Consider the following 72,089-nt stretch of genomic DNA (forward strand, 5'->3'; position numbering starts at 1 on the left):
AGAAGATAGAAGGACCTCCCATGCTCATGGATTGGCAGGATTAATATAGTAAAAATGACCATTTTGCCAAAAGCAATCTACAGATTCAATGCAATCCCCATCAAAATTCCAACTTAATTCTTCATAGAGTTAGCAAGAACAATTTGCAAATTCATTTCGAATAACAAAAAAACCAGAACAGGAAAACTATATTCAGCAATAAAAGAACTTCTGCAGGAATCACCATCCCTGGCCTCAAGCAGTATTACAGAGCAATAGTGATAAAAACTGTATAGTATTGGCACAGAGACAGGTAGGCAGATGAGTGAAATAGAATTGAAGACCCCGAAATAAACCCACACACCTACGGTCACTTGATCTGTGACAAAAGAGCTGAAACTATCCTATGAAAAAAAGACAGCATTTTTAACACACAGTGCTGTTTCAACTGGTGGTCAGCATATAGTATAATGCAAATCTATCCATTCTCAGGTCCTCAAGTCTAAGTGGATCAAGGATCTCCACATAACCTGATACACTGAAATTAATAGAAGAGAAGTGGGGAAGAGCCTTGAACACATGGGTACTGGGGAAAATATCCTGAACAGAACAACAATGGCTTATGTTTTAAAATCAAGCATCGACAAATAGGACCTCATAAAATCGCAATGATTCTTAAGGCATAGGACATTGTTAATAGGACAAAGTGGCAACCAACAGATTTTGAATAGATTTTTACCAATTTTACATCTGATAGAGGGTTAATATTCAATATATACAAAGAACTCTGGAAGTTATACTACAGAGGACCAAATAACCCTAATAAAATGGGGTAAAGAGCTAAACAAAGAATTCTTAACTGAGGAATATCAAATGGCTGAGAAGAACCTAAAGAAATGTTCAACATTCTTAGCCATCAGGGAAGTGCAATTCAAAACAATGCTGAGATTCCACCTCACACCAGTAACAATGGCTAAGATCAAAACCTCAGGTGACAGCGGATGCTGGTGAGGATGTGGAAAAAGAAGAGTGCTTCGCAATTATTGGTGAGATTGCAAGCTGATACAACCACTCTGGAAATCAGTCTTGTGATTCCTCAGAAAATTAGACACAGTAGTACATGAGGATCCAGTTATTCCACTCCTGGGCATATACCCAAAATTCTTTAACACATAACAAGGACACTTGCTCTACTATGTTCATAGCAGCCTTATTTATAATAGCCAGAAGCTGGAAAGAACCCAGATGTCCTTCAACAGAGGAATGGATACAGAAAATGTGGTACATTTACCCAATGGAGTACTACTAAGCTATTAAAAATAATGACTTCCTGAAATTCTTAGGCAAATGGATGGAACTAGAAAATATCATCCTGAGTGAGATAATAATCACAAAGAAATACATGATATGCACTCACTGACAAGTGGATATTAGCCCAAAAGCTCAGAATACCCAAGATTCAATTCACAGACCACATGAAGCTCAAGAAGAAGGAAGACTAAATTTGTTGATGCTTCAGGCCTTCTTAGTAGGGAGAAGAAAATACTCAAGGGAGGAAATTTAGAGACAAAGTGTGGAGCAGAGACTGAAGGAAAGGCCATCCAGAGACTCCCCCAGTTAGGGATCTATCCCTTTATACAGAAACCAAACCCTAACACTATTTTGGATGCCAAGAAGTGCTTGCTGACAGGAGCCTGATATAGCTGTCTCCTAAGAGTCTTTGCCAGAGTTTGACAAATTCAGAGGTGAATGCTAATAGTCAATCATTGGACTGAGCACAGGGACCCCATTGGGGCAGGTAGATAAAGGATTGAAGGAGCTGAAGTGGTTTGCAACCCACAGCAAGAAGAACAATATCAACTAACTAGACCTCCCCGAAGTCTCATGGACTAAACGACCAACCAAAGAGTACACATGTAGGGACCTATGGCTCTAGCTCATATGTGTCAGAGGATGACCTTGTAGGACATCAATGGGAGGAGAAGTCATTCGTCTTCGGAAGTCTTGATGCTCCTATGTAGGGAAATGGCAATGCAGGGAGATGGGAGTGGATAGGTGGAGTTGCACCCTAATAGAAGCAGGAGAAGGGAGAATAGGATAGGCAGTTTCCAGAGGGGAAACAGGAAAGGGGATAAATTTGAAATGTAAATAAATAAAATATCCAAGTTTTAAAAAGAGGAAAAATATTTAAATATGTGATAACAGTACATTTGAGTTTGACCTAAACAAACTTAGATTGTATGTCTCTTTGTTCTATTTTTGAATTTTATTATTTTGGGGTTGGTCTAAGCAGTGAGACTATGAATTCCAAAATCAGTAAGAGTTTTTTTTTCAGGACTTCATGTATGTTATGATTTCAAAATCTATAAATACAGTTTATGTTTATGCATATCAAAAACATAACCCCACACTAATAACCGGCATGCCAATATAGGCATTAAAGAAATAAAAATCTGGTAAAGATCAAATCTGAATAGAAAGTTAATGGAGTCGTTTATTGGCTAACACATGGCATTGTAGCCAGATGTCTCATGGTATGCAGTAATTCACAGAGCCAAAAGCAGCTGGTCTCTTGTTAGTAGTCTTAAATGCAGCCCACAACAATGACTTCAAAGGCTTGCACTTAGGCTTCCAGCATTCCTCACCCTAATGAACTAAATGGTAAAGAATGTTTGGGCTCATCCTGGAATCTATGCTTCAAATATAGACATGACAGGGCTGGGCATGCTGCAAGCAGTCAATTCCTTTTTACCTGGGGTCAAAATTTGCTGCACTTTACACAGGAGATATTTATTCTCAATGAAATTAAACATATTTAGCACACATCAAACTATTAGCTTCAAGAGGACCAAAATTACGTATGTTCATTAAGTGTCCAAACTCACCATATGATGAAAAGCCAGTAACTTTATAATTAATAAAAATATTGTTTAAAAAATACAGTCTGTTGTGTGTGTGTGTGTATGTGTGTGCCTGTATATTTGTGCAAGCATGCTTGCATGTATTTGTGTGTTTAGCTTAGAAAGAAAATAGGCATATGTGACTGGCATAAAAATATCATAAACAAACATAATGTTTGAAGCAAAAATTGGGGATATTATTTTGGTAAGGCCCTTGTACTGGAAGCCAGTTCAAAATATTCCTGAAATATTCAGATAGCTGCTTCACCTTCTGTCCGGTTTTGCCCTTCAAATAGATAATTTGGGGCTCCAGTTATCAAAATGAAATATCAGAGAAGTGATCAGTGAAATGGGAAATACGTTCATTTCATGAAAATGCCTAGAATTTTACAAAACCAAACAAATAAAAGAAAGAATATGAATGAAGCAGACTGCAACTAAATGCCTTGTTTATTCAGAATTTTTTACATGCATCTTTAAGTGTTAATAACTAACTGTGAGACACCAAGTATTAAGGCATGAGAACTCAGTTTCTTCATTTCTCATCACTACCACTACTCTGTATTAAGCATCACCTCAAATATTTACAATAGGAAAACACAGTATCTAACCATATCATTACCGGACACATCAGAATGCAGAATGTCGCCACCCATTCTCATTTTGTACATATTCATTCATTCATTATTTATTTATTTAATAGTCATGATTCCAAGAATTAGGTGATACTGTGACATGTCCACAGAAAAATAGCTAGAAAATTCAGTTTTTTAATTCTAGGTTCTTATCCTGCATATAGTAAATTTCAAGATGAGGCAACTATGTGTCAATCGGTTTAGAGTTTGCTAGCTCTGCCTGCTCTAGTTTGCTTGTTACCTGTCCCCAAATCTGGCTTTAAATTTGTTTTTCTCTGCTAGTATTGGAGATAGGGTTCACATTAGCAAGGCAAGTACTCTACCATGGAGTTATATCCCTGTCCCTCTGAGGTACTTTTAATGTTGAGGTGAAGTCTCCTTAATCTGCCTGTGCTAGCCTTGAACTGACTCTGTTATCCAGACCAACTCTGAGCAGCTGGTTTTCCTCCTTTGTCCTATAAAGCAGTTGAGACTACAAGCTTAAGTACTCAGGCTCCACTTCATCTGTGGCTTTTGTTTCCAAGGCAGAAGCTTTGTACTCTGCACAGCACTGTATCCCTTCCTGCGATACTGCTCTTTTAGAAGACCAGAGTTTGGTTTCCAACTCCTATGACAACTAGCATAAAACTACCTATAAATCCAACTCCAAGGGATATGACACCCTTTTCAGGCTTCTTTGGCCACCGGTGTTAGTACGCACACAGACATAAATATAAATAAAATAAATCTCGAAAAAATTAACATGCTAAAGTCTATGGGATGTCATAGTTTGTTTAAGAACATCATTAAGGAAAAGGGAGAGCTCCAAAAAAATCTAAATTTGCACCTCAGGAAACGAGAGAGAGAGAGAGAGAGAGAGAGAGAGAGAGAGAGAGAGAGAGAGAGAGAGAGAGAGAGAGAGAGAGAAAGAGAGAAAGCATTGATCCCAGTGCAAACTAGAGTGAAGAAACAGGAGTGCTCAAAAATAAAAACAAAGAAAATAGGATAATTGGGTTTTAGAAAAAACAACACCAACAAAATGTTAAACGACCAGTTAGATGAAGAAAACGAGATCAGCTTGTCTGCTCCTCTGGAGAACCCACAATCTGAAGGCCTCCCAGGAGATCAGCAGCACTCAGGACAATAGGTAAGAGACCTTCTCAAAACACCACAGCAGCTGGGAGCTCAAGGAATCCAGCAGCCTCAGGACCAAGCCCTTCCTTCACTTAAACTCCATCGCCTTTCCGGCCTGTGCCTTCTGCCTGGGCAGATCATCAGCTTGTTTTGAACCTCTGAAGACTCCACAGTCTGAAGGCCTCTCAGGAGATATGCTACAGCCAGGGCCACAGGCCTCCCAAGAATCTACAGGAGCGCAGGAGGCAGGCTCAAGACAGAGACGCCCAGGCAAGCTAACATCAGAAAAACCAGATAGCAAGATACAAGCCTAAGACCATAAGCATTATAAGAACGCAATTCTCCCACCACAGCAAGCCATTAATTAGCCAACACACCTGAAAACCAAGATGTTGACCTAAAATGCTATCTCATAAAGATAATAGTGTCCTTTAAGGAGGATATAAATAACTCATTAAAAGAAATACAGGAAAACACAGGTAAACAGGTAGAAAGAAGCCCAAATAAATCCCTTAAAGAAATACAGGAAAGCACAATGAAACAGGTGAAGGAATGGAACAAAACAGTTCAAGACCTATAAATGGAAGTAGAAACAATAAAGAAACTCAAATGGAGTCAACCCTGAAAATGGAAAACCTGGGAAAGAGCTGAGAAACTACGGGTACAAGCATTAACAACAGAATACAAGAGATAGAAGAGAGAATCTCAGGCTTAGAAGATACCAATTCAGGACACAAAGAAAAACCAAATATAAGAACAATAGTTTCCTGGTTAAACTTACCCCAAGATGTTTTATGTAATTTATGATTAATATGAATGTTTTTGTTTTCCTGATTTCTTTCTTAGATCATGAATCATTTATACATAGGGATACTGTTGAGTTTTTAACTTAATTTTGTGTCCAGTCACTTTGCTAAAAGTTTGTATCATCTTTAAAAGTTCCCTGGTAGAATATTAGAATTATGTATATTCTCCTATCATCTGTGAATAGGGAAGCCGACTTCTTTCTCTCCAATTTGTATCTAGCTGTCCTTTGTCTTAGTCCTCCTGCTGAGACTTTAAGTACTATTTTGAATAGATATGGAGAAGATGTACAGCCTTGCCTTGTTTCTGATTTTAGTGGAATTGTTTTTTGTTTTTCTCCATTTAATTTGATGTTTGCTACCAATTTCCTGTAAGCTACCCTTACTCTGTTTAGGTATGTAACTTGCGTCTCTGATCTGTCTGATACTTTCATCATGAAAGGGTGTTGTATTCTGCCAAAGACTTTTTCAGCATCTAATGAAATGGCCATGTTTTTTTTTTATCTTCCAAACTGTTTATATGGTGAATTATACTGACAGATTTTCATGCTAAACCATCCCTTTATCTATAAAATGAAGCTTACTTGAGCGTAGTGGACAATCCTTTGGATGTGTTCTTGGATTCAGTCTGTGAATATTTATTGAGTATTTTCACATCAATGTTCATAAGGGAAATTAGTCTATAATTTTCTTTTCTTTTTTTTTTTTAATTCATGGAACAGTTGTATTTGCCTACCTCTCCTAGAAGACCACTTACTCTTTGTGAGCAGGATTAGAAATGTCCATAGGTGTATTCTGCTTGGATGCAGCTTGTGTCCACAAGTGGGAATGCTGACCCAGGGCAGCTTTAAGCTCAACAACCTTAGCAGAAGTCCAGACTCAGCTCCATTTGATCTTCTTGTCCTCCTCAGTCATGGCTGGTACATCAGTCACAAGGCCTGTGCCAATGGTCTTGTTGCCATTCGTCAAGGTGAACTGTCGGCCTTTTTCTAAGATCATGGGCTGCTGCAAGTTTAGGCGAAGCTTCAAGTCCAATCCAGGCATGGCGATTTCCTTCCATGGAGGCAAGATGATGTGACAGGCCATGTCCCAGGTCAGGGAGAACATGACGGCATGGAGTGAGATAGAAACGGTGTGTGGCAGCCACCCTCCTCCTTGCTGAGGATATAAACATGGGGCTCCACCTTCTGGTGTGGTTGGATGGAGCCCGGCTTGTCCGTGACCAAGCCAGGCCTCAAATCTTCCCACTTTAAGCCTCAGACCAGAGCACCCAGGTTATTCCCTGCCTCAGCCCTCTCCAGGCTCTATGTCCCAGCAACTCACGTTCATTTCCTTTCTCCAAATGCCATGCTCTAGTGTGCCTGTCACCATTGTGCTGAGACCAGGAATAGAGTAAACTGCCTGTACAGGGAGCAGAAAGGGCTTCTCCAGGTACCGGGTGGGTACTGGGATGTAAGTGTCCACAGCATCCAGAAGCTTCTGCACTGACTTCACACCTAGCTCAGGATCACATTGCTCAAGGGCACACAGAGCCGACCCTACAATGACTGGGGTTTCCTCTCCTTTATAGCCCAACTGGGAGAGCAGCTCCCAGATCTCCAGGTCTACTAACTCCATCATTTCCAAGTCCTGGTCAGTTTCTGCCTTGTTCACATATACTACAACATGCTCTACCCTGATCTGTTTAGCTAGCAGTAAGTGCTCTCGCGTCTGGGGCATAGGGCTATCCTTAGCTGCCACCACCAAGATGCAGCCTTCCAAAGGGGCAGTGGCTGTGATCATATTCTTAACATAATCTGCAAGACCAGGGCAGTCTGTGTGGGCATAGTGTCGGGCAGCAGTGCTATTCTCTACATGGGCTGTATTGATGGTGATACCCCGAGCTCACTCCTCTGGGACATTGTCTAACTACTTGTACTTCTTGAACTTAGCCCCACCTCCTTCAGATAGAATTTTCCTGATGGCCATGGTCAAGGTGGTCTTGCCATGGTCCACATGCCCGTTGGTACCCACATTCACATAGGGCTTGTCTCATACGTAAGTCTTCTTGGCCTCCACAGCTAGTGCAATGACACAAGAAGGGCGATACCAGGCCTTCAGCGGCCACAGCTGACTTTACAGAAATGTGGTCCGGCTGGCTTAGAGATCGCTGTAGCAGGGAGTTGCTCGTAATAGAGGGGCTGCTGCCATTGTGGTAGGACTCAGGGACCAGATCGAGAACTAGGTACCTGGAACCCGGGCATGTAGGGAAGCATAATTTTCTTTCCTTGTTGAGTATTTGTGTGATTTGAGTATCAGAGTGACTATAGGCTTTTAAAATGAATAAAGCAATATTTCTTCTGATTCTATTTCATGGAATAATTTGAGCAGTGTTGGTGTTAGGGCTTCTTTGAAAGTCTGGTAGAATTCTGTCTGGCCTTGGACTTTTATTGGTAGTGAGATTTTGATTACTGCTTCTATTTCCTTGGTGGTTACTGAGCTATTTAATTTATCTGCTCTTGATCTAACTTTGGTAAGTGGTATCTATCAAGAAAATTGTTCATTTATCTTAGACTTTCCAACTTTGCGGAGTATAGATTTTGAAAGTATGACATAAAGATTTGTGGTTTTCTGTGTGTGGTATCTGTTGTTACGTCTCCTCTTCTGTTTCTGATTTCGTTAATGTGGATTTTTTCCCCCCTGTCTTTTAGATACTTTGAGTAGCAGGAATGGGGCTTCCTCTATGTAAATTCCAGGGACTGCTCAGCTGCAGAAGCATCTCCTGCAGAAGGACCTAAGAGGACTGCTTGAGAGACCAGGAATTGCTGATGGAGACAATGCCAGCCAATCGGGAACTGCTGTTTAGAAGAGATGGTTTCTTGGGACCAATGGGGGTTGAGTGGAGGGTATTAAAGGAGCTTGCAGTATTGTTCAGACGAGCGGGTTGCAGCGTTCTTTACTTGCTCCTGAAGTCTGTATCATTGACTCTGTACCACCTCACCTCCAACACCAAAGGGCAGGTAGAGTCCCATGGCAAGTAGTCCAGGACACAAGCAACAGCTAAGAATTTGTTTATTATGTTTATTTTCTCAAATAACCAAATCTTCACATCATTGATTCTTTATATCATTCTCTTTGTATTTTATTGAGCCCTCAGCTTGGTTATTTCCTGCTATCTATTCCTCTTGAGTGTGTTTCAAGTTTATCTTCATCATGTGGGCCAGTCTTGTCTTCCCTTCTTTATGTGCTTTCATTTTCTCAATACCACGATGCTCGGAGCATGGTTATTTCCTGGCTAATAAATATGTGGCAACCCTTTTACGTCCACAAGAAAATTTATAAGCTGCTATAGTATCAAAGAGTGGGGAGCCGGCCCGCAGCAGCTCTCTGCTCCCAGACCCCGTGGGAGAGAGACCTCACCGCCTGGTCAGGTGGGCACTCCTGAGGCTGCAGAGGGGAAGAGACCACCAACACTGCCCACCCCTGCCCACATCCCTGGCCCAAGAGGAAACTGTATAAGGCCTCTGGGTTCCCGTGGGGGAGGGCCCAGGAGCGGCAGGACCCCTGCGCCTGAGACACCGCCAGAACCTGAAGGAACAGACTGGATAAACAGTTCTCTGCACCCAAATCCCGTGGGAGGGAGAGCTAAACCTTCAGAGAGGCAGACATGCCTGGGAAACCAGAAGAGACTGCACTCTGCACACATTACTGATTCCAGAGGAAAACACCAAACACCATCTGGAACCCTGGTGCACTGAAGCTCCCGGAAACGGCATCGCAGATCTTCCTGGTTGCTGCCGCCGCAGAGAGCTCGTGGGCAGCATCCCGCGAGCAAACTTGAGCCTCGGGACCACAGGTAAGACCAACTTTTCTGCTGCAAGTGACCTGCCTGGTGAACTCAAGACACAGGCCCACAGGAACAGCTGAAGACCTGTAGAGAGGAAAAACTACACGCCCGAAAGCAGAACACTCTGTCCCCATAACAGGCTGAAAGAAAACAGGAAAACAGGTCTACAGCACTCCTGACACACAGCCTTATAGGACAGTCTAGCCACTGTCAGAAATAGCAGAACAAAGCAACACTAGAGATAATCTGATGGCGAGAGGCAAGCGCAGGAACCGAAGCAACAGAAACCAAGACTACATGGCACCATCGGAGCCCAAATCTCCCATCAAAACAAACATGGAATATCCAAACACACCAGAAAAGCAAGATCTAGTTTCAAAATCATATTTGATCATGATGCTGGAGGACTTCAAGAAAGACGTGAAGAACTCCCTTAGAGAAACACAGGAAAACATTAATAAACAAGTAGAAGCCTACAGAGAGGAATCGCAAGAATACCTGAAAGAATTCCAGGAAAACATAAATAAACAAGTAGAAGCCCATAGAGAGGAGACACAAAAATCCCTGAAAGAATTCCAGGAAAAGACAATCAAACAGTTGAAGGAATTAAAAATGGAAATAGAAGCAATCAAGAAAGAACACATGGAAACAACACTGGATATAGAAAACCAAAAGAAGAGACAAGGAGCTGTAGATACAAGCTTCACCAACAGAATACAAGAGATGGAAGAGAGAATCTCAGGAGCAGAAGATTCCATAGAAATCATTGACTCAACTGTCAAAGATAATGTGAAGCAGAAAAAGCTACTGGTCCAAAACATACAGGAAATCCAGGACTCAATGAGAAGATCAAACCTAAGGATAATAGGTATAGAAGAGAGTGAAGACTCCCAGCTCAAAGGACCAGTAAATATCTTCAACAAAATCATAGAAGAAAACTTCCCTAACCTAAAAAAAGAGATACCCATAGGCATGCAAGAAGCCTACAGAACTCCAAATAGATTGGACCAGAAAAGAAACACCTCCCGTCACATAATAGTCAAAACACCAAACGCACAAAATAAAGAAAGAATATTAAAAGCAGTAAGGGAAAAAGGTCAAGTAACATGTAAAGGCAGACCTATCAGAATCACACTAGACTTTTCGCCAGAAACTATGAAGGCCAGAAGATCCTGGACTGATGTCATACAGACCCTAAGAGAACACAAATGCCAGCCCAGGTTACTGTATCCTGCAAAACTCTCAATTAACATAGATGGAGAAACCAAGATATTCCATGACAAAACCAAATTTACACAATATCTTTCTACAAATCCAGCACTACAAAGGATAATAAATGGTAAAGCCCAACATAAGGAGGCAAGCTATACCCTAGAAGAAGCAAGAAACTAATCGTCTTGGCAACAAAACAAAGAGAAGAAAAGCACACAAATATAACCTCACATCCAAATATGAATATAACAGGAAGCAATAATCACTATTCCTTAATATCTCTCAACATCAATGGCCTCAACTCCCCAATAAAAAGACATAGATTAACAAACTGGATACGCAACGAGGACCCTACATTCTGCTGCCTACAAGAAACACACCTCAGAGACAAAGACAGACACTACCTCAGAGTGAAAGGCTGGAAAACAACTTTCCAAGCAAATGGTCGGAAGAAGCAAGCTGGAGTAGCCATTCTAATATCAAATAAAATCAATTTTCAACTAAAAGTCATCATAAAAGATAAGGAAGGACACTTCATATTCATCAAAGGAAAAATCCACCAAGATGAACTCTCAATCCTAAATATCTATGCCCCAAATACAAGGGCACCTACATACGTAAAAGAAACCTTACTAAAGCTCAAAACACATATTGTACCTCACACAATAATAGTAGGAGATTTCAACACTTCACTCTCATCAATGGACAGATCATGGAAACAGAAGTTAAACAGAGACGTAGACAGACTAAGAGAAGTCATGAGCCAAATGGACTTAACAGATATTTATAGAACATTCTATCCTAAAGCAAAAGGATATACCTTCTTCTCAGCTCCTCATGGTACTTTCTCCAAAATTGACCATATAATTGGTCAAAAAACGGGCCTCAACGGGTACAGAAAGATAGAAAAAATCCCGTGGTGCTATCGGACCACCACGGCCTAAAACTGGTCTTCAATAACAATAAGGGAAGAATGCCCACATATACGTGGAAATTGAACAATGCTCTACTCAATGATAACCTGGTCAAGGAAGAAATAAAGAAAGAAATTAAAAACTTTTTAGAATTTAATGAAAATGAAGGTACAACATACCCAAACTTATGGGACACAATGAAAGCTGTGCTACGAGGAGAACTCTTAGCGCTGAGTACCTGCAGAAAGAAACAGGAAAGAGCATATGTCAGCAGCTTGACAGCACACCTAAAAGCTCTAGAACAAAAAGAAGCAAATACACCCAGGAGGAGTAGAAGGCAGGAAATAATCAAACTCGGAGCTGAAATCAACCAAGTAGAAACAAAAAGGACCATAGAAAGAATCAACAGAACCAAAAGTTGGTTCTTTGAGAAAATCAACAAGATAGATAAACCCTTAGCCAGACTAACGAGAGGACACAGAGAGTGTGTCCAAATTAACAAAATCAGAAATGAAAAGGGAGACATAACTACAGATTCAGAGGAAATTCAAAAAATCATCAGATCTTACTATAAAAGCCTATATTCAACAAAACTTGAAAATCTGCAGGAAATGGACAATTTCCTAGACAGATACCAGGTATCGAAAGTTAAATCAGGAAAAGATAAACCAGTTAAACAACCCCATAACTCCTAAGGAAATAGAAGCAGTCATTAAAGGTCTCCCAACCAAAATGAGCCCAGGTCCAGATGGGTTTAGTGCAGAATTCTATCAGACCTTCATAGAAGACCTCATACCAATATTATCCAAACTATTCCACAAAATTGAAACAGATGGAGCACTACTGAATTCCTTCTATGAAGCCACAATTACTCTTATACCTAAACCACACAAAGACCCAACAAAGAAAGAGAACTTCAGACCAATTTCCCTTATGAATATCAACGCAAAAATACTCAATAAAATTCTGGCAAACCGAATCCAAGAGCACATCAAAACAATCATCTACCATGATCAAGTAGGCTTCATCCCAGGCATGCAGGGATGGTTTAATATACAGAAAACCATCAACGTGATCCATTATATAAACAAACTGAAAGAACAAAACCACATGATCATTTCATTAGATGCTAAGAAAGCATTTGACAAAATTCAACACCCCTTCATGATAAAAGTCCTGGAAAGAATAGGAATTCCAGGCCCATACCTAAACATAGTAAAAGCCATATACAGCAAACCAGTTGCTAACATTAAACTAAATGGAGAGAAACTTGAAGCAATCCCACTAAAATCAGGGACTAGACAAGGCTGCCCACTCTCTCTCTACTTATTCAATATAGTTCTTGAAGTTCTAGCCAGAGCAATCAGACAACAAAAGGAGGTCAAGGGGATACAGATCGGAAAAGAAGTCAAAATATCACTTTTTGCAGATGATATGATAGTATATTTAAGTGATCCCAAAAGTTCCACCAGAGAACTACTAAAGCTGATAGACAACTTCAGCAAAGTGGCTGGGTATAAAATTAATTCAAATAAATCAGTAGCCTTCCTCTACACAAACGAGAAACAAGCCGAGAAAGAAATTAGGGGAACGACACCCTTCATAATAGACCCAAATAATATAAAGTACCTCGGTGTGACTTTAACCAAGCAAGTAAAAGATTTGTACAATAAGAACTTCAAGACACTGAAGAAGGAAATTGAAGAAGACCTCAGAAGATGGAAAGATCTCCCATGCTCATGGATTGGCAGGATTAATATAGTAAAAATGGCCATTTTACCAAAAGCGATCTACAGATTCAATGCAATCCCCATCAAAATACCAATCCAATTCTTCAAAGAGTTAGACAGAACAATTTGCAAATTCATCTGGAATAACAAAAAACCCAGGATAGCTAAAGCTGTCCTCAACAATAAAAGGACTTCAGGGGGAATCACTATCCCTGAACTCAAGCAGTATTACAGAGCAATAGTGATAAAAACTGCATGGTATTGGTACAGAGACAGACAGATAGACCAATGGAATAGAATTGAAGACCCAGAAATGAACCTACACACCTACGGGCACTTGATTTTTGACAAAGGAGCCAAAACCATCGAATGGAAAAAAGATAGCATTTTCAGCAAATGGTGCTGGTTCAACTGGAGGGCAACATGTAGAAGAATGCAGATCGATCCATGCTTATCACCCTGTACAAAGCTTAAGTCCAAGTGGATCAAGGACCTCCACATCAAACCAGACACACTCAAACTAATAGAAGAAAAACTAGGGAAGCATCTGGAACACATGGGCACTGGAAAAAATTTCCTGAACAAAACACCAATGGCTTATGCTCTAAGATCAAGAATCGACAAATGGGATCTCATAAAACCACGAAGCTTCTCTAAGGCAAAGGACACTGTGGTTAGGACAAAACGGCAACCAACAGATTGGGAAAAGATCTTTACCAATCCTACAGCAAATAGAGGCCTTATATCCAAAATATACAAAGAACTCAAGAAGTTAGACCGCAGGGAGACAAATAACCCTATTAAAAAAATGGGGTTCAGAGCTAAACAAAGAATTCACAGCTGAGGAATGCCGAATGGCTGAGAAACACCTAAAGAAATTTTCAACATCTTTAGTCATAAGGGAAATGCAAATCAAAACAACCCTGAGATTTCACCTCACACCAGTGAGAATGGCTAAGATCAAAAACTTAGGTGACAGCAAATGCTGGCGAGGATGTGGAGAAAGAGGAACACTCCTCCATTGTTGGTGGGATTGCAGACTGGTACAACCATTCTGGAAATCAGTCTGGAGGTTCCTCAGAAAATTGGACATTGAACTGCCTGAGGATCCAGCTATACCTCTCCTGGGCATATACCCAAAAGATGCCCCAACATATAAAAAAGACACGTGCTCCACTATGTTCATAGCAACCTCATTTATAATAGCCAGAAACTGGAAAGAACCCAGATGCCCTTCAACAGAGGAATGGATACAGAAAATGTGGTACATCTACAGAATAGAATATTACTCAGCTATCAAAAACAATGACTGTATGAAATTCGTAGGCAAATGGTTGGAACTGGAAAATATCATCCTGAGTGAGGTAACCCAATCACAGAAAGACATACATGGTATGCACTCATTGATAAGTGGCTATTAGCCCAAATGCTTGAATTACCCTAGATGCCTAGAACAAATGAAACTCAAGACGGATGATCAAAATGTGAATGCTTCACTCCTTCTTTAAATGAGGAAAAAGAATACCCTTGGCAGGGAAGAGAGAGGCAAAGATTAAAACAGAGACTGAAGGAACACCCATTCAGAGCCTGCCCCACATGTGGCCCATACATATACAGCCACCCAATTAGACAAGATGGATGAAGCAAAGAAGTGCAGACCGACAGGAGCTGGATGTTGATCGCTCCTGAGAGACACAGCCAGAATACAGCAAATACAGAGGCGAATGCCAGCAGCAAACCACTGAACTGAGAATAGGACCCCCGTTGAAGGAATCAGAGAAAGACCTGGAAGAGCTTGAAGGGGCTCGAGACCCCATATGTACAACAATGCCAAGCAACCAGAGCTTCCAGGGACTAAGCCACTACCTAAAGACTATACATGGACTGACCCTGGACTCTGACCCCATAGGTAGCAATGCATATCCTAGTAAGAGCACCAGTGGAAGGGGAAGCCCTGGGTCCTGCTAAGACTGAACCCCCAGTGAACTAGTCTATGGGGGGAGGGCGGCAATGGTGGGAGGGTTGGGAGGGGAACACCCATAAGGAAGGGGAGGGGGGAGGGGGATGTTTGCCGGGAAACCGGGAAAGGGAATAACACTCGAAATGTATATAAGAAAAACTCAAGTTTATAACAAAAAAGAAAAAGAAAAAAAAAGAGTGGGGAAAGTAAGAGTGCCATTTTCTAGACAGGTAAATCACGCACAGAGATGTTCATTTTCCCTTGAGTTTTTCAGTGAACTGATGTAGTAAATCAGGTGAATCCAGAGATGAAGTTGTTTGCCTCATGTTTATCCTGAGGAAATATTTGTCCCTAGTCATGTGGCCTCCCTCAGGTATCCAGACCACCATGTTTTTCTCATCCCCAGTGTTAGAAAATAGATTTTTAATTCAAAATATGATTGATGGTTCCTAATACAACAAACGCGGTTTTTAATAGCTAAATTAAAATGGCTATGTTTTTGTTTCACTTGTATTGCTGTAAGTAATGGAAACTTAGAGGTGACAGGAGAATGTCATAATGTAAGCAGGAGTATGTGGTTACTATGCATCCGTATACTTAGAATGCAGTATGCTTAACTCTTGTTTCCCAGCCGAGACCTCTATCAAGTTATATCAATATAGCATCATTATCAAGATATATTACAAAGAAGAAGGGGCATATAACTGGCCTTTTTCTCAACCTCTGTTTATGATCCACACCGGAAGCAACCCAGCAACCATGTTTCTTTGAAGGAGAATTAGGGGTCTATAGATTGACAAGGAGAGCCAAGTCGTGCTTCCTGAGATGGGAACTATTTAATACTTTTTAAATCTCAATCAGGAATTTCTGCTCCACCTTTGATCATTCACTTCCTTAATGAAAGACACAAAACCTTTATATTTATGATAAACTTTATGTAGTAGGGCAGGGCAAGTAACTACCCTCTAAGTTATTAATAGCTACTTCCCTAACAAAAACCCCACATCATAACTTGCCATATTCCACCTGGGTTGCTCTTAACTTCTATTGGCCAGTCCTTATGGTCATGTTTTCATGATTTACCTACCCCTGGTATCTTCTCCTCTTCCTTCCCTCCATATGTTCCTCCTCTGACCCCAAGCCTGGTAACAGAAATCCCGCCTACTTTTCTTCTGACCAGCTACAGGCTGTCATCATCTTTATTCAACCAAAACTATTCAACCTGTAGGTTTAAATTAAAAAGAAAGGTCATATAGTATCATTTGGTGTGTGAGGATTCTCTTGTCCCTGAGGCAATCAGAGTCAATATTTAGCATTACAATACATGACGACAGACAAAATCTCAACAGGGAGCTTTTAGGTCACAGAAAAAATGGTGAAGAGAAATAGCAAGAAGGCATGAGGGATAAATAGGAGAATAAGGAATATGGGGAGCAGGGGTGTTTATTAAACACCAAAGGCAACCTCAGTTTACAGCCTTCTAGCCTTAACCCTCTTCCTTCAATCCCAAAGTGATGAAACTGTTTTTTGTCCTTTCTATGACACTTGGTCTTCTGGTTTTCCAAGATGGTTTTTGTTTTGTTGTTTGTTTTGCTTTGTTTTGTGTTTATGTCTATGTCAAAGCATGAACTCAGAAATCAACTGTATGACTGACAGCATTTCAGCTTTCAAGTCCCCCTAATACATCACTATCTCTTTGTAGAACTAGAGTTTCATAAAGGTTGTTCATTGTCAGAGTCCGGATGTGCAGGGCCGGACGTGCCTGAGGGAGAGCCAGAGATAGGACTTGCCAAACCAGCTATGAGCCCCAAGGACACTGACCATCTGTAGCCACCCTTCTGAGTGAGATGAGCCACCCTACCTGCCTGCCGAGCTGCTAGATAACACATACTCCTTGCTGATGTCATTTCGCGCCGAAAGTAACCGTTCACCTTTTGAATACGTATGACTTTTTTTTTTTCTTTTTTTTTTTTTTTCCGGAGCTGGGGACCGAACCCAGGGCCTTGCGCTTGCTAGGCAAGCGCTCTACCACTGAGCTAAATCCCCGACCCCCCGTGCACCTTTTGAATTGACCAATCATGTGTAACCGCGCGAATGCCCCTTACCTCTGAAAGACCCCCGAAGGGAGCCCCCCACTCAAGTCTCGGGAAAGACGCGCACCCAGTAGGACACAGACACCGACCTGCTGTAATCACACGAGGAAGATTTATTGTGAGCAAGATGAAACGAGAGCTCAGGCCAGCATGCTGGGGTCGAGACTCATACGCCACACAGGGAGTAGAGGAGTTCGACCCCGACCTGAATTTTCACAGAGCTTATAAAGGAAAAAACCACAAACCAGGGGGATCAAGAGGGAGGGAGGAGGGGAATTCCAAAACCATAAACTGCCCATACAATTTAGGACTTTGTGACATTGTGATTAGGGGTAGTGACATTTTACAGGGCCATTGGACCATTGTGGCCGGAGGCTATGGGTCATTGTGGCTGTTCCAGGAAACCTTTCATGCAAGAATGTTCCGGGAACCATTGTACAGCAAGGGAGGGGCGAAAAGTTCATGTTCTCATAGACCCTACCTCTTCTTTTTGGGTAGCTAGGCGGCTTATTATTAATTTTTAATCCTTCATTCCCCACTTCTTCTTTTTTTGTTAATAGTTCTAATCCTAGAACTTCATGGAGAACTCAGCTTCATCTAGCATAACAGCTTGGTATTGTAGTCTTAACATGAGGATTCTAACCTGGACACTATCCAAGCCTATCCACCAAGGTCATGACTAGCTTTTAGAACTTCTAAGCTTATACGGACTGTGATCCCTGAGGCACAGTCCCAAGAAGTGTTAAGAGTACTAACATATGCAATGTTACATCATTTGTAATGGAAATCAAGCCTATCCCACACCTATCTTGATAGAACCCAGGACAAACATGACTGAATTTCCCTCTAGGTCCCAGCTCTCAGCCCCAACAGCTAGTACACGGCTGGTGAGGGCTGAGAATTGACAGCTGTCAGGGTGGTCAGCAGCACCAGGTACGGTCCTTTCCAGCGAGGCTCGAGTGTCTGGACTCAGTGTAGCTGCAACCTGGAACTGATGGGATGTCTCAGGGGTCTCCGGGGCATAGGCTGCTGTCAGCTGTGAGCAGATTTCTTTCTGTATCACCTGTAGGTCTTTTAGCCTGGCACACAAATCATTATTACTATGGCACTATGACATGTTGGTTCAGTAACATCATCTAATACAGTCAGGGGGGCTGAGGCCCCATATAAGATCTCAAAGGGGGTAAGGCTGAATCTGGAAGGGGTATTTCTTGCTCTGAAGAGAGCAAGAGGGAAGGAGTGTCACCCAGTCTGTGCCAGTCTCCATGGTTAATTTGGTCAGGGTCTCTTTTAGAGTTCTATTTATTTACCCTACCTGTCCTGAACTTTGAGGTCTGTAAATACAATGTAATTTCCAATCGACCTCTAAATACTTGGCCACACCCTGGCTTACCTTGGCAACGAAAGTAGGGCCATTGTCTGACCAGATTACCTTGGGCATTCCAGACCTGGGGAAGATTTCTTCCAGTATCTTCTTGATGATTGCAGAGGCCATCTCTCGTTTGGTGAGGAAAGCTTCTATCTATTCCTGAAAAAGTATCTACAAGCACTAGGAGATACTTGTGATTATATTTTTCTGGTTTTATCTCAGTGAAGTTCACTTCGACTTTTCACCAAACTCTCTAGGTCTCTTTGCCCTGTTTGCTTGCTAAGCATTCACTTATTGACATACCTTATACTTTCTACTGTCTCTCTGGCTAAAATCTTAAAGTCTATTACATACACTTAACTACTTGGACAAACTTTTTATCTCCTAAATGAGTCCATTTCTGTATTTGGCAAAGTGAGTCTTTCCTTTATTCTCTGGGGAGTATAGCTTTCCCCTCAATGTGCCATTGTCCTTTATCTTTTAAGCAATTTGGGCCTTTTCTAAGTGAGGCCATCCCTTAGTCCGATCCTAGTTCTCAGTGGCTGTCTCTTGCAGGCCTGCAACCAGGATGGGCTCCTGCATAACCATTTTTCGAGCCACTTTATCTGCTTCGTTATTGCCCCATGTCACTGAATCTCTTCCCTCCTGATATCCTGAGCAATGAATAGTACTCACAGTTGTTGGCTTCATCAGGACATCCAAGAGATGGCAAAGGCATCTGCGGCACTGATGTACTGGGGGGTTGAGCCATCCCAGATGACATTGTGTTGTCCACCATGGCAGCACCCACTTGTCTCTGACCTTCATTCATGAAGAGAACTGTTCCCGTCTGTGGACAAGGTCCTCGGGTTTCAGCAGGGGTCAATCAGCCAGTCGCAGAGGTCTTTCCTCCACCCATGGGCTTCTGCCAGTACTTGACACTCGTGCTGTGGTGGCTCCAGGTCCGGATTGGGCAGCAAGGTGACCAGATTGTCCCCAACTGGTAGAGAATCTAGTCCATGGCAGCTGACCAGTGGTCCCATCTTTTGGGACACTCTATTCAAAGGCAGAACATCAGCCACTCTATCACAGTTTAAGTCCTGGATTGGGTGATAATTGTTAGTGCCCGGCTGGCAGGAGTGATATGTTCCAAGTAGAACAGCGCTAAGCCATTCATCTCCCAGCATCAGGTACTGGTGCACTGAGACAGGTCTTAAGCTCCGCATACACAGTCTGTAGATATGCATACACATGGCCTCACCCAGCCATTTCAGCCCACGCAAGCCATTTTGGGGAGCAATTTTCTCATGAGCAAGGGATGGGAGCAGTCAGGGATGACTATGAACTAGTGGGTTACCCGGCCCACGCCAAGGTCCACTGTTCTTCGGGCAGTCCATAAGTATTGTTTGTTGCCAGTAGGCCCCTGTACCCAAGGTCTTTGGATATTGGCCCACTGGAGGGGGGCATAGGAGCACAGAGCATTGGGTCCCTGCATCCACACTTCCCTTCTATCTCTGTACATAGCCAGCACTCTAGGACCAAGAGGCTCTCCAGTGTCCCCTCTTGTTCTTTCTGGGGCAGTCCCTGACCCAGTGTCTTTTTTTTTTTTTCTTTGCATTAGGCACACTGATCTTTAGCCAGGAATTCTCTTCTGTTGCTAGGTACTGTCTTCCTAGGTTCCCTAACTACTGTGGCCAGTATATGTTCCTCTCTTGTCTTTTATCTCTCTTTAGCTCTCTAGCTTCCTTTTCTTTTAGTCTCTTTTCCTCCCTAGCTTCCTGCACTCTTTACCTCTTTCTTTCTTTCTTTATTTCTTTCTTTCTTTCTTTCTTTCTTTCTTTCTTTCTTTCTTTCTTTTTTTTTCTGTCTCTCTGCATCTTCTTCTACAGCTATTAGGTGCTGTCCACTTTTCTGCACAGACCCTGAACCATGCATCAACTTACAATAACTCTCTCAGCGACTTAGCTTAACCCTTCAAGTTTCTGTAACTTTCTCTTCATATCTTTTCCTTATCTTAGCCAGATTGGTGGGGCACTTTCCAGCCCCTCAGAGACCCACCCTTGGAGCCTGGCGGCAGACCTGGCACTCCCTACCTTCAGGCGTCTGAAGAGAGCAGGCAGAAGTGAGGGCCTTCTATCCGCGTCTGGAACATTTTTTTCTGGTCTCCAGTAGGATTCCGTCTTTCATCGGTGGTAAAGAAGACCTGTAACAGTTACTAACAAGCATATCAAATGGGATGGTGAGAAAACAAGAGAATCTTGAGAATAGAGTCTACCGAAGAGGGCAAACAGCATTTAGTCACACAGCTAAACCAGGAGGCCTTTCTTGGAACAAAAAGGCCATTGTCAGTGTCAGCTCCATGGCTTTGCCTCTCAAGAGAACCAGCCTCCAAATGACACTAGGCTTCTAGTAACAACTAATAACAAAAGGATGGAGAGATGGTTAGAACCTGGGTGCTAGATGCCAGGGGGCTGATAAAAGAATTGTAACCAGTTCACCTGGGGCTATCAGGACCTCAGTAGTAGCCCTTTACCAAACTGTCTCACTGGGTTTAAAGGCCCATGGAAAAGAAAACATTAATCCTGACCTTGGCTACCTCCAAGTAATTTAGTGCTGGAGACTGACTCCTCCCTTGGAATAAAGACAGCAGATAAGGCAGGCTTCCTTAAAGAACTTCTCTAAATGAGTGCTCTCCTACTGTGAGCAAATGTCAGAAATTCCTTTCCTATTCTTGTTTTCCTTATAGCCCCACCTAGCTCTCAGCCTTTTTAGATTATTCTTCTGTAGCATTTCTAACACAGCCTGTCCCTTTTTTATAGCCTATTAACAGCATTTCTGATCTTTTAGGCAGCTACGCACTAAGTGTCATACCGGCTGAAACTCCACCTTTAAGATTCTTTGCTCCCAAGCAAAATTTAAATCCTTTTCCAGCTTATCTCAGCTGTCCACCATGAGATTCCCAGAGATCGCGAACCAAGGTGTAGTAATTCACTAAGAAATCTCTCTATAGTGTTTCTTTTTACCTTAAGCCTTTTCCTTTTAAACAGCTCCTGAAGAGCCAGAAAAATTGGGTGAGACTTGAGAAGTCCCCATGCTCGCTGCAGCAGCTCCGCAGCTAATTTCGCTCCCCTCTACTGTGTGCTGCGAGCACAAGCACAGATAAAACACTATTTTAAAAATTAACTTTGGCTATCAACCAACACACCGCCACTAGAGCGGGGTCCATAAGATTAAGTTTCTTACTAAGCATTAAGGGGACCAAGTAAAACTCTTCGATGAACAAAGCAAACAGTTTCATGATTTCAAACACAGTCGTCAGTCCAAGATTTTAAACACGGTCGTCAGTCCAAATTCAAACACGAAACAAAAGTCAAAAAAACACTGGACAATACCACAGAAAACAATCCAGACAAATAAGACCAAGACAAAGCATCCTATAACCAATTTCCACAGATGCCTGGTACCTTCAGTACCTGGCCCAAACTGCAGCTTAACCTTAGCTGCTTCCGGGATACCAAACACAGAAACAGAATACAGACAACAGACACTAACACATCTAAGCACACTTGTCCGTGCCTATACTTAAATAGGCAGCCGAACTCGACCTCCAAAGTCACAGTCAGATCTTTTTGACTGTCCGTTGCCGGGTCCTCCCGACAAAATTCGGCTCGAGGAACGTTTCTCACGCGTCCCAGAGCCAGGACCCAACAAAGGCTGACTCGTGGAACGTCTCTCACGAGTCCCAGAGCCTGCGCGATTGGGGCGTCCCCCGGTGCGCTTTCTAAAAAGGAAAAAAAAGAAAGAAAAAGACTATTCGGAGTAGGAATCCTTCATCTACTCACAGGCGCCATTTCGGGGTGGGGAACCTTCTTCCACCCGTGCTCAGGGCAGGAAACCTTCTTCTGCCCAGACAGTGCACTAAGACTCTCGTGCACAGGGCAGGAATCCTTCATCTGCCCAGACAGTGCACTAAGACCTTAAACCGGTACCGAAAAACACAGACTACAGGACTTAATTCACACACACTCACACACACGAGCACAAACAAAAGAGAAAAAAAAAACAAAAAAAAAAACAAAACCGACGTCGACTTCGTGTCGACCAGAGGCACTGAAACTGATCGGCAGGTCGCAGACCTTGCCTAACAAACCGGTCGTCAAGGAGTAAAGTCTCCTCTGGACCTATCAGATGGGGTTCACCAGGCGTCCCTGGTCCCCCCTTGTCCTCCTGGGACGTCTCCCAGGGCGAACGGACGGTGGGTACCTGGACACGTCTATCCCTATCCACCCCGCTCTCCTTCCTGGAGCGCGGTCTCACTGAGCGTCCGCAAAACCGAAACAGCGATCGCACCAGATTCCCAGACAGAACATAGACACAGACCCAGACACAGCGCTGAGATAAAACAGAGAATCTTACCTCCAAGTGGGTCTAGGACCCCTGGGTGGTCGCGCAGATCCCGGACGAGCCCCCAAATGAAAGACCCCCGAAGGGAGCCCCCCACTCAAGTCTCGGGAAAGACGCGCACCCAGTAGGACACAGACACCGACCTGCTGTAATCACACGAGGAAGATTTATTGTGAGCAAGATGAAACGAGAGCTCAGGCCAGCATGCTGGGGTCGAGACTCATACGCCACACAGGGAGTAGAGGAGTTCGACCCCGACCTGAATTTTCACAGAGCTTATAAAGGAAAAAACCACAAACCAGGGGGATCAAGAGGGAGGGAGGAGGGGAATTCCAAAACCATAAACTGCCCATACAATTTAGGACTTTGTGACATTGTGATTAGGGGTAGTGACATTTTACAGGGCCATTGGACCATTGTGGCCGGAGGCTATGGGTCATTGTGGCTGTTCCAGGAAACCTTTCATGCAAGAATGTTCCGGGAACCATTGTACAGCAAGGGAGGGGCGAAAAGTTCATGTTCTCACAGACCCTACCTCTTCTTTTTGGGTAGCTAGGCGGCTTATTATTAATTTTTAATCCTTCACCTCCCCTATATAAACCCCTGAGTTTGGAAGCTCGGGGTCTCCTGTGTGAGATACGTGTCGACCCCGGATCCCGCTAAGACCCGGGATCTCGTTAATAAAGCTACCTCTTGCTGTTACATCAAGAATGGCTCCTCGTGATTCCTGGGGGCACCCCATCCTGCGATCGGAGCGAGAGACGCAGCTCCCCGTTTTGGGGTACGCTCTTTCATCTTAATAAATTAGAAAGTTCTGTGCTTTTACAGATTGAAAGAGACAGTTCTAACTAAAGCTAACATTTTTAGAACTTTGTTGGGAGGAGGCATATATACAAATTTGACATAGAATGTCAAATGTCTCAGTCAGTGCTGTGAAGAGAAACCATGACTCTGGCAACTCTTCTAAAGAAGACCATTTAATTGAGGTGCATTTACAGTTCCTTAGGTTTAGTTTATTTCTTTCATGGTGGGGAGCATGGTGACATGCAGTTAGACATGATGCTAGAGATATAGCTGGGACTACTACATCCGGTCCTCAGGCAGCAGGAAGAGAGATACTCTGAGCTTAGAATGGACTTTCTGAAATCTCAAAGCACATCTGTGACATTCTTTCTCCAAAAAGGTGACACTTCCTAATTCTTTCAAATACTTCCACTCCATGGTGACCAAGTATTCACACCTCTGAGCCTATGGGGGCCATTATCATTCAAACCACCACATCCTCCATGGTGACTCCTGATCCTGTGTCTTTATACTCTAGGGTAGACCATGTGACTTATTCGAACAATAGAATACTAGTCAATATGACATAATCAGAAACCTGGTAAGAACTCATACTCTGAACAATATTTTTATATATAAATTCCAGCTTTGCATTCCTGCTACCTGCCCCAATGCTTTGCATTCCTGAATAAAAGACACACACAGAGCCTATATATTTAGGTAAACCTTAAACAGTACAACAGCTGAGCCACTTCCTAGCTTCAACATGGTTAATCTACCTTTTGCCAATAATCTGAACTTATTACTTACTGAAATCTATATTCCACCTGGATATGGCATCTCTCTTTTCCTCCTTCTCCTTCTCACGGCCTGGACAACTTCTTCTTCTCCTTCATCTCCTCTCAGTCCCAAGATCTGGAAAATCCTAATGTCCTGCCTCTGTCTACATTTCCCAGTCATTGGCTGCTAGCATCCTTATTTACCAGTCAGCACCAACAGGGGACAGGGTCCCTCAGTGTCCTACAAGCAGATGTGCATACATACTCTCATGCAAACAATTTTGGGTACCCAAATTAACACAAGAATACAAGAGCATTAAGCCAAGCCCACTATAATACAGTCTCTCTGCTTAAAACATTCTTGGTTTAAAAGGCCCATGCTGTGGTAAGATGTATAATTCCAATGCCACAACCACAGGGAATTCCAAAGCCTTGATCTTCCTCAACTGAAGCTTAAGAAGGAGAGCAGGAGACTAGCCAGTGTCCTTGTGTTCTGCCTCAATTCTTTGCTCAAGGAAACTGTCACTCTTAATTTTTATTCTAAGGCTCAACTTCACAGGTGATAGACTAGAGAGAGCATCATATGGTTTTAGTTTGTTAACCCGGTTTATTTTTTTAATAGAATTCTTTTTGACTAGAGATTGTGCACATCCTATATAAGATATATATATTAAAAGACCACTTCAAACTACTCTGGATGTGTTCAATGAATCCCAGCTCCAGTCTCATCAACCTTCTTCTAAAATGAGAAAAGAAAACAAACAGAAGAAAACCTAAGAGCTCATTTGGAATAAAGTATATTTGGGTGAAAACCTTCCTTTATCACGCTAGTATCTCAAAAGAAAGTCTGTCTATGGATGTGCACAATTTTTCAAACACACTGGGGCATCAATAATCTCAGAGGACACCAAGTTGAAAGTAACTGAGTAGAAAAAAAAAAAAACCTTCTTTTCTCTCTCTTATGTTCTGAGGGTTTTACCATCTAACCTGAATCCATTGAGATTATGTAGATCTGTATATTCTCTTTAATATTAAGTAATTTTGGTACAAAACTTAAAAGACGATGAAATTACATATGAATATGCTCTGACTTGTTGATAGTCCCTAGGGGTAAAAAGAGGAGTTATGTTGTACAGAATAGCTGTACCAAATCAAGCAAGTAGTTTTCCTTGTTTTTTTCTTTCTTTCTTTCGTTTTTTTTCTGTTTCTGAAACAAAATCTCACTGTGTATGTAGCCAAGGCTGATACTGATGTCCTTTCCCCCTGACCCAGCCTCCTGAATACTCCAATGTGTGTGTTACCACATCTAAATTTCCAAGGTTTTTTTATACAAACACATTTTTAAAATATTCTAAGTTTTAAAAAATGATATCCACATTTACCTTCTAAAATTGGCTAAGAAATATACAACTTCTTATAGAATTACAAGTGAAATACAGTAAAATAAAAAGTAGTAAAATCAGACTCTTTTGCTATTGGAGGGTTTCCAATCAATGCCCAAATTATTTTGACAGAAAAAAATTTATGGAAAAATAAGCTTCATTGTTTTTACCTGAAACAAATTTCCAAGACACACAATGCACAGAAGTGACTTCATGTGGATTATAGTTCAGATAAAGCATTTAAATCTTAGGAATTGGTTATTAGGAGAATAAAATAAAAATGTGTATCCTGTCTCAGTGTCGATGACATAGTAGTTGTTTAAAGTACTTCAAAGAAGAGAAGGTATCTACTGCTTAAACATGAAAGCCCAGGTTCCCCATTGAAATTTGTAAAACAAAACAAAACAAAACAAAACCCCAAACAAACAAACAAGCAAAAACACCACAGGAGACAAAGATTACACATATAATCCTTAGGGTCTGATGGACAGACAACCTAATGGATTGATGAAAGCATTGATGAAAGCCCTTGTTTCAAACTAAGCTGCAGAGTGATTTAAAAAAAATTCTCAACATCCACCTCTGCCCTACACATACATGCATACATGCACATGCACTCACACATACATACACACAGAGAGAAGGAGAGATTGAAAGAGAAAGAGAATTTCCATAATTCTTCAAGCATTAACTAGTCCCACAGAGGTTACTCCTACTATTTCTATGCTATTTCTGTGATTTGAAAGATGTAGCCATACTTGCAAACTGCGATGAAGAATATTAACATAGAAAACTGGAGACCAGTATTCAGCTTAAATGAAGCTTCAGGGCATCACTTGTTTAAAAAGTGGGATTTCATCCCTTCAGAACATAGAGAATATGGTGATGGGCCTGGATGTAAGTGTGTATCTTGCGTGGTTCTGCGTACTCAATGTTTCTCCTGGTATTATGTTATCACAGGTCATTTATATGCCATCCCATCTCACTGTGTTGCATTATTTCTATTTCTGTGTATCTGTGTGTAGCTTCCTACCACATGGGGCTTTAGACATCACTTTCTTTTATTAGAAAGTGCTCTGCTTATATGGCCCTTTGAAGATTTTAAGAAATGAAGAGGCAAGAATAAGTTACAGCAGTAAATTCATGTCACAATTTGTAGAATAGGAATGTCTTTATTCCTACAAGGTACACTTAAGCAGCTTAATCTTTCTGAGCATTCATCCCTAGTACATGTAAACAGAAAATAACACCTCCATTGATTTTTGTTTTTTAAATTTTGAAGTGGTCTAAAAATACTAAAGAGCTATTCATGCTTCAATAACTCCATAACGAGAAGTTTGTCAATCAAGTATTATTAAAATAATGAAAAAGACATTGATACAATTTGGTATATGTTCATGTCTTTCCCTAATTTTCATTGTAGACAATGACAAACTCTGTCCTGTTAAATTTATCTGTCTGAGTAATCCTTTAGATATGTACCATAAAGAAAATTGTGAGCCTATCAAATATACTGGACTAAATGTTATGAAAAAATGTCTTTGTACTGTATAAAAATAAATAAAACTGTATATGTATTTGTATTTATATAAAATATATAATATATTTATCCCCACAAACATGTGATTAATTTGAAAGTGTATCATTGTGTTTTCATGTGGAAGAGAATTTTATACTGAGACTCTAAGATAGCAGACTCCTGCAGTTTGTACTGTAAAATAACTATTTATATAATAAAATACCCACTGTACTCAAAAATGACAGAGCAGACTTCCTCCACAACGCTTAATTCTTAAAAGAGATAAAAAATTAAACACTTAATAACTGTTTTCTTGATAATCAGAAAAAACAAACAAAACAAACAAACAAACAAACAAACAAGCAAACAGCAACAAAACCTGACCTGGGTTAGCAGTTTGTTGGATAGTGAGTGATACTATTCTGAGAGAGACAACCACGCAATCAAATGATAAAGAATAGAATGCAGAGAAAATTAAAAATTTGACCTTTTTCAAGCATGTCTCATGCCAAGCAAACTTATAAAGTAGTACAGCATCTTACATATCATTACTGGAGGAGAAATGAGACAGAGTCAACTATCATAAAATGGGATAAAACCAGCTGGAAGCTAATCAAACAATGTTGAACACAGGGTATTTCAGGGACATGAGAATCTAGCACACGCCATTTCTCTATAAAGTGGGAAGAGTTGGCTTCTCAGGATATGAAGCTATAGTTCTACCAAGCATCCGGCGCCAGACTATTATTGTTTGTGTCAAGCACGTTCCTGGCTTTAGATGAGGAATTATGTTCCTTCTCTATATATCAGGGCTTCAGCAGAAGCTTCTATCGATCAGTCCAGTTCTCGATGAAAACAAATAATGCTTCTGTATTTATATTTCTACAGCTTCTGTATTAAATTATCAATGTTTCCAGGAAAAAATGGAAGTAACTTATAGGACAATGAAGCCACAATCATCTTCTCCTCAAGCAGCAGACATATAAGTCAATGAACCAACAGTGTAGCGTTTTCTAAAAGTAAAACTAATGAGATATAAACACAATTTTTCTAAGTATCAAAACAATGGGAGACAGTTCTAAACAAGGCAGACTCAGGAACACTATACACATGAATATTTCCTAAGAAGCTAACAAATCGTTTTGAATTGTCCATCCAAGCAGACTAGGGAAACTCCTAAAAACAAAACAAACCAACAAACAAAAATGTGCTAGTATGTTAGAAAGAATGTTTTGGTTCACGGTTTTGGAGATTTTAGTTGAGGTGGGTTGTGGTTAAGCAGTGTCTTGTGGTAGTAGGACATCTTGGCAAGGAACCTGCTGGTCTTCTAAGAGCAATGAAGTGAAGAAAGAAAAAGATCAGAATCCCTTCATTTCTTTCAAGAATTCATTCCAGTGGCCAATGGCTTCTCAGTAGGCCCCCCATGTATTAGAACTCCCCAAGAGCAATACAGACTAGAGGCCTTTTGGAAACATTTATCAAAGCCCTATATTAGATAGAAGGTATTTTTTATTTAATGATAGGATTTACCATGGGCTCAAAATAAAACATTCATACAATTTTGGGTAGAATACATATTTTGATAAACTACCCATATGCAATATCAGAGAGAATAAATGTTACCTGCTGACTGCACAACCTATAAACAGGTATCATATCCTTAGTCAAAGGCAGAGAGAGAAGGAATGCTACCTGCCTACTGCACAGGCTAGGAAATGGAGCTGCCTACCTTTAAGATGAGTCTCTACATCTCAGCACTATTAAACAAGATTTGTACAAGCATGCCTGCAGTCCAATTTGAGTTACACAATCCCTCATTCTAGATTGTGCCAACTTAACAATTAAAACTGTCCACCACATTTTCAGAACAGTCTGTTATTTGAAAAGGCGATCCACACTCCAACAATTTTCTTTCCACAACTCTTATCGCCAGACATCTGAATTCCCAATGGTTTCCTCATGCTTCTTAGTGGGTTTTGTGTCCAGAATGCCTTTAGGTACTCTTTCAGATGTCTTCTGAATCATGTGGTTTAAAATCAGAGCAACTGTCCTTTTGGACTTCCCAGATGAAGGATTTATACGTTGGCTGTGAATTTCTGTGGGAGGTACCCATAGTGTCCTAATGTGAACACAAAGAAAAATAACTTATAAGAATGTATTCAGCCTTGAGCAAAATGCAATATTTTACCTACTTTGAGTCCTACTATAAGATTTATTTATTATACTGTGATTCATTTAACTCCATAACTTACCTCAAGGGACTATTGTACCCATAGTTGGTGTTGTCATGCAAGCAAATATATAATGCAAAATAATATTTTGTAATTTCACAAGTTGGCCTATGCCACTCAGATCTTTTTTCTAAACAGTTTGTATCTCTCTATGACTTCTGAAAATAACAGTTTTTATTACAAACCAGGCTGGCATATTATGATAGGTATACACACACAGACACAGACACAGACACAGACACAGACACAGACACAGACACACACACACACACACACACACACACACACACACACACACACACACACAAAATACAGAGTTTGACTTTCACAGCCTGAATTGGGTTCCAGAGACAAAAAGAGTCCTTCTGCTTCTAATCTTTGCACTACACAAACAATATAGTTCCCATTGTGTCACTAAGTGGAGAGAGAGAGAGAGAGAGAGAGAGAGAGAGAGAGAGAGAGAGACAAAGAGACAGACAAAGAGAGAGCTGAATTAAGCAAAAACATAAAAGCATACCATGTAAATGCAACTAATGAAATAAAGAGAGAAATATGTGATGGTTAATGTTTTCATTTAAAATAAAAATTTATCTTTAAATTTTAAAATGTTTTAACTCAAAGAATTAGTCATTTTCCATTTTGAAAATTTTTTTTTACTTGTGTATATGTGTTTTGTCTGTTCATACACTTGTATGTGCGAGTACAGTGGCCCTTAGAGGCCAGAAGAAGGAGTCTATCCTCTGCAACTAGAATTATAGCCAGTTGATAGGTACCTGACTTGGGTTTTGGGAACCTGAGTCTCTGGGAAAAAACCAGGAAGTACAGTGAGCCACTTCTATACCTTCCATATCCCTGTCTTCCAAATCACAAAGCAAATAGATGATAAAAGTAGAAAATGTCAGAAATGAAATGAATAGAAATCAATAAATGAAAATAGAGAACAAACAAATGAAAAGTGAACAATAAACTTGCTGGATACTGGACAAATCAACTACGATAAATAAAATTAGATTGTGAATAGCACATACATGATGATATCAATAAAAACTTGCAGGTACTAAATTCATAATAAAACTCTGCAAATAATCGTATCTCTATATTTGATAATGTAGGAAACAAGCAAATTTCTGAAACTCACAAACTTCTAAAGAACATTGAGGCAGAAAAGCAGAAGAAGGTGACACAAATTATGAAGTAATTTATCGAGCTGTCATAGGTTTCAAGGAGAATGGAATACACACCAGAAATCACACACACACACACACACACACACACACACACACACACACACACACACACACACACTTGAATAAAACGTGAACTGGGTAGTCCAACAATGGCTGTCTGCATGCTCTCAAGCTGAGACTGTGTTAGCTGCTCAGCCCATTCAGCTCAATGAGTGAGAAGTCTGAATCTGTCAGTGAAGGTCTGGGATATTCTTGCAAAGGCATTGGTTTTTAGTCCATATTGAAGCAACTGGAGTCTGTAAAAAAAATGGCAGTTCAGGACAGAGGTAGCTAGACTCACCAGCATGAAGCAAAAGAAAGCAGGAGGGCAGACCACTTCTTCCTCTGACATCTTTACATATGGGCAGCCACTTGAAGGTGCTTCTCTCTTCTGGTGGGCAAGCATCTTTCCTTTAATTATTCCTAGGAATGCTCTCACAGACCCACCCAAAGGCATACTTTAGTTAATCCCAGATCTAATAGAAATGCTGATTAAGACTGGCTGTCACAAATACTTATAAAACACAAAGTTCCTCACAAAGAGTACTCCGAAACAAGATGGCCTCACCTGTATACTGTACACGCATTTAAGCAGTAATCTCTCCCTTTCACTCCATGAAACAATAAGTAGGTTGATACAACACTAAAATATATAATCAGAAAAGTGTACTATAATTCAAAATCTTCTATTAATTCAAGTTCATAATGACATTTTTGTAACTCAGACAGCAAATAAAACAATGAAAAATTATTTATTGATAAAGAATGTGTTGAAATGCACAGTTGGTTTAGCATATAAAAATTTCAAAGTGAAACCTACATTATTACTATACTATAGGAAAAGCATTTCAATAAATCCAAGGATATTTTGCAAAATGCAATAACTATTCATAGTTTGAGAACACTGTACAAATTACCCAAAGAAACCATATAGGATAAAATTAAAAAAAATTATGAGTTAATAAATTTTAAATAAAAATTTTGACCAAAGAAATATTAGAAAACATTTACAAAGAAATGATTAGAGATTCCTAAAACAAATGGAAGATTTCAGTTTTATATTACCTTCTCAAGTTTTTATTTATGGATCTAATGTACTTTCCATCAAAAAAAAAAGTCAGGGTTGGGGATTTAGCTCAGTGGTAGAGCGCTTGCCTAGCAAGCTCAAGGCCCTGGGTTCGGTCCTCAGCTCTGGAAAAAAAAAAAGCCAGAATCCGGTTTATAGGTAAAAAATTTTAAACATATGTAGAGAGGCAACAAGCCACTACATAGATCAAATACTGAACCCCTCTACCTCCAACTACAGCATAATAAGGAACATAATAGACATGCCTAATCACAAGATACAACATAAGGAAACTAGTGGATACAACATCCACGCAAAACAAGAGTACAGTGGTTAAAGAGAATACATAATTCCAATGCCAATGAACAAACAAAGAAAGCATCAGTGGATTCCCGCACAGATGCACATGCACCAATTTCCATAAAGATAGATGCACATGCATCGTCAGCTCATGCCCAAGGTATCATCCTCTAATAAGGAGCAGAGCTTGGCTTTAGAGTCAAGGACACAAGAAAAGCTTGTGCTATCTCCCTCCTCAACTAACGAAGGGAGCCGAGGCCAGGTACATCCCGGCATGGGGGTTCAGAGAGGCTACTGCCTAAAACTGGATTTGTTGGAGACTCCAAAAATTTGGACATGCCGAAGTCATGAAATACCTGCCCCGGAAAGCCGCTAATGGTGTGTGGAACCAGTCCAATAAAGTGATCTTTGTGACAGTCAACAAAGTCGTAAGAAGTTGTACATTGGAAAAGTACTTTGATATCATTAGACATGAAGACGAGTTGGGAATTGGCCCTGCTGATTTTAGACTTTGCTTTGGTTTAATATTTCCTTACTATGTTCCTTTGCCTCCTTTTGAACTATATTATTGTATTTTGAAAGCATGTGACGATCTGTTTTTTTTTTTTAATTTGATATTAAGTTTTTGGAAGTTAGAGTTAAGATATTGCTGAGAGTCTCAGAGGCTTTGAACTTTGGACTTTTAAAGTACTGAGACCGTGGTAGACTCTGAGGATTTCTGAAGTTGAACTAAATGCATTTTGCATTAGGATATGGTTATAAGTCTATAGGGGCCATAGAAGGGAATGTGATGATAGAGTAAGAACGGCCCCCTTAGGCCCATATATTTGAGTGTTCAGTTACCATGGAGTCATTATTTAGGAGACTTGGGAGGCTGACTTAGGACATATGATTTTGTTGGAAGGCTTGTATCACTGAGAGTGGGCCTTGAGGTTTCAAAATCTCATGCAAGGATCGGGATGCAGCTTTTAGTCACTTCTCAAGTACCATGCTTGCTTGCTACTATGTTCCCTGCCACCATTCTACCGCCTTGGTGATAACCCTGAAAATGTAAGCAACCTCTAGTTAAAGGCTTCTTTTGTCTGAGTTGCTGTGGTTGCGGTGTCTCCTCCCAGCGACAGAACATTGACTAAGACACCTTCTTTAAATTGCTCTGTACCAGGTATTTTGTCACAGAATTAGAGACATAATTGTGCCTGTCATGTAAATAGAATACTGGCATGATTTTCTGCAGCCAGGTAATGAAGACGAATTTGCAAACAATATTCCCCAACTGGTGAATAAATGAGCAAGTAGAATATGCTACAGTTGCGTAGCGGCTTGGGTTTTCATACTAATTATGCTACCCCAAAAACTGTTTGCAAAGTCCTGCCCATAGGACTAAAGGAAGCCTGTCCCTAGTTGATTTTTGACTGGTCAATAAAGTTACCTGAAGCCAATGACGGGGGTGGGGCAGGGAGACAGAGGCAGAACATTTAGGTTTAGGATCCCCAGGAAGAGCCTGGGGAGACAGGAAGTGGGATTCCTCCATAATGAGGGCACAGGAGACTGACCATGCTGGAAAGGCACAGGAGAGTGAGACTGCAGAAATGTAGGTACAAGGGGAAAGCAGCTCCAGGAGGGCCACCAGGCAGGGTCCAGGGCAGCAAAGATAAAATATAGACTTATTAATAATAATTCAGAACTATCAGAGAGGAGAGTGTGTTAGCCGCAGGGATGTTGGGAAGTACCCAGTCACGACACTGGCACTGCTTAAGGCATATTAAAAAGAAGTCAGGGTGTGTATGTGTGTGTGTGTGTGTGTGTGTCTGTCTGTCTGTCTGTCTGTCTGTCTGTCTGTCTGTCTTTTGGGAACCAAAACATTTGGGTGAGTGTACAAGTGGAACATGCATCTGCCAAGAGACTAGAGCAGACTAAATATCAACCACTATAGAATTCTTAGCAATAAAAAGAAATAATTTTTTTAAAATGATGCAATACTGTTGTAAATAATTGCTCTTTTTTAGTTATATATTTGCTTATTTGTTGGTTTTAGAAATTTAACCTAAGGCCTACCGAATGCTAAGAACACATTTTACTACTAAGCTCTGTCTCAAACCTCTCAAAATTGTCATCATGATTGATGGAACAAACATAAAAGGGAAGAAATTACAATTAATCATTTTTAGTACTAGACAGCACAAAAGAGTTGGTTATATATAGAAATTGATGCATATAACAGGTAAGATAATAATGTATCAGAGTGAAACCTGAGAGGGTGCTAAATCATGATTGTGGTGATAGTTTTAAAGTCATTGTCAAAACTTAGTAACTTTTTTATTCTAACATTATTGAATATTAATTATACCCTCAACAAAGTTAAATATGCACTTTCTAAGCAGTAAATGCCTTGTTTTTACTTTGGCATTTTGAGAGACAGTCTTACTATGCAGCTCCAGATGGCCTCAGAATTCTGATATCTTAGTATCACAAATGTTGAAATTTCAGGTATGTGGACTTCCAACAATCTCTAAAATACTAATTTTGTGCTAGCTTATTTCATATTTTCTCTCCTTATTCTATATATAACTATTTAAAACTGTAGCCTCATATACATATTTTAAATAGGTAGTGTTTGGTTTCAGAAGTCTGGATAAGGGACTGAAGCACATATTTTGCATTTAAAAGCAGACCTGATCTCCAGGTTCTCCCAGCATCTCTCTGTGCCTTTCAGTCATACCCTGCCCCCAACCCTGAACTTTCCAGCCCAGTGGCTGATCTGCTCCTCCCCCAGAGGCTCTTTCTATATAATCCAGTTCATTTTGGTCTCCTCGCTGTCTTCTCCTTCTCTCTCTTCTCTCCCTCCACATGCACATTTCCCTGGTGGAGAAATGACCTATCAGGTAGTAGCATTTGTTAGACATTTTATTTGGAAAGGAATGAAATAGTTTGATTTCTGGCAATGAATAAATGGTTATAATCCTATCTATCTATCATCTATCTATCAAACTATTGCTCTTTTTATTTATTAGAATTATTTATTACTATCCTTTTTACCAACTAAACAAATATAAAAATAATATGGCTTATTTCACTATCTATCTTAATATATTTTAGTTGATTTCAATGTTTAAGTTGTAGTAAACAAATAATGTACAAGAATGGTTCATTATTCTTATATACTTGGCACTGTATTTTTGGAAAATATTTTCAAGAAGTTATATCTCAATATGAAAGGGAAAATGTATTATATAAGTTAGAATTTGACAAATATCTAATATTTACCTGGAGCCACACAGTCTTCCTACTATTAATGTACTAAGTATCTGTTTTACCACAGTATTTGCATATAGTGTTCATTTTTGGTTTTGAGTAGCTGACTGATTTAGAATTCTTAACACGATTAGACTCTAGTGGCAATAGCTGAGTGATTTGTTTAACATCGCACACCCCCATAACTGTTGCACAAATTGAAAGGTTAATGCTTTGTAATTGCCTTAAGTTAACAAATGAAAATTGTCTAATATTGGCTAAATTATTTCACATCAAAATTCAGGTGGTGATATCTTCTCCCCTAGTGTTTCAGAAAAACACAACATTTGGAGATGCACTCTATAAAGAGATATTTTGAATAAGTAAGATCCTGTGGATAAACTCTAATTTCTAAGCCAATATGTTCTTTTTATGAAAAGATAAGGTGACACCGAGGACAAATCAACACATGGTCCAGGGAATTGGAGGACAAAGTAAGAATCTACAACGTACAAGCCAGAGGCTTTATGGGAAACCAGACAAGATGACACACTGATCCTTTAGCCTACAAAGAGCTGAGAAAATAAACTTTTGTTGTTTAACTTAACTGACATGTCATATGTTACATAAAAGACATAAATTTAACATAAGTTTACTATTAATATTGTAGATTCATCATGAGATAGACACTTAATCCTGGGAGAAGCTTACTATGATTCAAGTAAGTGATTGTTCACCACAGACAATTTAGAAAGGACTCATGATTATTATTCAATAGGGGAACAAAAGATATTGGTTCTGTGACAATGGAAAAGGGGACATGAGTGTTATACAACCATTGTTTCCACTCAAAGCATCAACTATCTGTCCAAATTTAGCACAGTTCTTGAAGTCCAGGTTGTCTCATACTCTGGGCCACATATCTGAAAGCTTGTCAGAAATATACTTCTTGGACATTTCTTTGACTTAATCAGAAATTTGGTGGTTTGCCCTAACCAAGTATGTCTAAGTCTTCCAGTAGACAGTGGGGCCCTTTCTATATATAGAAGCACGCTTCTGCTCTCCTTCTCTCAACTGTCTAAATAACCTTTACACTCAAACAAATATATTGACAATGTGCCTCTCTCTTGATCAACAGAAATAAATTTGAAAAATCATTCAGTACAGAAATGGCAAGTAGTTAAATGCTTATGAATAGAACTTTGTTCCAGAGCCAAGGTAGATCCCATTGCTTCCATTTACTCACTCTGTGACCAACTTCCCCATCTACATAGCAAAAAACAATAATACTGCCTAACTCAGGATGAATAGAGAGGTCCAATTAGTATCTACTAACTATTTAGAATGAGGTCAAAATGCTTTAAGTGGGAATAAATCTCAGCTGAAATTGGTACTAGCATATAGTACACCACACCTCTTTCTTCATTCTTCATATGTCATCTCATTGCTTTACCCTAGAGTTTCAATATACTTGTGCCCTGCTTCACATATTCCTCTGTTTTCTATTTTTTCTCTTGTAAATGTATGCTTTACGTATGTTGTTCAAACTACCTCTAACTTCTTTCCATGTCACTTCCCTTTAAAATGGTTAGTCATTTGTCACAAAACTTATTATCTCCAACAAGAAATTTTCCATTTCATCACCTATATCCATCCTAGGTTGCATTTACTCTGTATCCATTCTATACTGCATTTAGACATCCTGCTCTTTCATATTGAAAGATCCCCGAAGGAAGACCCTCACTCAAGTCTCGGGAAGTCAAGGACCCCAGACACACGAGAAACCAGTCTTGATGTAATATGCAGAGGCAAGGTATATTTCGGAGCTCCGGGTCGACACATATCCCACGTAGGAGACAGAGGAGTCGACTATGAACGGCTGGGAGAAGGGCTATTTAAAGGAAGAAGCACAAGCCCCAGGAGATGAGGGGATGTCAAAAGGAAATACCAAAAATACTTTCAAAGTCACAGGATTGTTCTTAAGATTCTAGGGTTTAAAACAGGGGAAAGGTCAAGCCCTCATTCTCCTGAGAACAGATCTTGATTCCTGTCCTTTAGGGTAAATGTTTGTCAGAGTTGACGAGGCATCTGCATCTGATACACATCTGGTTAGGCTTCAGCCTGGTTTCCTGGAATACTATCTGCAGGACACAATGGCTGGAACATTATCTGTAGGGCACAATGGGGGCTTGAACAAACAGCGCAGGGGCAGAACAGAACCCGTTACTCATTTATTCACGTCCGGTGACATCCAGAGGGTCAGTGAATCAGCACCAGTCCTCCTGCATTTTTTTAAGCATCCGTCTTCCTGAGTCAGATCCTATTGCTGAGTTTTGAGCTAGTTTAAAACTCTATCTCTCAATGTGTGTGTGTGTGTGTGTGTGTATGGATATATATATATATATATATATATATATATATATATATATATATCCAATTCTTCATAGAGTTGGAAAGAGCAATTTGCAAATTTATGTGGAATAACAAAAAAATTCATGACAGCAAAAACTATTCTCAACAATATAAGAACTGCTGGGGGAATCACCATCCCTAACCTCAAGCTGTCTTACAGAGCAATCGTGATAACAACTGTATGGTATTGGTACAGAGACAGTCAGGTAGCTCAATGGAATAAAATTGAAGACCCAAGAATGAACCCACACACCTGTTGGTGCCTGTGCCGACACGGTACCAAGAGCTGGGCATATGCCTACGAGGTTTAAGAAAAAACACACATACTTGGGTCATTCGAGTTATGAGAATGTCAAATCTTTTACTTGATTCACCTAATATATACCCCAAGTTCACCGGGTGAAAAATTACAGGAAGCACAGTGGAAAAACCGGCTTATGCCCTCAGGAACAAAGAAAGAGAAACAAAAGACAGGAACCGATTATTGCCCAGGTGTACCACCCAGGTGAGCCGATTCAGGGCCAGGGCGTTCCTTTGTTAAGAACAAAAGGCTTCTACATGCATGCAAGGTTTCAGAGGGGTTAAACACTGAAGGGGCTGAGGACGGTCCAACACACACCTATGATCCCTTGATCTTTGACAAAGGAGCTAAAACCATCCAGTGGAAAAAAGAGTATTTTCAACAAATGGTGCTGGTTCAAGTAGAGGTCAGCATATAGAAGAATTCAAACTGATCCATTCTTATGACCTTGTACAAAGCTCAAGTCCCAGTGTATCAAGGATCTCCACATAAAACCTGATACACTGAAACTAATAGAAGAGAAAGTGGGGAAAAGCCTCGAACACATGGGCACAGAGGAAAATTTCCTGAACAGAACACCATTGGCATATGCTCTAAGATCAAGAGTTGACAAATGGGACCTCATAAAATTGCAGAGATTCTGTAAGGCAATGGGCATTGTCAATAGAACACAACAGCAAACAATGGAATAGGTAAAAATTTTTACCAACCCTACATCCAATAGAGGACTAATATCCAATATATAAAAGGAACTGAAGAAATTAGGCTCCAGAGAATCAAATAACCCTATTAAAAATGGGGGACAGAGCTAAACAAAGAATTCTCAACTGAAGAATATCAAATGGCCAATAAGCATCTAAAGAAATGTTCAAAATCCTTAGTCATCAGGGAAATGTAAATCAAAACAACCCTGAGATTCAACCTCATACCAGGCACAATGTCTAAGACAAAAACCTCAGATAACGAAGATGCTGGTGAGGATGTGGAGTAAGAGGAACATTCCTCCATTGTTGGTGGGATTGCAAGCTGGTACAACCACTCAGGAAATCAGTCTGGAGATTCCTCAGAAAATTGGACATGAGGATCCAGCTATACCACTCCTAGGCATATGCCCAAATGATGCTTCAAAATAAAATAAGGACATATGCTCCACTATGTTCATAGCAGCCTCATTTGTAATAGCCAGAAGCTGGAAAGAACCCATATGTCCTTCAACAGAGGAATGGATACAGAAAATGTGGTACATTTACACAATCGAGTACTATTCAGATATTAAAAACAATGACTTCATGAACTTCGTAGGCAAATGGATGGAACTAGAAAATTTCATCCTGAGTGAGGTAACCCAATCACAAAAGAACACACATGGTATGCATTCACTGATAAGTATATATTAGCCCAAAAGCTTGTCATACCCAAGATACAATCCACAGACCACATGAAGCTCAAGAAGAAGACAACAGTGTGGATGCTTCCTTTATTAGAAGGACAATACACAGGAGGAAATACAAAGTGTGGAACAGAGACTGAGGGAAAGGTCATCTAAAAATGGACCTTGCCGTGGATCCATCCCATATACTGTCACCAAAACCAGACAGTATTGTGGATGTCAAGAAGTGCATGCTGACAGGAGCCTGATATTGCTGCCTCCTGAGAGGCTCTGTCAGAGCCTGACAAAAACAGAGGCAGGTGCTTGTAGCCAACCATTGAAACGAGAATGGGTCCCTAATGCAGGTGTTAGAGAAAGGATTGACAGAAATGAAGGGGTTTTCAATCCCATAGGAAGAATAACAATATCACCCCCCCACTCCAGAGCTCCCAGAGACTAAACCATCAACCAAAGAGTACACATGGAGGGATCCATGGCTCCATTCATTTAGGTAGCAGAGCATGACCTTATTGGGCATCAATTAGAGGAGAGGCCCTTGGTCCTGTGAAGGATCAGTGCCCCCATGTAGGGGAAAGCCAGGGTGCAGAGATGTGGGGATTGGGTGGGTGGGTGGTGGAGCACTCTCATAGAGGCAGAGGAGGGGGAAAATGATAGGGGGACTTCAGAGGGGAAATGAGGGAAGGGGCTAGCATTTCAAATGTAAGTAAAGAAAATATCCAGTAAAAAAAGAGAATTATGAAAGTATTTGTAATAGAGGATACCTACCAGTCAAGGAGGAGCAGTAAATGTTGAAGTCATAGAATAACTGTAATTAGTGGATTTATCATCTGTAATTATATAATTTTCCTATACATCTTTGCCATTTATTCAGATTAACCAATATATATGCTTCATGACCATACTAAATTATAATGTTCAACTCATATTATGTATATAAATTGCCAGCACCTACTAAGATGATGTTGAGTGTCAGATATACTCTTTGTGTGATCTATAATTTTGTTCCTAATGAAATGCTTAAATTCAGCCAATGGTGAACTAGAGGGTTTAGGGACACATTAGTGAAACTAATGTACTTTAGGCTATTTCATATGCTATCCCAATTACTGCAACTCATTGCTGGACTGTATTGATCCCCCAGCACATGAATAATGATACAGAGACTTATATTATTCATGAATATAAATAAATAAATAAAATTAAGAAATCCCTATAGCTTAGGTTTGTTCCCAAGTAGTGCACATAAAGTAATAACGCATTTATACTGGTACATGTTGCAGGAAAATTTAAAACTACGGTTTCTTTTAACCCACACTAGTTTCGGCACTGTGGAACTACATGACATTTGTTGGATATTTTCATCTCAGTCAGCAAAGTGTCTTTCCCACTTACCTCCAAACCCATATCACACTGCCAATGGCTACTCTCTGAGCCTGCAAACAATCTCTCTACCCATCTAGTTCCCAAGGCAGGCTGCCACCATGCCAGATATACACATCCCAATTCTGTGGTGGCCCAGTGCGTCCAGCCACCACACACTCTCTTGAACTCAATTAAATCACCACATGAAAGAACACACAACACAAGAACCTCTGATCCAATTCATGAGATATAATTGGGTCATCTAGACATACACATCCATCCCTTAAGAATATTCATAACAACCTGTAAATGTGCAGAGAGAAATCTTAACATCCATCTCCATGTTCTCTCAGCTGCTGTTACCTCTCATTCAGTACCCATATGTCTGACTTCCTTCATGGCTAGTTGGCAAATCCCAAGTTCATCAGTTCTTCCCAAAGTTCCAATCTCTGCCCAGATGTCCTGCCTTTCCTCTTCTGATATAATATAGGCAATTATATCCTTATTAAACCTACCAAAAGGTGATGGAGAAGAATGTTTATGAAACATTGTGACTGGTGATGCTTCATAAAAATAGCAATACCAAATGTCAGTACAGTACTCCGTACTCTGCAGGTACAGAAACCAAAATTTGAATAATACAAAGAAACTCTTTACACGGTGCACAAGAAGATTATCCCAAGAGTAACTGTTTCCATGCAGTGATCCTTCCTCTTTTTATAATGAAGGAGGAGAATGCGAGAAGTTATATCAGCAGGATTGTTCCTGACCTCTGTGCATCTAAGTCTAATGAAGTTGAAGGTCCACACTTTTACAGTGAAATGTGCTTCCCAAGTCTGCAGTCCTATCCTTCACCTAGTTTGTTGTCTTTTCCAAAAGTACACATTCTATACTTGATTTGTCAATTTTCTGAGATCAGAAATCTCAAAATTCCTAGATGTAACTGTTCTGGAGACTTACACATTATTTACTTTCCTAAAATATTGTTTGTTACTCATGAGCATCTGCACAGACTTTATTTTTATCTGTGTAAGTTTTAAGTTTACAGGATTTTTCCATTGAATAAATGCCTAGCATGTTTATTATGGGAAAGATGAATTGATTTTTTTCTTCAAGTAGTAAGGTAGTTTATGATTTAATCTCGAACAAAATACAAGCAATTTGCTATCTTCCAAGGAGAACTGTGCTACCCATCCATAATCTACTTGCACATTTCCTTATTAGTCTCTTGGCAGTGGGTAAAATCGCTTATTTCCCTTAAATAGATGAGATGCCAACAAATAAGCAATAGTGATTTGATACTTCGGCACAGCAAAGCACTGTTACGCCAGCACAATAAATCTGGACACTAAAAGTTAATAGCCACATTAGTGACAGCATAGCATAAACATAAGAGCCCACAAAGGGGTTTCTTTATCCATTCCTTTCTCTTTGTTATTTCTATTCTTCCTTCAGTTAATATCTCTTGTATACTTCGTGCATAGCTGAAACTCTTCTGAATAGAAACATACTTTCTCATAATACTTGCTTTGCTGTAAAAATAAAAATAAGAGGTAAATTTATGAGGCTTTAGGTAAATGGCTTCATATTAACGTGATTTTTAAGATTTCCATAAAGATATTGTAATTTGAGCCCAATATGTTTACCTGAATACACTGCATTAGGGAAAATTCTTTTTGATTTATTTCAGCCACGATTACTAGTTTCAATGACAATGTCCCCTATGCTCTGTCGTAGCAGTTATGACATGATAGGAGATCCTGAATTCACCCTTGTCCACTCTTCAGGGAGCCAGTAATAACTGAGGCAGACTTAAAAAACAATGCCCAACCATGCAACTAGACATAGACATTGTGGTCCCATGAAAGCCATCTCCTATTTTAACTGCAGTTAGTATAGATGCTATTGCAAGGTTGCCTCAGGAAACCACCTCTTTAATATTTATGCTAGGAGAACCCCACTAGGTTCTAACAATCACTAGACTTACATAGAGATGAGAAGTAAGATATACAACCCACAACATGCGCTCTTTTGCTCTGGGCTCTACTTCTTCTCTCCAAATGTTCCTTCTAGATTCTTCTCAATATAATTCCCCAAACCAAATTCTACTCGCTCACCTTAACAGCATAGTAGACTCACCTGAATAGTTGCATCTGCTCAAGAAGTCCAGCATAAAGGAGTACAGCTAGAGCATAAAAGAATACAACTAGAGAATAAAGGAGGTTGAGCACGATAAACTCAAGTGAATATGCTTATTAATCATTAGTAGACATTACTGGCATTATTTGCCAAGTCCTTCCAAATTATCTGTCAGTGAGCTCAATTTTATGTATTCTACTTCCATTGAATCTTTACAATGTATATATTACAGTCTTAATTTGCAAACCCACACACATAAGGTGTTCACTGATTTTACAGATTTTGTCTAAGGTCACGTAACTAAAATTTGTCAGAATTAATATAGAGTTCTAAAGGTTATTGAAAGCCAGGATATAATTTACTTGAAAATGCAATCAATGTTTTTTTTTCAGAATCTTTGAAAGAGTAACAGGTTAGTTTCTGAATAATTCCAGGTCTCTATCTTCCAAAGTATCTAAAGCATTCCTACTAATAAATCCAAAGAATAATTAATGTCTGTTTAACGCTTCCAACAAACCAGATACATTATTAAGCAAAGAATATGAGCAATAGTCATAGTTATGAGCCCTGGAACCTCATTCCCTAACTCTGAATCCCTACTCCCCAATAGTGGCATCTCAGTTCCTTAATAACTCTGTTTACTCATTTTACATAAGTGAGGGATAAATGCATTCCAGTAGGATTATCATGTGAACTATCTGAAATTTACCACATTCCTGTGACTTGCCTTTTACCTGATAAACTATCTCACTGGCCTCATATTTTTCTATTTTAAGCCAACTGTGCTCAGGAAACTTGAACCCCTTTATCTTAGTCACAGTTAGTTTTAGCTTACATACTTTTGTGACTTTACCTCTTTTTTTTTCCCTTCAAGTATTCTGAATTTATCTTTGCTCATGATATTCACCAGTCCTGTGTTACTCTAAGTGATATATTTTCATTACAAGTTATATATTCAAATTACTTCAGGAGAGCATTCGAAGCAAACATATGTAACTCAAAACTTTTGAACAATGAAAAGAAACTTTTGTACAATATTTGATACAACAGTATTTAATATTTTATTAATACATATTTAATTTGAAATTGTTTTTATATTGAAAATCAACAACCATATTCATGAGGTAATACCTAAGATCACAAATCGTTTGTCAGAAGAGAATTGAACACTTCACTCTACTCCAGACAGCACAAGTTGTGGCTTGGGATCTCAAGAAACCATGCTATCACCATGTCTGAGACTGCTTCTTAGAGACCATGTGACTGCCACAGATCTGTAACACAGCAACATGAACATTTTCAGTAAACAAATGTGTTTTTAATATCTTTACTCACCAAGGAATGTTCAGGTTATCTTTTGGACTGTGTGGTACTTCGTGTCCTACTCTTTCTGTCTTGATTCTGAAAACCACACATATTTTCTTCCCCTTTTGTAAATTATTGCAAGGGAAAAATGTTCTTTCCAGGAGAAGATTAATGATTGCTTTGTAAATTTCCCTAGAGTTATTATGGAGACAATGTCAGAAAAAGAGTTTGATTTAGACGAATGAATGTTTATCAGACTTAATTTCAGAATTTCCTGCTGGATGGGCTAATAACATTCTGATTTCATTTTCAGTAATTTCAAAGCTTTTAATGAAGGGCTCTTAATGGTCTTGCAGTTAAGTAGGCAAAGAGTATCAGTAGACTAGAGCCATTTGAGAATGTGGTAGAATATACAACATGAAATGAATTACCCATACATAATTCTGTGAAAAATGTGTAGGAGAACAAATAACATGAGACTAGTTTCCAGACACTTTCTGGAACACTGGATGTGTTGACTCAATCCTAACCCTGTCTTCTGTTATTCATGATCTCTGTTTGAGGCCGTTTAACAAACTTAAAATCTTGCTTTACAAATGTCTCAGTTAACACAGACAACACTTACACCCTTCTCTAGATAAAATTTCATCTATTCTGCTCTCCCTTCCCGGTATCATCTCATTCTCTACAACGTCTTTCAGGCGACAAGCTTTCCTCTAATCTCTTCCCCCTTCTCATTTGAAGCTGGCACTCTCTTTTCATGGAAAAGCCTCCAAAAAGTAATGGCTTTGGTTACATATCTACTTCCCTCCTAAATAAGTCTTTCAAGAAAGGCTTCTTAAAAAATTTGCAATGAACCCAGAATGATGCTGTTCTACAAGTGTTCATTGGATGGACCCTAACTAGATATACAGCTTATTTCTTTTTCTTCCATTTTTATTAAATTGGATATTTCTTATTTACATTTCAAATGTTATTCCCTTTCCCTGTTTCCAGACCATCAATCTCCTAGCCCTTCCCACCTTCTATATAGGTGTTCCCCTCCCCCCCCCCATTGCCACCCTCCTCCCAACAATCCCCTATACTGGGGGTAAATGATCAGACTTTCTGGTAAGAATTGTTTCATCACTACAGTCAAGGTTTGCCAATAATCACAATTTTCCACTAGTTAAAGAGATGATTAAATAATAAAAAGATAATTTTGAGACTTGAAGACACAAGTTTAAATTACTATTGTCCTGCTTGCTTCCTATTTAGTGTTGCAATATCATATGACTGAGAACATCAACATTCTTTGACATCAATTGGGTATAATTAAGCTTGCTTCTAAGGAATTTCATACAAATAAAGTAAGAATATAAATATCAATGTTATAGGTTATTCAGGTTTAATTATAAGAGATATGAACTGGTAGCTATTTCTAAACATGATTATGCACTTTTCTATATAAAAGTAGTTAAAGGTTAAAGATCTCCCAAAACACACACACACACACACACACACACACACACACACAGAGAGAGAGAGAGAGAGAGAGAGAGAGAGAGAGAGAGAGAGAGAGAGAGAGGTCTGCTTCAATACTTTCTACTTTTATTAGAATTTTAGTAACCATACAAAGGATGTCTTGATCGTATTTTCATACATGTATTTCGTGCATTTTGTTTATTTACTATTGTACACTTCACCCACTCTCATTAAAACTCTTCCTCCAACCAATTCTTTCTCTTCCTTCTTTTCATATAAATTATATACATTATGATATAATTATTATAGCAGCTTGTATTTTCATGTTAATTACATTCACCACAACACCTCACATGACGTTGTATCTGCCCATAAGACATTGGAAGACCCTGTTTCCAGTTGGTTCTGATGATAAAGACGACAACAACAACCAAAGGCTGGTCATGGAAGAGAGAGGTGGGACTTCTAGGATTCCTTGGAAAAGGACAAGGAGGAAGGAGAGGAAAAGGAGAGGAGGCTGCCATGCCTGAAGACAGAGAGGTATGACAACCATGTGAAGGAGCCAGAGAAGAAAAGCCCAAGAGGGCTTCCCTACGGAGTCCTGGGAAGCAAAATAGAATATAGAATTTAGTAAGTAATACTTTGGAATTATAGGCAGGAGGTGGATTAACCACATGAAGGTTAGGAAGTGGCCCAGCCATTGAGCTGATTAAGGCATATCAAAATATACAGGCTGACTACCGAAAGACGATACATGGATTGACCCTGGGCTCCAACCGCATAGGTAGCAATGAATAGCCTAGTAAGAGCACCAGTGGAAGGGGAAGCCCTTGGTCCTGCCAAGACTGAACCCCCAGTGAACGTGATTGTTGGGGGGAGGGTGGTAATGTGGGGAGGATGGAGAGGGGAAGCCCATATAGAATGGGAAGGGGAGGGGTTAGGGGGATGTTGGCCCAGAAACTGGGAAAGGGAATAATAATTGAAATGTAAATAAGAAATACTCAAGTTAATAAAGATTAAAAAAATATATAGGCTGTATGTATATGTCTTTCATTTGGGAATGTAAAACATTGGGGAGGTATCGATAATGTGCTGCCTGGATTTATTTAATTAATTTAATTATATAATTTATGCTAATAATTATGTTAATATTATATAATTTATGTTATATAAGTCTAGAATATGATTTATTATCATATACTAGTATATAGTATATGATATATTATCATAAGTCTTTAGTTCCATACATTTTTCTATAAATGATAACTTTCCTTCTTTATATCTCAATAAAACTCTATAGTGTGTATATGCCACATTTTCTACATACATTCATCTTTTGATGGTTCTCTGGGCTGGTTCCATATCTTGGTTATTGTGAATACTGCATAAGTAAACATGAATATGTAGGTAACTTTGCACATGTTGACTCTGATTTCTTATGACTTATACACAAAAGTGGTGTGATGAGGTCATATTGTAGTTGTATCTTCAGTGTTTTGAGGGGTCTGAATCCTAACTTAAGAGGGGCTGCAATACTTTAAATTCCCACCAACCATCTGGACTAAGTGGTTTCTCGGACTCTTTAAAGCCAGTAATGTCTAGCTTAACTTTTGGAACAGTCTTGGGTTCTCACTATTCCACCAGGTAGCTAGGTAACTTGCTCTATATTTTTGTTGTACAGCTTTTCTATTTCTTCCTACTTTTCAGTCGCCCCTTGTTATACTTTCTGTGCTGATTGTCATTGAACTTTCTCAATGCTGGCATTCTTTGGTGCCGCATTTCATCTGCCATCTTGGAATGCCCATTTGCCCCTAAATATTAACTTTCAAATCAATATTTTTTTTGAGTTCAAATCTTAATGACTTGTTAGTGTTCAGTAGACCATGATATTTATATCCACATGGATATCAAAAATTGAAGTCTCACAGAGGAACAAGGGCTGTATGTTATAGAGAACCAGACTAGAGACCACACCTGTTATATTGTATCAAAGACTGTGGCCAAATTTTTCCCATGACCTAGAATACTGACTGGGACTGAATTAAAAGGAAAATTGGTTAGTTTATTTGGTGGAAGAAATTTAATCACCGCTTTAATATTCAAACATTAGCTTTGTTGGGACTAATTGCTTTCAGTCATGTGTATGTTAAAAATTAGGAAGAAAAACCAGAGCAGTAAGAATAAAAATGTCAAGTTTAGCAAGAATGAACGTATCGACTTTTTTACATGTTTGGATACCACAGGTGTGCTCAGATATTATTTATCTATTGAAGAATCCACATTCACCAGAGACTCTCATTGCTGATGTGTAACATAATTTTTCTATTATGCATAGCTATCTATGTGTAAGTGATAATCTTATCATCTTATTAAAGCAACTGAAATATACTAAAGACTGAAGAAAGGGAAATGTAAATGTGTATACGACCGATGCTGAAAAGATAAGTGAGAATGTGGATAAAAGACTTTTTCATTGTTTTGAAGACCTCAGTTCACTCTTCTGTGAAGGAAAATACAGAAAACATGCTCGATTTTCTTGAACACACAATGAGATCAATCAGTCACCAACAAACACCATCTTCACTGTGCCATCATTGTCAACATTTTTATTAAATTATATGGAAGGCTTCACCCTTTGCCTTTTACTATGAATGAATTCTAGGTAGCTTCCCCTTAATTGGATTTAAGGAAATTTTGTTAATCTTCAACAGAAAGATTCTGACTGGAAATTGTATGATATAAAGACTTGGCAGGCCTTGAGATTTTGTGTGTAAATACTATATTCAAAGTTTGTATCCTGTTTATCTTGGAGTAGTGGATCCACCTTTGTGATGGTATTTATTTTACATTAGATAAGGATGTAATAGGATTTTGCTCCTCTCACTAAGACAAAATAAAAAAATGCATTTAACGTAGAGTTTATCAGTAACCATTTCTTAATCCCCTTCCTCTCACTCATGCTATATAGTCTAGGGTATCTTACAACTGTGTAATGATGTAGAACCCCTGAGTGGATGGATTGGGGAATAGATGGTTTGACAAATAAATTTGTTACATTTATTTAAAATTTATAATATCAGCCACTTGCCTAACAAAATTTTTCTGTTTCTTTTGTAAGGAGATTCCTTTATAAATCACTGAGTATTATTAAATTCTGAACACTATGCAAAAACTCTTATTTATACATTATTTATTTTAACTTGTTCAGTGTATAAATAAAAAAAGAATAAAAAAATGTGAACAGACCAAGATAGGAAATTTCTGACCTTGAAATGGAACAACATCCCTGATGCCTTAGAGTAGCAGATATATTGGCTTGCCAACATCCTCAAGAACTGAAGTATCCATCTTCATTTTATCTAACCACAGCTACCTCCTTTACTGTGTCATCCTTTGAATATGATAATGATAATACTGTTTTTGGAAGGTTAAAATTATTCTTTGGTTCTTTTTTTTTTTTTTGGTTCTTTTTTTTTCGGAGCTGGGGACCGAACCCAGGGCCTTGTGCTTCCTAGGCAAGCGCTCTACCACTGAGCTAAATCCTCAACCCCAGTTAAAATTATTCTTTAGCTGATTTTTTCTCAGCATCCCTCATTGGCTGTAGAGAGGATGCTGTCGGTCATAGAAAAACTTAAAAAACTCCATTCCTGTCTCTGCTTCTATAATTCCCAAGGCAACACCATGATGACTTAATATTGTGACCTTGTTTCTAAACAGGGTTTGTAAAGATATACTTAGATAAAGTCAGGTCAAGCAGGAGTGAGCTAACTCTGAAATCCAGTATGGCTGGTAAACTTATGAGAAGCAAACAGATAGATATATGAGAAAATTAGAACAGGTGATTGTAATCTGTGATACATCAAAGATTGCCAGAAGTCAGAAGAAGCTGAGGGAGATTCATGGAAGAATGTCCAGCTGGAAACTTTACAGCAGGCAGTTCTCAACTTGTAAGTCATGATCCCTTTGGGGATCTCATATCGGATACCTCCATATTAGATATCTATAATTCATAACGCTGGTAAAATTGCAGTTATGACGTAGCTACACGTTAATTTTATGGTTGGGGTCACCACCTCACGAGAAAGGATAGTAAAGGGTTTGGAGCACTAGGAATGTTGAGAACAGCTGCTCCAGAGAAGGACTTCTTGAATGAAGAGAGGGAAATCCCGGTGTTTCAGACCCCTGAAATTCCATGGTTATTTCTCTCAGAAGCTCAGAGAAAACAGTGAAGCTGATCCACTATGGCATGGCAATGTCTTTGTGTAAATGAAGGGTTGTTCCCCATCTTGCATATCCGTAGAACTATATTTCATGCCAAGGTCTTTTGTAACTGAGCCTTCTATTTTGTCCACTTCTTACCCAGAAAGAATCCAGAGAAAGCATCCCAAACAAAAATAGACTATATTCTTCTCTCCTGGGTCGTTTTTGCTTCCATTAAGTTCTATATCTTGGCCTAAATAAATCAAGAATTTAGTAAGAATTTGTTTTTGTGGGTTTTTTTTCCTCCACAAACCAGCACACCTGATATGCGATGACACTGTTAAAAAAGGGTTTTAATTAAATGAATGAAACAAGATAAAGTGATAATTAACTTTTGAAGGTGCGCCCTTTGACAGCAAGGTAATTCAGTAATATTTTAATTGTTTCCCCAGCATTAGACCTTAGATGACATTTAGTTTTAGCTTGAGCAAAACAATTTCCACTCTATGTTTAGAAAGACCGTGAGCAATTTCCAATGACTTGGCCAGATATTATTCACAAAGTCTGAATTACTTTGAAGAATGTGAAGTTGTGTGTTACTCCAGATCCATAATCTCATTTTTGCGAGAGATTTTTATTAAAGATACTTAATAAAAACTTGAACACAGTCTGACATTTTAATTTCTAAAAAAATATATACACAAAAGAGGCTTTTGATGTTGTATATTTAGCATTTGTAAGCTATCAATGTCTAATATCATGTTGATTAGGTTACTTTATTTCCTATGTGAATAAAAAAAACAACCTTATGGCCACCATGCTGTGGACAATTCTCAACTCTGTTTTTATTAATACAGGTAGTATCAATAAAACACTTTTGCATGTGTTCTTCTCAAAATGACAACCGACAGGTTGTAAGTATTTGAAAGAGAATGTCAAACGCCTTTAAAAAATCAAAATATACTCAGCCAATCGATGTTCAGAAACATCTCTCCAATTATTTTTATATTAGATTTTGAAAAAGAAAAATAAAGACTCAGTTTCCTCTGAAATATACTTGGTCTTTCTTCAAAATACCTAAACTTCACTTTTAGCAGGAGACAAATTTTCCTGTTCAGAAATCCGGAGAGCATGCCAAAGTCATTTATTTCCTTGGTTTGATTCACAAGGAAATCAAATATCTCCTGAATACTCTTCTATGAGGCTCCATATTCCATTAGTCACCGATCTGTCACAGATGATATTCTGAAAAAAAAAAAGACTTTACTGAAGTTAATATTTCTAAAACATTTTCCCATGTGGAAACTGCCTCTCAAAAGTCAGAACTGAGGACAGTACAAGATTAACCTTGCAGACATGAAATGGAAAAGTGGAAACAGTTGAAAAGCCAAGAGCCGGGGCTGGGGATTTAGCTCAGTGGTAGAGCGCTTACCTAGGAAGCGCAAGGCCCTGGGTTCGGTCCCCAGCTCCCAAAAAAAGAACAAAAAAAAAAAAAAAAAAAAAAAAAAAAAAGAAAAGCCAAGAGCCACTCATGTGGCTGCAGACCAATAACTAGGGAACCTGGCTAACAGCAAGGGTGAGACCTCCATGTTGAAGTTCCAAAAAAGTTGTATCCACACAGGATCCCTTGACCTGAAGCAGAGTATCCACTACTGTGAGAAGGCAAATGTTGTTACCCACCCATGTTAGTGAGATTAGCCTGCATGCCACCACACTTGTCTATGAGTCAGAAGTCGAGTTTTGGTATTTGGTCCTTTCTTTGTATAATAAATTCTGGAAAATCAAATTCAGGTTATTACTCACTAACAGTAAGCAATTCACCAACTGAGCTGTCTCCCTAGGGAACAAAAGTCCTTTAAAAACATGTTTGGGAGTGAGTTGAACTATTTTTAATTCTGCGGAAAGAGGGGGGTGTTGTGTCTGTGTCTCACAACAACATTGGGATTTCATTTCAGCAAATACTAATATGTTTAAAGTTACGGTGAAAATGACTGTTCTGCTTTCTCACTCAAGGGCAGTAAGTGGGCAAATGGAAAGGAATGTTTATCTTTCTAACAAGGCAGAAAAAAAGGTCAATGAATCAAGGACTGGCCTGAGCTGAATCAAAACAATTTTAACTCTTTCTCGTAAAAACCACACTTCTCCAGTGTAGTCAGGAGACACATGTTTGTGAGTTACTAAGAGGCCTTTACTCAGTCCTACATATGATCTCACTGGACAGGCTAGCTCTGCTTTGATTAGAGAATATTCAAAAGAATCTTCTGAACAATGTAGATTATATAGTATTTCACAATTTGTTTTTTCCAACAAAATGTAGGTAAAGAAAAGTATTTTTTGAATCAGACACTTTGACTGTGGAGTGTGTTTTGGAGACATGAACATAAGTAACTATTTTCATTTTGTGCACTGAGAGAAAAATAAAGACATGAATGTGTGACTTTCCCAGACACATCCCTGGACAATTTGGATTATCAGAAAGAAGGCAAAAGCTGAGGATGTTTCTAGAGCTTCTCAAGCGATGGGAGAATTTTTTTCTGCTCTTTTTTTTTAATTGGACATTTTAAAATTTACATTTCAAATGTTATTCCCTTTACTGGTTTCCTGTCCATAAACCCCTATCCCATCCCCTACCCCTTCTTCTATGAGGGTGTTCCTCCACCCAACCACCCCACCCCTTCAATTCTCCCCTCCTTGATATTCTCCTACACTGAGGGGGTCCAGCTTTGGCAGGACCAAGGGATTCTCCTCCCATTGATGCCCAACAAGGCTATCGTCTGCTGCATATGCAGCTAGAGCCATGGATTGCTCCACGTGTACTCTTTGGTTGATGGTTTAGTACCCGAAAGCTCTGGGGGCCTGGTATGTTGATATTGTTCTTCTTCCTATGGGGTTACAAACCCCATCAGCTCTTTCAGTTCTTTCTCTAATTCCACCATTGAAGACCCTGTTCTCAGTCCAATGGTTGTCTGCTGGTGTCCTCTATATTTGTCAGAATCTGGCAGAGTCTGTCAAGAGCCAGCTATATCAGGCTCCTGTCAGCATGCACTTCTTGGCATCCAAAATAGCGTATGGGCTTGGTGACTGCGTATGGAATGTATCCCCATGTGTGGCAGTCTCTGGTTGGCATTTCCTTCAGTTTCTGTTCCACACATTGTCTCAGTATTTCCCCATGAGTATTTTGTTTCCCCTTCCAAGAAGTACAGAAGCGCCCACACTTTTGTCTTTCTTCTTGAGCTTTTTGTGGTCTATAAAATGTATATTGGGTATTCAGAGCTTTTGGGCTAATATCCACTTATCAGTGAGTACATATCATGTGTGTTCTTTTCTGACTGGATTACCTCACTCAAGATGGTATTTTTTAGTTCTATCCATATGCCTAAAAATTTCATGAAGTAATTGTTTTAAATAGCTGAATAGTACTCCATTGTATAAAATTACCACATTTTCTGTATCCCTCTGTTGAAGGACATCCTTTGTTTTAGGATGAAATGTTCTAAGAAACCTGTTAAATCCATTTGGTTCATAACTTTTGTTAATTTCACTGTGTCTGTTTAGTTTCTGTTTCCATGATCTGTCCATTGCTGAGAGTGGGGTTTTTGAAGTCTACCACTATTACTGTATGAGGTGCAATGTGTACTTTGAGACTTAGTAAGTTATTTTTTTTATGAATGTAGGTGCCCTTGCATTAGGAGCATAGATTTAGATTCAGGATTGAGAGCTCATCTTGGTTGATTTTTTTTATGAATATGACATGTCCTCCCTTATCTTTATGATAACTTTTGGTTGAAAATCGATCTTATATGATATTAGAATGGCTACTCCAGCTTGTTTCTTGGAACCATTTACTTGGAAAATTGTTCCCCAGACTTTTTCTCTAGGTAGTATCTGTGTTTGTCACTGATGTGTGTTTCCTGTATGAAACAAAATGCTGGGTCCTCTTTATGTATCCAGTCTGTTAGTCTATGTCTTTTTATTGGAGAATTGAGTCCATTGATGTTAAGAGATATTAAGAAATAGTGATTGTTGTTTACTTTTATTTTTGTTGTTAGAGGTGGAATTGCATTTGCATGGCTCTCTTGGGTTCGTTACAAGAAGATTACTGTTTTGGTTTTTCTAAGGTGTAGTTTCCTTCCTTGTGTTGGAGTTTTCCATTTATTATCATTTTTAGGACTGGTTTTGTGGAAAGATATTTTGTAAATTTGATTTTCTCTTAGAAACTCTAGATTTCTCCACTTATGGTAATTGTGAATTTTGCTGATTATAGTAACCAGGGATGGCATTTGTGTTCTCTTGGGGTATGTATGACTTCTGCCCAGGAACTTCTGTCTTTCATAGTCTCTGGTGAGAAGTCTGGTGTAATTCTGATAGGTCTGCCTTTATATGTTACTTGACATTTTTCCTTACTGCTTTTAATATTCTTTCTTTGTTTTGTGTATTTGGTGTTTTGACTATTATGTGACAGGAGGAATTTCTTTTCTGATCCCACTTATTTGGAATTTTGTAGGCATCTTGTATGTTTATGGGCATCTCTTTCTTTATGTTAGGGAAGCTTTCTTTTATAATTTTGTTGAAGATATTTACTGGCCGTTTAAGTTGGGAGTTTTGCTCTCTTCCATATCCATTATTCTCAGGTTTGATCTTCTCATTGTGTCCTGTATATCTTTGATGTGTTGGGCTAGGAGCTTTTTGTGTTTTACATTTTCTTTGAAAGTTGTGTTAGTGTTTTCTATGGTATTTTCATTTCCCAAGATTCTTTCTTCTATCTCTTGTATTCTGTTGGTGATGCTTGTGTCTATGCTTTCTGATCTGTCTCCTAGGTTTTCTATCTCCAGAGTTGTCTCCATGTGTGATTTCTTTATTGTTTCTATTTCCAGTTTTAGATCCTGGATGGTTTTGTTAAACTCCTTCACACTGTTTGTTTGTGTTTTCCTGTAATTATTTAAATGATTTTTCTCTTTCCTCTTTAAGGGTTTCTACTTATTTACCTCTGTTGTCCTGTATTTCTTTAAGGGAGTTATTTATGTCCTTCTTAAATACTCTATCATTATCATGAGATGTGATTTTAAATCCAAATCTTGCTTTTCCCTTGTGTTGGCATATCCAGTGTTTGCTTTGGTGGGAGAACTGGGGTGTGATGAATCCAAGTAGTGCTGGTTTCTGTTGGTTAGGTTCCTGTACTTGCCTCTTGCCATCTGGTTACCTTTGGTGTTAGCTGATCTTCCTGCCTCTGACAGTGTCTTGACCCTCCAGTAAGTCTATGTTTCAGCACTCCTGGTAAACACCTTTCTCCCAGTGGGATCTGGGTACAGAGAGCTTTGTGGTAGGTTCAGTGTGCAGACAGAGACTGGAAGTATCCTGTCCCTGACAGCTCCTAGGTTCCTCTGTCCAGAAGGCTCCAGTGGGGTTCTTCTTGGGCCAGGAATGTGAGCAGAAGTGTTGGTCTCAGGATTGACCACATTCTGAGAGTCTAGCTATTTCCTCCATGGGATTCGGTTACAGAGAGCCGTGGGCAGGAGATTTTGATAAATAAAATGCTTGTTAAAAAATTTTTACTAAAACAGAAAAGTTCAAATAACTCTTTATAAAAATTAACATTTGTTAACTGGACATTTAATTTAGTGCAGAGCCACAGGTGAGATAAAATGTTTTGTACTTACATTTCTGTACATTAAGTGGTCAGCTTCATGTTTGACTAGGGAACTATTGACATTTGGGAGATCTTAGTATGTGCCATATACGTATAGTGACATATGGGAAGGTGTTATAATATGTTCAACAAATGACTGGCATAACATACAATATGTTTATTTCCTGGTTAGCTTAGCATTTTTTACATAATACTGTAGTGATAAGCATTAGACAGTTTTGTGTGTGTGCGTGTGCGTGTCTGTAATTATCTTAGATAAATGTAATAACATAGATGATCACTTATTATAATATAAAAAGCTTCAACAAAATCTCCAGTTCAAGTGTCCAGACTCCTCAAGGAACTCTAGAACCTCTGAGGTTGCTTAGCCTGCTTTGGCAAAAGAGCAGAGTCTAGTGGATAGTAGATACACAAACCAAAGGTGAGGTACAGATCGGCCTCCTGAGCACTTGGGAGGTACCAAGCTATGCTTTCACTGTACAGATGGGGGTATAGCATTTAAGCTTAGTATCAGGGAGTCCTTGATGTGGCTGAATGATATATGAAAATCTTCTGTACCTAGTGACTGTGGGAATGTTTATGTTACTGAAGGATGAATCAGAATTACCCTGTGTATAACTGAAAACTATATGCAAATCTCTCTCTCCCCTTACCCTGTGTCTATTTGTTTTAACTTCTTTGAATATATATATATATTCATATATATATATATATGAAGCATTTTTTATTTTGTTGTGACTCACGGAATTTAATTAGTTTCATTGGCAGGGATATGGGTGGGGTTATTTATCAAGGTAGGGTCAACTTATCTCTGACTAAATAACTGAAATAAATAAAAATAAATAAATGTAGATATTAACTTTAATGGCTCTTCATGTACTAGTAGGGTTTCCCAAGAACCTCCGCCATCCTCAAAAGGATGTGGACAGAATGACTCATTTTGTCAATCTTGTCAAGGTAAGCACATTTGTTGCAGTTCATGAGGGCAGTGGTCATGTTAACACCCAGGAGACAGAATTTCATAGCAATTTTCCCAGTCTTCTGGCTTTTACATTTGCCCCCTCCTCACAACTTCTGTGATGTTCTATGAACCAAGGTGATGTATTTAGGACTGAGTACTCAACAAATCAATGCCTTTGTTCCTCAATTTTGTTTATTTGTTTTTGTAAACTCAAAATAACCACAACTACTGCACACTTTCTGATATCTGTGACTTTGCATCTCCTTGTGGTGCTGGAGCTCACACGCAGGGCTTTGAGCATACTAGATAAGCACCCTATGAGTTACATCTTCAATCAACAATGCCTTTGTGAATCTGCAATATTATTAATTTTAATTAGACAAAACCTTATAAAATCCTTTCCAAGGCATTAATCAAGGACAGAGCCTGGATTATATTAATTTTTAATTTTTCACATTATTTACTCACTTATTAGCTTACTCATTTACTTGTGTGTGGTGAACTTGTGCATATTCCTGTGAGGCCAAAAGACAATTTGGAGGAGTGGATTCTCTCTTTAAAACTTTGTGTGTGCTCTGGGGATTAAACTCAGGTTTCCAGACTTGCCTTGCAAGCACTTGATCTGATTTGCCTGCTAAGTCAACTCACATTCCCCTGAGTATATTCTTCTAACTCATGGAGAAAAAAAATCACATGAGTACTTACCCCATTTTTTCAGAATTCTAAACATGTAAACTCTTTTTTCACTTCAAAAGTATTACTTGAGTTTTATAATGGCAATTTAATGTCAACATTTATAAAAGAAATAGTTTGATTTTCAGAGCAAAGAATATTGTCTCCAATTTGTTCTCATTAACTGCATACATAGTTAGCTATGTTTAGATAGGCCGACTAAAGTCCAAGACTTGTAAGTGAATAGATGTCCCTGGCATTTCATCAGTTTGTATATGCTTTCTGCAATCTTCTTGTCAAGAATAATCATTTTATGGAGTGATCTTACCAAGATACCTAGGGTGACCTTAGCCAAGATGCCTAACGTTGGTTACATGAAACCTGAAGAGGTTACCTCCTAGCCAGGCAGGACGGCCAGTGGCGGGATCAGGATTCCAACCAACACGCCCACAAAACTTTCAACCCAAAATTTGTCCTGTCTAAGAGAAACGCAGGGACAAAGATGGAGCAGAGATTAAAAGAAGGCCAATTAATAACCATCCCAATTTGAAACCCAGTCCCTGACATTATTAATGATACTCTGATATGCTTGTAGACAGGACCCTAGCACAACTGTCCTCCGAGAGGCTCTACCTAGCAGCTTACTGAAACGTTGGACGAAGTCAAACGTTGGACGAAGGTCATGGACTCTTATGGAAGAATTGAGGTAAATACTGAAGGTCCTTAAGGGGATGGGTACGCCACAGGAAGACCAACTGAGTCCATTAACCTGGAACCCTGGGAACTCTCAGAGACTGAGCACCAGTCAAATGCAACGAGGCCCCTCCGCATATGTAGCAGATGTACAGTTCAGTCTCCATGTGGGTTCCTCAACAACTGGGCCAGAGGTTCTCCTTAAAGCTGTCCCCTGACTGTGGTATTTGTTCCTCGACAGGGCAGCTTTGTCTGACCTTAGTAGGAGAGGATGTGCCTATCTGGCCAAGCCTTGATGTGCCAGGGTTGAGTAATACACAAGGGGAGAGGGGAAAGTGGGGGAAGGGACTTTGGGATGTAAATAAATAAATAAATAAATAAATAAATAAATAAATAAATAAAAACATTTTGGTGTTTAAAAGCTTAGCACAATGGTTAAGAGCAAAGTTGTTGTTGCAGAGGACCTGGGTTTGGTACCAGACACTCACATTATAGCTTACATCCATCCTTACTTCTAGTTCCCAGGGATCCAGCAGCTTATGCCATCTGAGTGCACCATAGGTACATACATAGTATGCATGCATACACACAGGCAACACACATACATAAAAGAAAATGAATAAATCTTGAAACGTTTAAAGAAAAATAGCCAAGCATATAATTTTTGTGAGATCTGCAATATTTTCCAATATATGGGGCAATAAGTTTCCTTGGGCATAATGACACATTCCTATAATCCCAGGGCTCACTTGGGAACCTCAGGCACATAGCTCATGAGTTTAAAGCCTGTCTGGGTTATACAGCAAACCTCTGTCACATACGTTTCCCCTAGGATCTCTTAGGGGTTGATTTAAAATGAACTTCTATTTCTTATATGTTATAAGAGAAATGCCCCACAAAAGAAATTAGATTTTAGGGGTTAGGAACATAAACAAAAACCAGTATTTGAAGCACAAAGCTCCATAGACTCAGAAAGAAATATTTTTAAAACATGCCAGCAATTCTTCAGAACAAAACCAACTGTTTCCTACCATTACCTCAGTGCATTTCTGGCCTGAGATGGGATTCCTTTCAAGTACACAAGAATTTGACCATTATCAAATTGCATTTTGAAACAATTTATAAAACTAAGCTTTGATTTTCAAACTGTTTTGAGCGTCAAAGGACTCCCACTAAGTTCACCCTCTTCTTAGCCCAGTCTTGTAATTGTGGGGACATGAAACACAGAGGCCACCTTCTGTAGCCAGGCAGGACTCCCAGTGGAGGGATAAGGATGCCAGCACTCATCCACAAAACTTACAGCCCAAAATGTGTCCTGTCTTTAAAAAATGCAGGAGCAAAGATGCATCAGAAACTCATCCTATGAGCAAGTACCCATCACTATTCAAATTTCATCAAAAATGAATTGTCATATTGTGAAGTACTGGGGCATTCTGGCCACTGCTCCCTGACATTCTATATTGGTAATGGATCTTTTGCCCCCAAGTTCTCCCCCACTACATAATATGGTCACACGTTTTCTATAGTGTTTTAAGTCAGATGTCATTAAATGAAACTTGTTTTAACTATTTGACGGAATTTAGTAATCTCAATAACTTCAAGGTTTTCCCATTTCTGGTAACCTGAACTCAAAGCTGTAATAGACTCACATCAATTCTGGAAAACCTCCTATGCAATATAGGTGCTTTTCCTAATCTTAGTACTTTATAATAAAATCATACAATGACAGATTTTCAGTTGGGTTAACAAGGTGCAACAGAGCCCACAGTACTCACATAATAATTCCAAAAATATTCATAGTAGCTTCAAAACTCTGTAGTGTTTCTCAGTCAGGTATGGTGGTTTGTGCCTATAATCACAGTACTTAGGAGGCAGAGACAGGAGAGTTGAGGCAAGTTCAATGTCAGCCTAGATGACTTGATGAGTGCTAGGTCAGTCAGGCAACATAGGTAGACCCTCAAACAAAGGTAAAATATTTCTGAGTGGATTTATGTTTTACAATTAAAAAACATAAAGACTAGATTGTCAACATTATCTTAGTTAGCCCTTACCAAATACTTACTTTTTGATAACTTTCCTTTTCTGTGTGCTGTGCCTTGTTCTTTACTGAGATTAAACTTGGGCTCAACTTCTTAGTCCAAAATCCAGGTTCTAAGAAAGAAGTCAAAGTATACAACTCCAATTGTTAACTCGATGGTCTTGGAGTACAACATAGATCTTCCACACTGCAGATACTTCTTATTCCTCTAGTGCCTCAAACCTATTATGATTCCCATCCTTTATTTTAACTTTATATGTATAAGCATTTTCCTGAATGTATGTACATGAAACATATGCATCCTCTATCCACAAAGACCAGACAAGTGCATTGGGTCCCCTGGAACTGGAGCTATGTTTGTTTATGAAGCCACCATGTATGTGCTGAGAATTTAATCCCAATTATTTGAAAGAGTTCAAGTGCTTTTAACTATAGAATCATTTTCCAGCTCTATCTTCTAAAGAAATTAGATAGATACAAATATAAATAAATAAAAATAAAATGATTGTTACATCTTTAAAAGCTGACAGTTGTGAAAAAGCATCGAGAGGTTCATTTAAAGTAATTTCTGTACATACATGTACATGTGTGTATACTGTTAGAACTGGCTGGCAAACAGCTATTTAGTTTTAAATATATCTTTGCTCACTAGAGGGAGCCAAACCAACCCAAGTCTTCCATAGAGGTCCTGACGAAAGGACAGAGGGAACTATAGTTTTTGTCCAAGACTAGACTTGGCAAGATTATTATAGGGTATAATAAAGTGTCAAGGTTGTAGGGTAAGATAAAGGAGTCAGGGTTGTGGCTTCTGGGGACCCAAGGCTTTCCCTCAGCTGAAGTTGTGTCTATATCTTTAGCAGCAATGTCTTATTTAGCCATCTGTTGATCATGGTTATTTTCCACATCTTATGTGTGATGCTGACCTTCTTAATAATCTTGCTTGGCAAAGGTTACTAGCTGCTGTAATCCCTTCTTGTCCCAGATGTTGCTTTTGTATTCATTTCTCATTTTCTTTATTTCTTGTTGCCTGTCCTCCTACTTGACATCTATGAGTTTGAGATCCATATTCTTGTGGGTTTGGTTCTGCTTACAACCATTTCAGTATGACTTTTGAAAAATTACCCTTAGGGATGGCATCTCATTCCCTAAATGTTAGGGAATGTTCTGTATGATGTTAGTCACATGACAAATCATTAAGACTCAATTTGATCAGATGAACATTGATTAGATTAAATTTCATATGTATTTGGCAGTTCAAAGAATCGTTCCAGCCATTTGAAAGGATGAGTTTACATCAGATATAGTGGGGAAGAGTATCTCCACATCGAAGGCATTTCTTAGTTCTTTTCAAAAGTGAATGTTGATAAGCCACCCTCTTCTACCCTGAGGTAATTCTCTATATTATGCGTTATCTCATGGACTCTCTAGCGCACTATCAAAGTTGGAAGGCCACCATTAATCTTACACTTTTCTTTTCTCAGTCTTTTCAGTAGCAGAGACTGCAGGTCTATACTACCAGCTAAACTGACTCTAACTCCATGAAATCTGTTTGTCATGTAGATGCCTTGTATAAAAATACTTATTAATATAGTACCATTCATGCTTCCACACAGAAAGGTAGAGAGCGGTACATCGGTGTCTCAGTAGAGAGAGACCTTTAGATTTCACTTTCCATTTGTAGTTTCTGTTTGACTTTCTTTGGAGGCAGTTCCAGATGCAGTCCCTCTAATGCATTTCTACCTTGAACTTCTGGCCTTCTGCCTGTGCCTCCCAAGTGCTAGCATGATAAGCGTGTGCCCCGTTTTACACAGTGTTAGACATCAAATTCAGAAATGTATACGTGTTGGGTGTTTCATACAGGTCTACCAGCTGTAACCCCAGCCCTCATGATCTGGCTTCTTCAGAAAAGGTGAAACCTGAAGCGGGACATAAAGATACTCATCCTAACTTGAGCTGCAATCAGGACAAGCTGCTGACCCTCATGTGATCAGTCACTTATAGTACACAGACATAGACACTGTGACTTCTACTTTATCTTTTTAAAGTTTTTTTTTATTTTAAATTGCTTGTATGTACCTGGCAGGAATGCATAGGAGTACATGTGCTCCTAAAGGCCAGAGGTATCAGATCCCTGAAGCTGAAGTTAAAGGCAGTTATGAGTCAAACTGTGTGCATGCTGGGACATGAACTCCGAGCTATTTCTCCAGCCCTTCCATATCTTAATTTTTGAAAATGGTATTTCTTAAAATTTTTAAAATCTTCATTTTATTATTTTTATTATCTTGAGTTCCAAATAAACATTACTTTTATCTTTACTTGTTATTTTCTTGCTAAGAAAGCTATGTCTGCAGTCACATAATTATGACTTATTGTAATGGTAAGAGCTTCCAACAGCACACAGAGAGAGCGGTCCTTTCCAGTGAGGCAGTGGCTAAAGAACTTGCCAAAACTCACTGTGTCTGCTTATGAGAAGAGAAACAACTATTCTTCAGAGTTCTCATCTGCTGCCTTTGCAGAAGAGAAACAGTAGTACCCTGACATCTGCTCCCATTGGCCTAAATTCTCTGGAAGAGTGGTACAAATGCTTTCTACAGGGTCATTGGTCTTGCAGTGTATTTATAGTGTTCCAAATGAAACACAGAGCGCTCATTGTGTCATACCTGCAGGAGGTGTGATACACAGAAAGGAACATATAACTCTGAAGTCAGACCGTGTTGGGATTTTCATAGTACCATTGCTGATGAGCCTGAACCATCAATCCTTATTCCTGAAAAATGATCCCCAGGGAAAGATCTGTTGCTTTGTAACAGTCAGTACCATAACAGATGCTGACTATTAACAATTAACAATTGCAACTAACAGTAAAGATAAATAAAAAGAGCCCACGGAAAGAGTCACAGAGAAGCCACGTGAAGTTCAATGGTTAGGCTTCATCCTTTATTAGGTAGTGAATAAAAGACAACTGATTCTTAAAACTCCAATATAAGAGACCATTTAAACAAAAGTGTTTCCATCGTGAAGTGAGGCAGACAGGGTCCAGGTATTTCTGAGTGTTCTTATATGGCTAATGAAGAAAATATGGCTGATTTGTTTGTTCAGAGCAAACCATTAAAGTTATTAATGCTTTGTGACCCAGGACTTCGTGTGACAGACTGACGTATCGCCGATTGCTTCCTTCGTTTCGTTAGCATGGGGAGGAACGACAGAAGCACATTATAAGGAGATCGCAGTGGAAGAACGCAGAAGTGCCGTTGTCAGGAGGAAGGGCTGAGATGCAGAATAAATACAGTGAACAATCAAATAAAATAATTAAAATCCAACGCAAGTAGAAGCCGCTGGTCACATGGTAATGAGCTCTGGATAGCCCCATTGATAGGTAAGTCATGAATAAATAAGTAAATAAATAAATAAATAAACACGTAAATCAAACTCTTGCTGAAAACAGGCAGCAGTGCTCGCAAGAGACTGCAAATGAGAAATCACCGTGTTCAATGGCAGATATGTCTGAAAGATCTTTGCACCAACAGACTGAAGGAATGGCTACAGTTTCTTATTCTCTCTCTCCTTTCATTTTTTCATTGCTTCCTTTACAATCTTTCTTTTCCTTTCTTCTTTTAAATGCTGTGTTAGTTGCTTGTTAAGTAACAGGACTGTATAGCCAGCTGCTTTAAAGATACACTTCTACGACACATTCTACAGCTAGACACTGGAAAAGCCCTCTAAAGACCACAGTTAACAGTCAGCACCAAGCACACTGTGAATATTCTTCACACATAAATGACAAGTCCTAACCACCTCTCCCTCCAGGGACTCCTTAATTCTTTCATCCTCTCTGAAGGATTCCTACAACCGAAATAAAAGCAATTTCAGGAAGGCCACACTCAATCAGTCCCTATAGCTTTATGCAGTGCTTATAAAACCTTTTCAAAAATAATTTTTTTATTTTTAATCCTAAGTCACAGAAGGCTGATATGTATATGTTTTATTCTTGTTCTCTTGTTGAAGATTATCATTTCTGGGTGCAATCACCCGTCTGCGTCAGGCCCCACCATATCGCTAGGGGCAAGCTAGCTTTCTGTGGGGAAAAAGCAAACTGCCTTTACCACAAATTAAAGGCACAACTATTTCATGCCATTTGTTACCAATTTAATGATAACGTATAACACTGAGCAGTTATAGAATCATCTTATATAGATTTTCTTTTTATAAGTTAATCTCTTAATCTTTCTAACATATATACAATATACATACTTACATATATATATATATATATATATATATTCCCCTGATAATACATTTCTTTTAAAGATAAAACTTCTGTTTCCTTCAGCTCTGTGGTAAATGTCAAAGGCGGTTCTTATCTCACAATGCCACCAGATAAACGATGGTCTAGGGGACCTTGCTAAAACACATTGTTGATGTCATAACGTTGGTGTGCAATGAACTCAAGTAGGTCATGTCAGAAGGAAAAACAACAGTAAACAGCCATAGACAGTTTACATCTGTCTTCATAATTCATATTTCAAGCAAAAATGCTTCACTATGGTTCTCCTGGCCTGACATCAAGGGTTATTGCAGGTGACTAGTTTTTTCTTTCTGCTTTTGCTGTTCTGTGCTCATTTCACACCATTATCTGAGATTCTGAGGGCTACTCATGTTTAGAATAAAATAGTTCTACTGAATTCTTATGCCCACGACACACGGGTTGACAGGTTTTCAGAGACACTGGCATTCTAACACTTCACTCTCTCTAGCAATGCCTATTCCAAGTGGGAATCGAATAGTTGGTGATGAAGTGTCTTTCTTGGTGTTGCCCCACCTTCCAGCATACAGGATGGGGTCACTGACCATGGAGGTTTCCAGTGTATCATCTGGCGGGGTTTTATTATTTTTTTTTGTTTTTTCTGATTTAGGTATAAAATAGCTGTTCATTCTACCTTTTGCAATTCTTTAAAACCTAATGGCATAGATTGAGACACAGCACTATTTTTTGACAAGACATCTACTGTATCTACTTTTGTTTGGATACATATCCAGTAACTGCTGTCATAGCCAGAGGACCAGCAAGGGCACTACTATTCATGGTGTTGCTTTTGTTTTTGTTGCCTTTTTCATATATATCTATATCACAGCATAAATTATATATATGTATATGTATACATATATATGAACCAGTTAATGCCCTTAAACAATGTATAATTGTTTCAGAAAGCAGAAAAGACAATGCTGGGGGAACAGGTGTCAAAAATGCACAGTCACAAAGACTCTGGAAGCTCTAGATACCACTAAGAGTCAGTTTTGGCAATAACTTCTAAAACAATCAATGTTCAAGAAGAATGCTTTAATTTGGAAAAATGACACATCTCTTCTCTCCCTACCCCAACCCCCCATGCTTTTTTTAACTTTATTTTTTTAAATAATCTTTTCATTTTGCTATCAAAAGTCCTGGCTCTTCAGATAACGCTTTAAACTATAAATAAATGCTGCATAGTTCTCTTCTGTTTGATTTTAGTTTCCTTTTGTTGTTTTTTTTTAAAAATTATTGCAGTACAACACCTCCTGTTTGGAATTCAATAAGGAGAAAAGAGCACAGGAGTGTGGGTCGTCCGAATGGGTCCCGGAGCTGGTCGCAGAAGGGCTGGAGGAAGTGCGGAGGTCTGGAAGAGGGTGGCTGCTGGAGCGGTTCGAAGACTAAAGGGGGAATTCACGGCCACAGCAGCTGCTGCTGCGGCAGCTGCCAATGGATTGGGGAGAATTCTGGGAGTCAGCGGCTTTGAAGGTTCTTTGGAAAATACCAATTTTACCTGCAAAGACAAGAAATTTAGAAAGGGTCAAGAGCAAATGTTTGAGAGTTTGGAATTGGAAATTAAAATGGCAGGACACAGAAGTGAGTACCTACAAAGCTAAATGTTGGTGAAAGGTCAACTGAAAAAGAACGTGTAGAATTTTTTCTTTTGGGAAAAAATTGAAGATAACTATTAACAGCCCACCAGGCATGCTTGAGCATCTTCCAGAGGTGAGCACAATTTTCTGCATTTTATTTGAGATTTATACCTACATAGAAGGTCCCTGTCTTGAGGAAGAGAACAGAGGAATGTTGTCCTAAACTTTATGCATACAGAAACTGTCATGCAGAAATACTAGTTTCAAAAAAAATGACATTAGTTATACCTCCGTGCTTTCTTCTCTATAAAACATATTTAATGTGCAGTGGAGAGGACATTTTCAAAGACCTATTCATTCATGCATTTAATGTCTTTCTGTGCATCAACATACAAAATCTAAACCATACCATTGAGATGGGATTTTTTAAAATAGCAAGTTTGGAAGGGAATAAGTGTTGACTGCATTTCATGCTTTATCTCCTGAACACTTTAAATCATCAGTTCGAGGACTTATTTCTGACATCCTTGCTGAGTCTGTTCCCTAACATCAAGACCACGTTCTAAATGATTGTTCACTGGACTTGAAAGCCTGCCTTTTCTCCAGTTTGTTATGTGCTCAGGGACAAATCTCAACTTGAACAGATGAGCTGAGGTTAAAGGTGGTAAACACTGGATCAAGTCATGTAAGGAAGGATTCCATTTTGGAGGGCAGGCTGGATTCGAAACTCAACTGTTTTTATTGTCTTCGGTTTATTAAATCTGTTCCACATAGGAACTGACAGCCTCCACCCCGTGTACCTCTTACGCAGATGTGGTACATAAAGATCATCACATTGTCTTTTAAGAAATAACAGTGTCACTCACCCCCAGTGGATGTGCTGCCTTCTGCAGTTTGTTGTAGGGGCTGTACTTAGGTTTGGGGGGCTTCCCAGAGGCTCTGTCTTTGTGCCTTCTGCTGCTAATGTGCTATTGAAAGCAAACACAATGACAGTTGTAGAGACAACACATTGCAAACATTCCATAAATACATATGTTTTCAACCTGGAAGAAGATAACGCATATTTCATGCAAGTTTCACAATGACAAAAGGAAGAGAGCAGTGTACACTTCTTGTTTGGATCATGAAGCCTTTCGCTTTATTCATTTTAATGCATTTTTAATAAAGAGAACAATTTTCTTTTCTCACCTGTCTTTGCCCTATCACTACACAGATCTCCTTAAACGTATTTATAGAGGAAAGGATGTCGGAAGGAATTTTATGTGCAAGTAAAGAAACATGCCCAGAGAGGCATGAATGTATTTCCATGCCAACACTTATCCTCACGTTTGTGCAGCCAAATTTCAATGCCTTAAATTCTAAAAATAAACAACTAGGGTACAAAATATCATCTGTAGACAAACTGCAGCACAATATGAACCTTCAGCTGGAAATGTACCACCGCTTCCCTTAGAGGGCTCTGTGCAGCACAGAAAAAACCTGTTCATTGTTACTCATTGCATTGGCAGGCGAATGAAGGACTGGATGTTCAGTACAATAACCACAGATGAGAGGACATACAATAAAGTAACAGCAGAGCACACAGTTAGTTGTAGCATGAAAATATGTTAATAAGCAAAAATAGAGCATTATATTGGTCTTTAGAGAAAACTGTTTTGCGTGTAAAACGCAGGAGAGAAAAGTTCTAATATCCCTTCAGCTCCGAAAGTGGCCCCACAAGAAGCAGACAAACTTATTGCCAACATTTTGCAGCAGATTTTATTTACTAGCCACTGCCTCATTGTTAGTGTTCCCTCAACAGCAAAACTAAACATATGCTAAAATAAATATGGTGAATAAAAGATAAATAAGGATGTGAGTAGGTGGATGGATATACAGGTAGGTGGATGATGATGTAGTTGCACGGCCTGGTGAATGGATGGTGTGTGAATGGATGTGAGAAGGGTAAATAGATGGGTTGGTGGATGAATGGATTGATGGATGAGTGTTTAGTTAGGTGAATGGGTGGATGGATGAGTAGTTGTATGGATGGTTTTCTGGGTAGGTGGATGGACGGAATGATGGTTGGGTGAGTGGATGGAGGGGTAGATGGACGTATGCATAGGTGGATAGGTTAGAAATAAAGAATGGGAACATACACGGACTCCACATAGTGTGTCCCTTTGGCTATCTTATGGTACCTGCTTGAGTTGTGTTTCCGAGTTGACATGCACATCACATATTTCACAGTGAAATGTTTTGTTTTGGAGGCCTGTGTTTCCCTTATTAACAGGTCCTTTGCCCTTCATTCCTGCCCGCGGAAAGGCCTTTATAGTTCCACTTCCATTCCGTGCTTCTAGCATGGTTTTGTGCTTAGTACCTATGGGGAATATTTAGAAAAAAATAGAAAAAATTAGAAAGAAGAGGAAAATATTTTATTAATGATAGAATTCGAATACAATTCTGAGTGAGGTTTTATTGGAATACAATCAAGACAAAGGCGATTATAACAAGGAACTCTTCTCTCATAAAGCAGAATGAAATCATTAAGATTTATTTATTTACTTTTTAAAAATTAATTTATTTATTTTTAATTTTATTTTTCTTTTCTATAGGATAGTTTATGTATTTATATTTGAAATGTATCCCCTTTCCTGGCTCCACGTTCTCTCTTCACCCTTCCCCCTACTTCTATGTAGATGCTCCCCCTCCCATCCACCCACTCCCACCTCAACACCATGGCATTCCCTTACACTGGGGAAAAGAGCATTCACAGGACCAAGGGCTTCTCCTGCTATGGATGCCAGACAGTGCCATCCTCTGCTACATATGAGACTGGAGTCATGGGTCCCTCCGTGTGTAATCTTTAGTTGCTGGTTTACATCCTGGTGGCTCTGGGGGATGTGTTTGGATGAGATTGTTGTTCTTCCTAATTGGTTGCAAACTCCTTCTGCTCCCTCAGTCCTTTCACTAACTCCTCCATTGGGGGTCTCCATGCTCAGTCTTATGCTTAGCTGCAAGTGTTCTCATCTGTATCAGTAAGGCTTTGGCAGAGCCTCTCAGGAGACATCAATATCAGGCTGTCACCAAGCACTTCTCAGCATCAGTAGTAGTAACTGGGTTTGGTGGCTGCATACAGGAAGGATCGCCAGGTGGAGCAGCCTCTGGATGACTTTTCTTTCAGTCCCTGCTCCACTCTTTGTCCTTGTATTCACTGCCATGAGTATTTTGTTCCCACTTCTAAAAAGAACTGAATTTTTGCCTTCCCTCTTCTTGAGCTTCATGTGGTCTGTGAATTGTATCTTGGGTATTCTGAGTTTTTGGGGAAATACCCACTATTAGTGAGTACATACCATGTATGTTCTTTTGTGACTGTTACCTCACTCAAGATGATATTTTCTAGTTCTATCCATTTGCCTAAGAATTTCATAAAGTCATTGTTTTTGATAGCAGAGTAGTATTCCATTGTGTAGATGTACCACATTTCTTTATCCATTCCTCTGTTGAAGGGCAGCTGGGTTCTTTCCAGCTTCTGACTATTTTAAATAAGGCTGCTATGAACATAATGGAGCATGTGTCCTTTGTTACATGTGGAGCATATTTTAGGTGTATTACCAGGAGTGGTAAAGTTGGATCCTCAGGTAGTCCCATGTCCAATTTTCTGAGGAACTGCCAGACTGTTTTCTAGATTGGTTGTACTAGCTTGCAGTCCCACCAAAAATGGATGAGTGTTGCTATTTCTCCACATTCTTGCCAGCATCTGCTGTCACCTGAGTTTTTGACCATAGCCGTTCTGACTGTTGTGTGGTTGAATCCCAGGGTTGTTTTGATTTGCATTTCTGTGATAACTAAGGATGTTGAACATTTATTTAAGTTCTTCTCGGCCATTCAGTATTCCTCAGCTGGGAGTTCTTTGTTTAGCTTTGTAACCATTTTTAATGGGATAATTTGGTTCTCTGGAATATAACTTTTTGAGTTCTTTGTATGTATTACATATTAGCCCTGTGTCATATGCAGGATTGGTTAAAATTTTTTTCCCAATCTGTTGGTTGCCGTTTTGTCCTACTGACAGCGTTCTTTGCCTTACAGAATCTTTGCAATTTTATGAGTTCCCATTTGTTGATTCTTGACCTTAGAGCATAAGTCATTGGTGTTCTGTTCAGGAAAATTGCCCCTGTGTCTATGCATTTGAGGTTCTTCCCCACTTTTTCTTCTATTAGTTTCAGTGTATGTGTTTTTTTGTGGTGTTCCCTGATCCTTGACCTTTATATAAGGAGAAAAGAATGGGTTGATTGACATTCTTCTACATGCTGACCTCCAGTTGAACCAGCACTATTAAGTCCTGTTTTGTAACTGATTATGTGGTCAATTTTGGAGAAGGTACCATGAGGAACTGTGAAGAAGGTATATTCATTTGTTTTAGAATGAAATGTTCTTTAGATATCTGTTAAATCCATTTTGTTCATAACTTCTAGTTTTACTATGTCTCTGTTTAGTTTCTGTGTCTGTGATCTGTCCATTGATGATAGTGGAGTTTTGAAGTCTCCCACTATTATTTTGTGTGGTGCAACGTATACTTTGATCTTTAAAAAAGTTTTGTCTTTTTATGAATGTAGGTGCCCTTGCATTTGGAGCACAGATGTTTAGAACTGAGAGTTCATCTTGGTACATTTTTCCTCTGATGCATATGAAATGTTCTTCCTCATCTTTTTGGTAACTTTTGATTGAAAATTGAAAGGCTACTCCAGCCTGTGTCTTGGGACCATTTGTTTGGAAAAATTTTCCAGCCTTTTTCTCTGTGGTAGTGTCTCTCTTTATCACTGAGGTGCATTTCTTATATGCAGCAAAATACTGGGTCCTGTTTACGTATCCAGTCCGTTAGTCTATGTCCATTGATAATAAGGGACATTAAGCAAAAATGATTGTTGCTTCCTGTTATTTTTGTTGTTAGAGGTGGAATTATGCTTGTGTCACTATCTTCTTTTTGTTTGTTGAAGGAATGTTAATTCCTTGCTTTTTTCTGGGGTGTAGTTTACCTCCTTGTATTGACATTTCCATCTATTATCCTTTGTAGGTCTGGATTTGTGAAATGATACTGTGTAAATTTGGTTTTGTCATGGAATATGTTGGTCTCTTCATCTATGGCAATGACCAGTTTTGCTGGATATAGTAGCATGGGCTGGGATTCATATTCTTCTTGGGTCTTTATGACAACTGCCCAGGATCTTCTAACTTTTATAATCTTTGTTGAGAAGACTGGTGTAATTCTGATAGGTCTGCCTTTATTTGTTACTTGTCCTTTCCCCCTAGTGCTTTTAATATTCTTTCCTTGTTTTGTGCATTTGGTGTTTTGACTATTATGTGACAGGAGGAAATTTTTTTTCTGGTCCAATCGACTTGAAGTTCTGTAAGCTTCTTCTATGCTTGTTCATGGTCATCTCTTTTTTTATGTTAGGGAAGTATCCCTCTATATTATTGTTGGAAATATTTAAGTTGGAAATCTTTACTTTCTTTTTTACCTAATATCCTTAGGTTTGGTCTTCTCATTGTGTGCTGGATTTCCTGGAGGTTTTGGGTTAGGAGTCTTTGCATTTTGCATTTTCTCTGACTATTGTGTCAATGTTTTCTATGGCGTCTTCTGCCCCTGAGATTCTCTCTTCTATCTCTTGTATTCTGTTGGTGATGCTTGCATCTATGTCTCTTGATTCCTCTCTTAGTTTTTCTATATCCAGGGTTGTCTCCCTTTGTGATTTCTTTATTGCTTCTATTTCCATTTTTAGATTCTGGATGGTTTTGTTGAATTCCTTCACCTGTTTGGTTGTGTTTCCTGTAACTCTTTAAGGGATTTCTGTGTTTCCTCTTTGTTGACCTGCATCCTCCTATATCTCTTTTAGGGATTTATGCATGTCCTTCTTGAAGTCCTCTATTATGATCATGAGATGTGATTTTAAATCCAAATCTTGTTTTTCCAGTGCGTTGAGTCATCCGGTACTTGCTGTGCTGGAAGAACTGGGTTTTGATGATGCCAAGTAATCTTAGTTTCTGTTGTTTAGGTTCTTGTGCTTGCCTCTCACCATCTGGTTATCTCTGATGTTAGTTGGTCTTGCTGTCTCTGACTAGAGCTTGTCCCTCCTGTGGGCCTGTGAACCTATGATCTTAGGAGTTAGAACACTTCTGGGTACAAGATCTCTCTGGGCAGGTTTTGTATC

The 72,089-nt window shown here is 39.2% G+C and overlaps 1 protein-coding gene, 1 long non-coding RNA gene and 1 pseudogene across 16 annotated transcripts in view; all 3 read right to left on the minus strand.

Annotated features, from left to right (window-relative positions):
• Window positions 1–6,309: 6,309 nt before the first annotated feature.
• Tufm-ps2 (Tu translation elongation factor, mitochondrial, pseudogene 2) lies at window positions 6,310–7,620 on the minus strand (annotated as a pseudogene).
• A 10,047-nt stretch (window positions 7,621–17,667) lies between these two features.
• Window positions 17,668–23,496, minus strand: LOC148000802 (uncharacterized). Its single transcript, XR_015638205.1, has 2 exons — window positions 22,930–23,496; window positions 17,668–18,244 (listed from the first exon to the last, which is right to left on the minus strand). It is a non-coding gene; the product is annotated as an uncharacterized LOC148000802 (long non-coding RNA).
• Window positions 23,497–62,928: 39,432 nt separating this feature from the next.
• Window positions 62,929–72,089, minus strand: part of Zfp385d (zinc finger protein 385D) — a 383,190-nt gene continuing 374,029 nt past the window's right edge. For 14 of the 15 annotated variants that reach the window (XM_087585513.1, XM_087585522.1, XM_087585516.1 and 11 more), the window contains 3 exons: window positions 68,082–68,260; window positions 66,768–66,869; window positions 62,929–65,822 (listed from right to left, as the gene is read on the minus strand). In XM_087585513.1, the coding sequence (XP_087441639.1) occupies window positions 65,589–65,822; window positions 66,768–66,869; window positions 68,082–68,260 (515 nt within the window). In that variant the 3' untranslated portion in view covers window positions 62,929–65,588. 15 annotated transcript variants of the gene reach the window in all.

Source organism: Rattus norvegicus, chromosome 15 (genome assembly GCF_021556685.1).
Source record: "Rattus norvegicus strain SHRSP/BbbUtx chromosome 15, alternate assembly SHRSP_T2T, whole genome shotgun sequence".
Lineage (NCBI taxonomy): Eukaryota > Metazoa > Chordata > Mammalia > Rodentia > Muridae > Rattus > Rattus norvegicus.